Below are 54653 nucleotides of genomic sequence, written 5' to 3'. Positions count from 1 at the left end.
CACCACTGCTTCTCATCAGCACCACCCACGATTTGGGTGTGAATTTAGATCTTAAATCGTGTTTCACAAAGACCACAAAAAGGGGAGAGTGTCCAGTCCAGCAGCACAGGTGTCCTGCGAGCGAGGTTTTGCCACCAGTTTCTAGAAAGGGGTGGGGTGGACTAGAGAGGGTGGGGGGATTACCTCCTCTTGCTGCTGCTGCTGCTGCTGCCGCCGCCGTCTGTTCGCTGGGAAAGTGACTGACAACTAGAGTCTGTGCTCCCCGTCGGTGTATGGACGCCATCGGCGGGGGGAGGGAGGGGGAGAGGTGGTGGGACGAGGGGGTGGAGTGTAAGATGAAAAGGCAACAGATATGAAAAAGGGATGCAGAGAGACAGGGCAGGAAGATGGAGAATAGCAAAAAAAGAGTGGAAGTGGAGAGTGGATGGAGGGATGGAGACAGGATGCGGAGGAGAGGAGAGGCAACGTAACCCTTGTGTTGTCTCTCTGTCGACCATGCACTTGTACCTCCCGGGTCCAAATTGAAAATGAACACTTTTTTTAATGCTTTTTTTTGTTGTAGGCTACGTAATTGTCGCTTTTTTACCCACTAGGCTACCACCACCAGTTGTAGGCTATACGTATTCTTGGAATTCATGGTCAATAAACCTTATTTATACGGAATTACAAGTTTTTTAATTAAAGAATAAAAAAAAATGATGATGATGACATTATTTTGACTAACAGTTAAGATCAGAGGGAACGTTGTTGGATAATCTCAGACTGTCAAAGTTTAGTCCGAATACTGTTTTGAAACCATTTACATTTTTGTTTCAAAGGCTAAAAGAGAGAGAGAGAGAGAGAAAAATGGCCAACATTATTTGAAACTGGTGATCTGATCCTTAATTTAACTTGCGAAATGCGTGTTATTTTTGGGCAATTCAGTAGAAAGAAACCTACATTTTAGATAAAGAAACTTTAAAAATGGGTCAAATGTGACCCGAGGACAACAGGAGGGTTAAATAAACAGAGGTGAGAGGGAGGAGGGCCGTGTTAAGATGAAGGGTGGAGGGATGGGGATTTGGGGGTTGGACTGGGGGAGGCCTGAGGCTAAATAAGGGGCCTCAATTTCACCCTTTTTCTTTAAGGACCATATGTTCGCAGGTTTTTTTTTAGCTCCTGGATCATGTATACTTTCATTTTCAACATGTTCTGTGGACCATTTTTTATCTGCATGCAATATAGTTGTTGTTGTGTGTGTGTGTGTGTGTGTGTGTGTGTGTGTGTGTGTGTGTGTGTGTGTGTGTGTGTGTGTGTGTGCCGTATTTGTTCCTACCATATCTGTATGTTAAGGATTATGGACTTAATTAAAGCATCATAACAAGAGCATCTTTCACTGGAGACTCTAAGTTATAAAAACACAAAGTTTATTAACTGTAATTGACTATAGATGCAGACATTTACTCCTCCTGTAAGTACTGATTGAGACGTCAAGACATTCACAGTGGTGGAAGAAGTATTCAGATCCTTTACTTAAGTAAAAGTACTAATACCACACGGTAGAAATACTCTGTTACAAGTTAAAGTCCTGCATTGAAAATGTTACTTGAGTACAAGTATGTAAGTATAATCAGGAAAATGTACGTAAGGTATTAAAAGCAAAAGTACTCAATGCAGAAAAATCCTCACATTTTAGAAACTGGAAACGGTTATTTCAATTATATGGAAGAGAATTAGGACCAAATGTAAAAAATGTATTTGAATTCTCAGAATACATTTTGACTTTATTCTCAGGATTCTGAGATTAAAGTCAGAATTCTGACTCTTTATTTTGAAGTCAACTTTTTTTTTTTGTTTAAAAAAAAAAAAAAAGCTCAGAATTCTGATTTTAAACTCAGAACTCAATACATGTATTCACATGTGGTCCTAATCCTCTTCCGTACAATCAACTAAGTGTTTAATGGTCTGATCATTTCAGCTGGACTTGTACGCCGTTATACTGTTGGCTAGTTTCATTTGTAAGAAAACATCAGATTTTATAAACTACATGTGTTTTGTGTGCAAAATCTTAATGTGTAAAGTAACTAGTAACTAAAGCTGTAACAGATGAATGTAGTGGAGTAAAAAGTACAATATTTCTCTCTGAAATATAGCGGAGTAGAAGTAGAAAGTGGCATGAAAAGAAAAGACTCAAGTAAAGTACAAGTAGCTAAAATTTGTACTTAAGTACAGTACTAGAGTAAATGTACTTAGTTACATTCCACCACTGCAGTTCAGATCAAAACATGTTTTAGACGTCTAGGATATAACCATTGTGTACTCAGCCCATATAAACCAAGGGTTAAAAGACTAAAGGTTAAAGGTTATACTCAGTGGTGGAATGTAACTAAGTACATTTACTCAAATACTGTACTTAAGTACAAATGTGAGGTACTTGTACTTTATTTGAGTCTTTTATTTTCATGCCACTTTCTACTTCTACTCCGCTACATTTATTAATGCTAAAAAGAATACAATTATTTTTTTGCTTTTGGGGCTCCATGTCTCTTGCACGGCCCCAGGCGGGTGTCGTTTTTGCCTGATAGTAAAGTCTGCCTCCGGATGGAGATGGAGGGATAAAGTGACAAAAGAATTGGAGGAGGGATTAAGTGAAAGAGGAAGGTCAAGTGTTGGTTGTAAGATGGAAAGATGGAGGGACGGAACCATAACCATCACCCTGAATTGGCTCAGTGAGATCATAATTCATACAGGGCATACTTACTCTGAGGATTTATTACAGCCCGGCAATGACGTGTAGCTACATGGATAAAATGGAGGGGTGTATATGGATGAATGGATGGATAGATGGAGGCGGGTGGGGGTGGCACCTGCTCAGTGGTGGCCAGACAGCTGCACTTAAACATGCTGAATTAATTTCTATTGTAGCCGCCTACTTATCTCTCTTCTGGTTAAATGTTTCACTCCCCATGGCTGAGTGGTGAGCTCTGCGTGTGCCATGCAGCGCAGTTACCTTTGCTGCCTAATATGCAACGTCTTATAAATCAATACAGTCAAACTTATAGCAAACAAATGAAAGAAGTGGAAGGCATACAAAATAGAGAGGGACACACATATTGTGCAGACTGAGAATGACTTCTCTTTTTTTCCCCTGAGCGTAGAAGTCAGTTGTGTTCACAACGTTGTGCCATTGTTATTTCTTATAATGCTGTTCATGAACACAAAAAGGAAGAACAAAAGGTCTTTTGTTATGAGATGAATTATGTTGTTGACTTGTTGGACTATAAATTCTTTCCCTTTGCAAAATCATCCATCAGAAAGAAAGTAAAAAGGACGAGAAGAAAAGTCTTAAAACATGAACACGATAAAGTTGAGATAGTCAGAGAGCCACAGCTGCGGAAGGAAAATTTTCTCCGTGGTTGTGGTCGATGCTTAAAACCGTCAGAAAATCACACACGCCTGGATGCATCTATAAATTGATGTAACTCAGGATGGCTTTTTTATTGTGCTTAGAGAGGTGCAGGTCTTTGAATGAGGAATTCATTTGTCAGTTTGCACATTTCCTACTGAATTAAACACAAATGTAATGACCTCCCACTCATAACATAACAGATCCAAGCATGTTATCATTCTCTGGCTACGATTTTGCTCACATTTTCTTTTTTCCTCCCTTATTTTTCTCTAAATACATGTAAGCAGGTTATGATGCTTTGGTGCTGCAGGATACCGGGGTTTGGATAGTATCCTGTCAGTGGGGGTGGGGAAAGGGGCAAATCCTGAATGCAGGGTGGTAGAGAGAATGTAACAAGGTCCCAGGGGAGGCAGGGGCGGGGGGGTGTCGCAACAATTGCCCTCAGCTCTGATGGGCCGATGTTGGAGCAAATGAAAGGATTGTGGACATGCATTGGAAATTACCTCTGGAGTTCAATGGCGCAGCTGTCATTTTCTGAAGTGCTTCTATGATTTTGCTTTTAGTCTCAGGGGGCTGAATGGCTGATTAACAAAGGACAACTAGACATAAAAAATGTAACATGAGTACGTCCAGTGGGTTCAGAGAGTCCAAGGCTCTGTTGATTCTGCAGCTAAACATTAATACTGTTTCTGGTCCCCCCCCAAAATGTGGCATTTATTCGTTGTCTGCACCATGTACTGCTACTTAACTTAATTACTCATTTAAAGGTGCTCTAAGCGATGTCACGTGTTTTTTAGGCTGAAATTGTGAACGTCAAACACTTCATTTTCTGCATTCTGGTAAATTTTTCGGCATCAATTTATGGTGCAAATGTCTGTATTTATGTAACAGAAATTATAATAGGTTTTTGGGGTGGGATGCACTAACCAGTTTTGATTATTGGGGGGGGTTGTAACTCCCCCATCCCCCCTGTAAATTATGCCTATGCACGTTTATGTCCAGTTGCATTAGGACCCAAACTATTGCAGTCTAATACAACAGTCCTGCGAAAACTCATCCGGTTTTTGTTGAAACTGTATTTCATTAGGAATAGGTGTTTCTGTTACGTAGGTAGCCTACCTTTATTGGTATAAACAGGGTGGACACCTGTCAGTACAACTGTACAATACAAAAAAGATAGTTATGTTTTGACTTTCACTTATATATTTTATCAACTGTCTTTTTTATTGTCTAATTGTATTGCCTATTTGCCTTTAATCCTTTTATTGTCAATCACTTTGAGCTACATCTTTCGTCTGAAAAGTACTCTATAGAAATATTGTTATTATTATTATTATGAATCTAACGAGGGGATGAAGTGCAGGTGAAGAGATGCTCAGGTGAGGGGAATTAGGTGATTAGGCAGGAGGCAAAGGAAGGAAAGGCAGCACATTAACACAGGAGGAAAAAAACAAACAGCAAACAGAAAAGATACAACCAAATCCAGTCTTTACAAAAAGTCCGAGGGCATCTGGACACAGAGCCAGACTGTGAGGATAAATCTGAGCTATGGTTTGTACAAAAAGGGGATGTACGAAAAGTCATGGTATGAGATTTAATCTATGGGAAACAAATAAAAAAACATCAAAAATAAACGTAGCCAACTCGGTACATCTTAAACTGTTCTAATGCACAAATATACTGGGGGCCTGTACGAGCATGTGACGGGCAGAATGACAGGACTCATCGTGCACAGGTACTTCTTCTCTGACACAAAAAACACGCATGCTCATAGAAAAATAATTCAGATTCAAATTCCACTACACCTGACTGTGAATCAAACAACGAGAACAGTTTGAAGATGGAGAAGGGAGCAGAAACTGAACCTGTGACCGTCTGTCAGGATCCAGAACACTGAGGCACCATGACGCCCTCTGCTGGTCCATGTGGCATAATCTCCAAAAGAGACAGCAACATGAATTGATTGTGATTATGTAATTGTGTGTGTTTAAGACCCTTATATGTTTGCTACCTGATTGTTTCCCCTTTGCACTTAATTATTATGTGTAAGGTAATCAAAAAATCAATAAATAGCCATATGTGAAGTGTGCAATATTCAATGTTATGGCTTTTATTGGCAGGAATGTGCAATATTGTTGGTGTGTATGTTCTGGTGTACATGGATCTGTGTGTGCTACTGAATGTTAACTGTAGTTTGATTGTACATGTATACGATTATATTGTGTGTAAATGGAGCGACTGCTACGTCACCTGTGTTTTCTCCAATGCCCAAGACAAATTTCTCCTAAAGGAGACAATGATCTAATCTTATCTCATCTCTTAATGATGGACGTAACATCCCGAAACTGGTAGGAAGTATGTCAAGAATTAACATTTAGTACTGCCTGTTCCTCTCCTGTAAAAAAGATCAAAATTATATTCAACTTTTTGTGACTTGAAAATGTTGTTCAACCATCTCCCTATCCGAATATTATGTCTTCTAATAATTGCTGTTTCAAACATTGCTGTTCGTAGCTATGGCATCGTTCTGGATGCAATAGACCTTTTTCACAGCAGACATGTTGACATGTCATAGTAGGAAAAGCACAGGTGTATTCAAAACCATTAATGATGGCTGCATTCCACTTAGGAGAGGCCCTGGTATTGTTCATGCTGACTCACTGAAATAGCTCACTGGGACACTTGATGGAACTGAGCCATCGTTAAGGTTATCAATTTCAGCTGTGCTTTTCCTAATATGACAAGTCAAAATGTCTGCTGTGAAAAAGGTCCATTGATTGAAAGCATCCCCCTCTCCTAAACTCTACAACACTACCAGAGGGACAGCAGATGGCAGCATTGATGCAGTTAGTAAAACCGACACACAGTATCTAGTGGAAGAACGCTATTATTGCAGATATTAATCTGTTTATAATATTTTGAAAATTGTACACTTTTTTTTATTTTAACTCCAATAATGTTATTTATTGCTGATGTTTCCTTTAACACAGTCCCACAGACCATAGTTTTGAAATGTTTTGATGCAAAGAGGTGAGAAAAATAAGAACGATATAGAATAGCTCTCTGGTATGGGTTTATGAGACAAAATAAAGCAACATCGGGGCATTTTCAGAGCTACAGAGATGCCAGATGATCTTTTTTCAGGTTGACAATGTATATTGGAAGCTTTTTCTTTTTCAAATACGTTTTTAAGGTTACTTTTCTGTTGTGTCTCTTTTGTTTTGAGTGTGAGGCGCTGGAGATGATGTATTGCAAATTTTGGATCACTTCCTGTGTCCACCACGTGGCATTAGACAACTTGCACTACACATGTATTATGTTGCTCTGTATCAAGAGTCGATCACACAGTGTAAATTTCACTGTGTGTGGCAGCACGGTGGCAACTTTTGCCTCACAGCAAGTTGGCACTGCAGAGTTCGATCCCCGGTCCAGGCAGGGCCCTTTCTGCGTGGAGTTTGCATGTTCTCCCCGTGTTTGCGCGGGTTTCCTCCAGGTGCTCCGGTTTCCTCCCACCACAAAGAAATGCATGCTAGGTAACTAGGACCACAGTTGAAAATTAGCCGTCTGGCTAACACTGGCACATTTACAGAAATGTTGATAAATGTGCATTGTCCTAATCAAATAAATAAATCTAGATGTAAATCAGATGAGGTTTGTCACATGAGGTTAATTTCCTGTTGCCAGTTGGTGGTCCTATGACTATAACATTGTCCCAACCCGGGCCCGTAGGCTGGAACCAAGATGAAACAAAGCCAAAGAAAGCAACTTAGGAACAGTGAGATCTTTTACCGTCCTAGTGAAATGTCTTTGGTCAGTATGTACAATACACAGTGTTACACCTCCTGACCCAAAATACTCTTAAAGTGGCCATATTATGCTCATTTTCAAGTTCATAATTGTATTTTGAGGTTGTACCGGAATAGGTTTACATGGTTTAATTTTCAACAAACACCATATATTTGTTGTACTGCACATTGCTGCAGCTCCCCTTTTCACCCTGTGTGTTCAGGTCTCTGTTTTAGCTACAGAGTGAGACCTCTCACTGCTGTAACATCTTTGTTGGCGGTCGCACATGCGCAGTAGCTAGGTAAGATCATATCATCTAGTTAACTGTTTGTTTCTACAACTTCAGTAGTACAAGGCAGGATTAGCCGGGAGACTTCTTCTAAACGAGGGCACAGTTACAACTTTGCGTGGAATACCTGCAGAACAGGGACATGTAAGTAGTTCTTTTGTAGATTATGGTGAACTACTGTGTGTTGTAGCAGTGTTTTGCCATTCAGAACGAGCTAGCATGCTACGGTTAGCCACCTCGTTTCGGCTAGTGACGTAAAAAGCCCTGATTTTGAACAGCTCACCTGGAGACTGAAGGCAAATTGAAGACTGAAAGCACACATTCAGAAACCCGTATCTCACTCAAAACAGCATGGATGTTTTATTTTTCCAAGTTTGTATGCGTGTGGAAGCACCAGAGACACAAAATAACACCCCAAATCCCAGAAAAAGTGTTTTTTTCATAATATGGGCACTTTAATGTTTAACAAAATTAGTAGGAGTTTCAAGTGTTCAAGTGTACAACCAAGTGATCCGCAGCCAGACAAAAACATTAACCTTCAAAATGCCTTTTTTTTTCTTCAGAATTACAGCTACCCAAAGCACACAGAACTGGAATTACACAAACACTACGCTCAACCCAACGTAGCACCCAGAAGGTCTCTCCAATCAAAACGGCTCACTAGCCAACCACGTCTTTCCAAGACGCACAATACAACGTAGACCGAAGCTACAACAAAACTCACCCAACCAAGGCATGAGCTTTAGCGCCTTCCGCCAGAACTGCTTCTTAAAGCTGCAAAAACTCAACATTCAAAAACAACTCACTGTAAAAATGACCCCCAGCTACTCACTTCCCACAAAAATTCAAGGGGTTCCAGGTATCTTTATTATCTCCGGAGGGAGGGCAATTTGGTTTACAGCCAGCAGTAATATATAAACAACAAACACAACCATTAAATAAAAAGCACAATGACATAATTAAAGAATTAAAATTTTAAGAAAGTAATTTACAATGCTGATAGCATCAGGAATAAATGACCTCTTGAACCTATTAGTTAGCAGCCCTGATGTTAGCAGCATACATTAGCACCTCTCCTGAGAATATAGTTCCCAGTTTGTATACAGTTAGAAGACGGCTGTGTGTCATGTGACCTTGTTATTTGTACACGCTGTGACTATACAAATCACAACATGTAAATAGGAAAATGTTGGCGTTATTTTGTCACTTATTGGGAGCAGTAGGTTAGATGGAGCCGGTTACCTCCAGGATCTGGGCTAAGCTAGGCTAGCGGTGGGAGCGTCAGACAGAGTTACGACACGCACGGAGATGAGAAGGGTATGTATGGACTTATCTAACTCTGGGGGATACGGTGAATAAGCTAAAGTCCCAATAAGTCGGCATGTTGTTTAAGGACCTGTCCTGATACAGGTCATGGAGGTTGTTCAGTGGTGTTCCAGTCCAATGTTGCTGCACACCTTCCCAATGCCTTGCAGATTTTTTCTGTTTGACAGAAAGTGACCCTTGCCAGCAGATAAAAGAAAAGGTAAGAACAGATTCAATAAAACAGGAATAAAACATTTTCATAAAGGTGGTGTCGACATTAAAACTATTATATAAATATAATAATATAATATATAAAAAAAATTGGTCACACAATCATCCTAAATCTGAACATTCATACATACATAGGTCAAACATATGGCGAGGGCTACTTCGTTGAGATTTGTTACGGGCCGCTATCAAGCCATTTTGTTACAACCAAGCACAGAACCCTTAAAATATAACATGTTTTTTTCTGATGTGATTGCAAACCGACATGATCGGTACTCGTGGCCCTAATAATTAATATGTGAGGGGAGAAACGTTGGGAAAGACAAAGGATTTGTGCAAAGCTTTCCCTGTGCACCTCCACTGAGCCCCAGATGCAGTGGCTTCTCCACTGGGGGTCAGACCACAAGGTCAGTACAGTGTTGATCAGGTGGAATAAAAGGGGTTGTAACCCCCATAGTGATCAAAGACACTGGTCGACATGCCACGCCCCTTTAGCCCTCTCTTCCTGTACAAACCTCTCTGAGGGCAAACCCACTGACCCGGCAAACCGAGCGGGGAGAGGAGGGGAGTAGAGGGAGGGGGGTCTGGATGATCCTATGTGGGTCCTGGATGGAGGAAAGGACAGATGGATGAAGGGATGGATTGAGAAAAAAACCAAGATTAAGCATTAACAGTCAGCTTAACCTCCTGGATTCCCCTTAGAGAATTATTACTTGTTGAACATCCTTGCAATATGGCTGGACTGATCAGGAAAGAGAATTGTTGGGGTTCAGTGAGACAAAAGGCCTTTCTCTATGACTTCGTACAGTGATGAAATGATGCTCGTCATCATGGCTCTAAATCAAGCAAATCAAACTGTTTGCCGGCTGTTTAAAGGGATGTATTAGACAACTTATTTTTATGCTCACTTTTGCCAGTTAGTCTCTTTCAGATAAATGTCTACTTTACAGCTTAATTCATGTCATAAAGTGAGACCAAGAAGCAATGGTTGCCTTAAAAGGTAAGTTATGTGTGTCATGTGGGTAAAATGTAGTGATGTTACGTTCTGTGCCGAGGCTCCGAAGCGTGTGTGGAGAAATCCCGGAGGTATTCTGTGAAGCGCGTATCGAGGCTTGTATCGTTTTAGACAAATGACGTCATTGATTACATCCGAAGCCTCGCAGCCCGTCCATACCGCGTGGTCCGAATCTACAGGATTTTATTACACATCCATGATCTACACGAGCACATTCACTGTCCTCTGCCAGGTTAAACCATCAGATAATTTATAGCAAAAACATCCGTTCTTAATCGTTATTACTCACTTATTACTTATTGTATATAACATAACAGATTTATCCTCACACATGTAAAAGTGTTGCTAATGCTGAACAAAGGCTACATTCAGACTGCAGGCAAAAGTGGCCCAAATCAGATATTTTTGGGGTCAAGTGACCAGGTCAGACTTTTTCGGAAGTAGTGTGAACACTCAAATCTAGCCCAGACCACTTCCATATGTGGTCCTGAATCAGACCCAGGTCAGATTTTTTGCTGGTAAGCTCCAACGCTTCATGAGGCTTCATCTCGCCATCGCTAGTAAAATGGGGCTTAATGTGGCTAAAAATATTATGTAATAATACAATAAATCTTTTACTTTGGTTGATAGGGCATGTGTGGGAAGAGATATGGAGGATCAGCACTAAGGAGGTGGGTCTGACACATTAGGTCAGTGATGCAACACTCGTGTGAGATGCCGGGAGAGCAACAGTAAAGTTTTTGACCCCATTTACGCCAGGTATTAATATGCAATATGTATAGGTATATGTGTTATCAGGATAAGGGGAAAAAAATCATTTTTAATAGCAGATGTAAATGTAAGTGGGGCTGTTGAGTTTCACCATGCAGAGACAGAGTGAATTGTTTTGGGCTGTGTAACAATTTAGGAACTTTGACACACAACTTCTGCAGCTACAGTTGAGTCAAAGCAATACCGCCCCCCCCAAAAAAAAAAAAAACACCATGTAAGGTTGAAGGGTAACCATTAAAGTGGTCAATGTCTGCAGGGAACTATCTCTAACTACTAACTAACTAACTATCTTATCAACCAAACATTCCCATCAGTCTACATTTTATCAGATTGAATTTGCCCCATGACACAGCAGGAAATAGCCACTGAACTACATTTTTTTGTAGTGTTGTAAGAAGATGTTCCACAACATCTTCTTACAACATTGTTCTGCAACACCCTGTCACACTCTAGTACAGTATAATGAGGCACTTTTTTTGGCAATTGCTGCCATCTTTTGTGCCCATTCATAAATTCATCACCAGCACAATAATCAGAGCTTTGTTCCCTCGTACAATAGCTTTACTCGAGTGGGAAATGTACCAACTCCCCGTTTCTGGGTGAAATTTTAATTGGAAGTAGAGACTCGACCGTGCAGCCGGAATGTCAATAGCTGGCCTCCATCCAACTCATACTGAAAACACACACACACACACACACACACACACACACACACACACACACACACACACACACACACATACTCACTCACTCACTCACTCACTCACTCACTGATAATGCTTGCCTCCGGTATCTTGCTGTATGACGTGTATGACCTGCTCATGACCCCATTTGCAAGCAAAATGGAATTAAAAGTGAGTAATCAATGCAGGAAATTGCTCACAAGCTCTGTACATTTCAAATACAAAGAATGGATATTATAAGCATAACCTAAAAAAGAAGCAGGTGTGTCACTAATGTTCAACTGTTATTGCATGACAGTGTTTGACGAAGCAAACATATAGGCGCCTTGATTTAGCTATCCTTAAGGATGGAAATATGAAGTTTGTTATGGCATCATTAAAATTGAAGGTGTTATCCTCTGGGGAGCGTGAATTTCTTCAGCTATCTGAGAACTAGATCAACTATTTTGTGTGCAAAGATGACACGTTGTAGTCCAAAAAAAACTTACAGAGTGTCAGAAACTGAAATGGTTCATCTTCTGGGGAGCGTGAATCTGCTCAGTGAATTTTATGGCCACTGGAGTTGAATATTTCTTGTTGGAGGAGCAAGAAAAAAGTCAAAGGGTCACCAAAAACAAAAATATTAAAACATTATAAAAACCGTAGGATCAATCATCTTGAGACCAAACGACTGACAGTTTGAGCACTAGCCCTTTTTCATTTGAGATGTTTTGTTTTACCTGATATTATTTTGGCCTATAAGCTAAATTAGAAAATGTATGTGTTTAATTTGGAGGGGTTTTCTAAAGGGAACTTTTTTCATTTATAAAGTCACACTTTTCTTCTTTTGTCCTGCTTATCCTGCTCGCTTTAAATGAAATAGCATTTTTTTTTTTTTTTTTTTGGGGGGTGGATGCTGTTCCAACTGGACATAGCCACCATCAGAGAGTAAAGTAATGGGCTCTGTGGAATCTGATTGGCTGTTGGGGAACTGCCTATGGTGGGCCGATACAAAGGAGCGATCTGGGCTACAAGAGGCTTAAAGCAAACTCCAATCTGAGGTAGGACCCCCACTAGTGCACACACACACATACACACACACACACAGCTCGTTGCTGTCTCCACTCACTGATGAAGGAGCCCATTCATGCCCCCTGACAAATTACTACTGAAGCATGAGACTAAAGAGACCCCCCACCCCTCTGTCTCTGTCTCTCTCTCTCTCCATTATAGACTGCGTGAGACTTGGGTGTGAGAGAATATCACACGGGACACCGGAGTTATGAAAGGAGCATTATGTTAACAGTTCTGAGCAACAACAGAACAATGGCTTCATATTTTCTTTTACTGTAAAATGTATCGTCATGCAGCAAAACAGACAAAGTACAGTAACGTTTACTGTGAATAATAAAAATGTTACAAAGAGCTTTACAATAATTAAACTGGTGAATTATATAGATCAGAGTGAAATAAAATACAGTTTTATTGCATGCGAAACATTTTTATCTTTAATAGTAACAAACCTAATGGCCCTAATTTCTCAGAACTTCTTGATCTACCCTTTACAATAATAACATTAACTAATATAGCCTACAAAGAGAACAGAATAAGCCCTTTCTTTGTCTTACTTAGATCGTTTAATAAGATCAGCTGCACAGTGATTAGCAGGTTTTGCCCACATGATGCAGGGTGGCGAGGGGAGCGTGGCAGAGAGATTAGTGTTAAATGCAACAAGAATACGTCTCAATACCTTCACCGAAAGTGAAATTGATATTGTAATTGAAAATGTTGCGCGATACCTGTAGGCAGACCTACAGTAACTAGTCATCCATTTCAATCATCCTGATGCCGTTACATACAGTAGTGCGGAGATCTTCAACAGGGGGTCTGGGACCCCTATGGGGTTCTCAGAGTTACTGCAAGGGGGGCCACCAAATTATTCTTTTTTTTTAAGGTGTTTTTCAAAATTTAAAATGTCTTAACATTTACTATTTGTGAGGAAAAAAACATTGCTAGGCTTACTGACCTATAGGTAAGGTAGTCAGTAAAGTAGTCATCCACAGATACAGGTAATCCTAAGGATTCACTGTGCCATATGTAACATTAAAACATGATTTATAAAATCATGCCAACAATTATTATTTTAGTAGGTTAGTATTCTATGCATTAAAAATGTATGTATAAAGGCTTTAGGCCACCCTACACATTATTGTAGGTCCTGTTTAATATGCAACTTCATTTTATACAATATATTTAGTAGGGGGTCCCTGCTCCATCTCTCTTTTAGTTAATAAGTCCTTGGCTTAAAAACGTTGTAGACCCCTGCAGTAGCGGCAATTCAATGACAATTACCATCCTGTTTTTTAAGTGAAAAAACTGCCTACCCATGCTTTAAAATAAGGAATGACACAACATAGTGAAAGGCTACTTAATGTTTTAAAAGCTGTTGAAACAATGATAATCTCACTAATGGAATTTCCCCAATTGAGGGTTTAACAAAATGCTTCTTTAACTTTAACGGTGAGTCAGCACCAAACCGCACTAATCACTTTTAGTCCAATCCTACCAGACGAGGGCTGTTTTAAACAAAAGGATTAGGCAAAGTCCAGAAGGAGGAGGTCAACTGAGGTCACAGGCCACTGCCGACCATGTGTGTGAGGTGAAAAGATCCTCAAAACATCTTGGTGTCTGCATTAATGCAACAAGTCCCAAGGCTTCGTGTGCAGGGGTCTAAACTGTAGGGGAAATCAAGGCAACAATGTAGGTGGTAGATCATATAAAAAGTAGCGACCCTCTCATCATTAAGCCATGCAGTGCCTGCATTTGGGCCTCTAAAGACATTAAGATGTGTTAAATCTGATTAAAGAGTAATATTACTATCGTTTTGACAGCATTTAAAGAATAGTGTAGCCTTTCACTACATTGTGTCATTCCTTATATTAAAGGTGTGGTGGGCAGTTTTCTTTTGGGGTCATTGGGCAAAATTCCATAATAATATTTCAGAATATTGTAAATCAAGTGGTCTGGGAGAAAACTAGACTTCTGCACCACCTCGGCTCTGTTTTCAGGCTTTAGAAAATCTAGCCCGTGAGGGGAGACTTTGGCCAATCACAGGCTATTTCAGAGAGAGGACGTTCCTATTGGCTGTTCTACAAACACGTAAATGTCCCTTCAGAAGGTGAAAGTCGGATAAAGTTGCTGTTCCAGCATTGGCAACAGCTGTCTACACTGCAAAGCAACACAAAAAAGGAAGACAGACTTCTCAAAAAGACAAAACACAATAAAGCTTGTCAATATGGACATTTTTTAGAGAAAAAGATAAAATGTTGCTAATAATTTAGCCTTCTGCTAACCGTAGCCAACAGCTCCCAGCTGCAGCTGATTCAAGTTTATGCATGTAGCTAGCTAGAGTTTTGAATCACAGTATGTCATCATAAAGGACTTTACATTAAAAAAGTTATATAAGGTAACTTAGATACCACAGAGCTTCATTTTAAATAATGTTTTCTTCACGAAAATGCTCAAAATGTTCTCTCATCTCACTGTTGGAAAGTTTCATTGTACATTTCCACTCCACACGACCTAGTTTGGGGTATCCCTTATTATGGCGAATATTCAGATGGAGACAGTTAATAGTGCTAGGGTGTAGATGTGTCATTGGATTGAACCATACACATTAAAGACAATGTAATCTAACCTAGATATCTAAAACAAATTTGACTTTTCTACTAATGTTAGCTAGGTTAGACATCTAGACATGTTTTGACCTGCAAACCACCAATTAATGCTCATTGGATCTAAAGTAGTAGTCCATCTAATTGATAAAAGTTCATGAGAGCTCTTAATAAGCTACTTAGATCCCTTAAGCTTTAAAAAGGTTTCAAGAGAATCAGCTTTAATTGCAACGTTTACTCAGGATCAATACCTTTGTGGTGTCTACTTCCTTTGGAGTGACTACATTTTTTTTTTTTTTTCAAGTCAAGTCAAGCTTTATTTGTCAATTTCTTCACATATACTAGACATGCAGAGGAATCGAAAGTTTGTTTCTCACCATCCCACGGCGAAGAAGAAAAATAAGATAAGACATTTCTACCACAAGAGTAAAAAAAAAAACAGATAGGGATATTTTTTCCTAACACTAAAACAATAAACGGCAACAATATCACAAGACAAAAACACAAGAATGTCACAAGCAGCAACATTTTTTATATGATGTGGTGTGGTAGTGCAGAAAGATGTGCAAAAATGCAACAGTACAACAGCATTCATTTGAAGACAGGGAGACATTTCATTTATATAATATATATATATATATATATATTCATATTCATATTATATCTCTCCTTTATTCCTTCTAGTGTGAAGTCATATATGCCACAGACATCAATGGGTTAGGGCTAAAGTATGACTCTAAAACTGCAGGAATTAAACCAATTAGATGGGAGATCACTGGCTATTAAAACTTAAAGAGAGGGACAGTGCTTAAATCTTGAAGATGTTAAAAGGGATTAGGTGAGTTGGAAGGCTGAAGGGTAATGGTACACACACACACACACACACACACACACACACACACACACACACACACACACACACACACACACACACACACACACAGAGATTCCAGCTCCCCAGGAGAGGGCAGTTGGATGGCTATACTGTCCTGACAGTAATCCTCAGATTAACTGGTTGTGGGGCACCACCAGTCAGCCACCAGTCAGTCACCAGTCAGACAGCCAGCCGGCCAACTGGAACAAAAGCAGAAATGTATGCAAACCTGAACATGTGGGTCAGTCAGCCAAACAGAGAGCCGGCCAGACAGACAGTCATTAAAGAAGACAGACAGTCAACCAGCTTATAATAATGTTTTTAAAGGATCTCCTCTCTTTGACCCTTTGGCAACCATCTCCTCGGTTTTTCAGCCACAACTTTTCATTTTTTTACTCTAAATATCATTTAGTGCCATTTATACTTCACTTTTTTTCAGTGGGAAATGTGTGCACCTTGCTGCTAATACTTCCAAACTGAGTGTTACTTTTAATGGACTATTTTCATTTTGATAGTAAAGCTCCAACTCCAGTGTAACCTTCTGAAAGATAAAATTCAAGCAGGTTTCGGGAACACGATGCATTTAGATTTAATTTCCGCCCAGATCCTGACACACTCGCAAAACTGCATCAACAAAGACGTGGATCTTTTTCCAGCACGTTAAAGACCATGTCTTGAATAAAGGCAGGAAGATAAGTTCATCTGGCCACTCAGTCTAAATGTATTGAATTTCTCTTACAATTAGTAAATAATCTATTTTAAATACCTATCATTACAATTTAACAATTTTGACCATTATGCCAACTGCATATGTTCTTTGTACCTTATACTTCATATTGTGTACTTTTGCACATTCCTGCACAAACTGTACAGCTCTTCCACTTTACAAACATATATATATATATATATATATATATATATATATATATATATATATATTTTTTTTTTTTTCTTCTTTTTTTTCCATGTTCTCTCTATTGTAAATTTTGTCTATTTTATGTCTCTTGACATTTGCATTCACTATGCACCAAAACGGCAAGACAAATTCCTGTGCAAACCAACTGGGCAATCAAACCGTTTCTTGTTTGTCAATCAATTCTATTCTGTTTACATTCTTGTCTTTTCATAGTCATAGTTAATATTTAATAATAAGCTATTGCACTATTCAATCCCTGCACTGTTCACTTTTGCACTACCACCACTGCACACACTCTACCATAGCACCTTATCATTGTCATTGCATCACATGGTCAGTCCATACCAGACCTTTGTAATCACTTCACAAATTGGTATCTCTTTTAATTTCTGTGAGTGATTTTTATGTATGTGAGATATATGTGTGTTTGTTCTGTTATGGTTGTCTAAGCTACTGGATGCCTTCAATTTCCCTCGGGATGAATAAAGTATCTATCTATCTAAGATGCTACAAACTGACTTTCAACCAGTTAAAACAACAACTGACTTATCAAAAGGTGACCCTTTCAGATACAGGTGTTTTTATATTACAATGAATTGAAACCTCTTGTCTGCACACAGGTGATGTCCATTCAACTAATCATGTGACTTCTGAAACTAATTGGCCAAACCAGATTCATACAAAAATTTATTTTGCATATTTGTAATGAATTGAGATCACTTTGCAGAGATTTGTTTTTATGTTTTTTTTTTGTTGATCAGTGTCAAAATAGCCAAATTAAACCCACTTTGTAAAACAATGAAACATAAAACTTTATTGGGTAGCTTTCAAATTTCGCCCGAGGATCAACAGTCTTACCATACCTTATCTTATCTTCATCAGAATTGATTTGCTCATTACATTTTGTATTGTTTGTTTACATGTGTGTATGTGGATACATACAGTAAGTATAAGTACCACATCATTGTAAATACAGTACAATACTTTCCACCACTCCCTTTCAAAAACTGCATGGTCATTCAATCACTGCCGTGACAGCGCGTATATAAAAGTGCTTGCAACTTGAATGGAGTTTGGTTGAAAAGCTTGAAATAACTTGTTTTCATTATATTGTTTTCGTTAAATAATAGCTAACGGTGACCTCAGAGAAGGATTCAGAGCTTTACTGCTGTTGCCGTGGCGATGGAGTCCAGTCCATCGTCATGCTCACCACCGACTCTGTCTCCACGGTTACGTTCTGTCAGGCACCGAGAGGAGGGAGGCCAGGCTCAGTCGGGAATAATAATGGCAGCGGGGGCACATGAGGGAAAAGATTTTAACACACACACACACACACACACACACACACCCCTTTGTGGGGACCCGTCATTGACATAATGCATTCCCTAGCCCCTTACCCTAACCTTAACCATCACAACTAAAATGCCTAACCTTAACCCTTACCCTCACCCTCACCCTAACCAGAAACTAATTCTAACCCTAATCCTAAAACCAAGTCTTAACCCTCAAACAGCCTTTTAAAGTTGTGGGGTCCGGCATTTTGGCCCCACGAAGCTGTCCGGACCCCACAAGTATACTGGACTCCCAGTTTTTGGACCCTACGAATGTAGTTAAACAAGAACACGCGCACGCACACGCACACCTCAAGGAACTTTTTCTAAACCCAGTCTCTCTTTTCTCCATCTGAAGTTTGGAATAATAAACAGTTAGTGACATACTGTATGTATTAGAAACATGTGTAAATGCCAAATTAAATGAGGTTTAGCTATTATTATTTAGCATAGGTTTTTCTCTAATGGCTCCCAGCCTCCTTGGCTTGTAACCCCTTAAAAAAGGGTTTATGTTTTCTTTGGATCGGTTCAGGTACGTTCAGGTTGTGACCACTTTAACAAAACCTAATTCTTCCCTCAAAGTTTGGTTTATTTGATTAACTTTTGAGGGGTCTAAAGAAATAAAATGATCCAGTAATTCACAACAAATGCAGTAAAGACACATGGAAAACTATATTCTACAGAAATGTGTTTTTCCTGCTTGCCTGGCCACCTCACAACCCCTAACATTTATACTGCAACACCTTGGTGGCTCCCTACCCCCTTTGGCCAACAGCTTCTATATGCCAAAAACAAAAAAAAACAAAATATGGCAAGTCGAATTCTGTTGCAGCCCAACTTTTGGCGATTTGGGTGGATGGATTTTTACACCAAAAAAAGGCTTTCCAGTGGAGGTGTGATCAACATTTGGGAAGGGAGGCACAGCGACAAAAGAGCTGGGAGGGTGGAGGGGGGAAGAGAAGGGGAGTGAATGCTTGGAGTGGTGGCTGAGAAACAAGTGGAGTTACTGGAAAGTTTGAACAGGAGAAGAATAAGATCGGGGGGCTGGCGGTGGGAGGGAGTGAAATAGAAGTGCGAAGGTCAGATGAGGTTAGTCGCTGTTCCTTTGCCTCCCTTGCAGCGAGCTAGCCTGCACATGTTCTACTGTGACTTTCAAATTAGCTACTCTTACAGACCCTGCACTTATAACAGACTAGGTGTTAGGTTTAGGAAAACGGCAGACCCAGAAATGCAGAGACAGCAGGGCAGTGGTGAGCTTAAGGATTTTGTCGGTACACGATCTGTGCTGCCTGCACGATCCGTCCAGCGCAAGATGTTCATGCATGCGCAGATGATAATCATGTTTTACCGAGGATAAGAACGTTAGTTTAGCTAACAGCTAATTTGGCTAACCGCTAGCTGACAGCTTGATCACGCTAGCCTCCACCGGGAAGCTAACGTTAGTTTAGCTAACAGCTAATTTGGCTAACCGCTAGCTGACAGCTTGATCACGCTAGCCTCCACCGGGAAGCTAACGTTAGTTTAGCTAACAGCTAATTTGGCTAACCGCTAGCTGACAGCTTGATTTAGTCTAAAATAACGTCAAATCAAACTAAACACTGGGAAAATTTTAAAACAAACTTTAAATGAGCACAGTAGTAGAACTGACGTAACAGCTGTTATATATTTTAACGTTATTTTCAGGTTTTATTTTGAGGGTCTTTTAAAGTTATTACATGCTGTCTCAGCTAGCGGTTAGCCGAAATTAGCTGTTAGCTAAACTAACATTAGCTTCCCGGTGGAGGATAGCGTGGAACAGATCGTGCAGTTTCGTATCCTCGGTAAAACATGATTATCATCTGCGCATGCGCGAACATCTTGCGCATATGCAGGACGGATCGTGCAGGCAGCACAGATCGTGTACCGACGGATTTAATAAAATAAAAAGCGATACAACAAAAGGAGTCTTGAAGACAGCAGGCGAAAATGGTTCCAAAACGTTGAGGAAGCCAAAAGACCAGGAATAACAAAAAAGACTAGACTTACACACACACACTCACAATACAATACAATGATCTGACCACAGACAAAGACAACACACACACTAAATACACAAGATAACGAGTCGGCGGCCCGGCATAAAACATATACAACCATGACAGTTTAGACACATTTTTTGAATAAAGATCTTTTATTTAGTAGAAAAATAAACTGCAAAATTAAAATCGATACACTCCCACTGTGATATGTAACATGAGGTTTTCCATTTGTTTATTCTTTAGGGAGGGAAAAACTGTCAGATTTTAGGTTTTTCCTAACCCTGCACTGGTTACTCAGTACTCACTGACTGTAGAGTCTGTAGTACTTTATTGTGTTGACTGCTGTAGCGTGTTCATATTAAATAAAAAGTATGTTCATTTAACTGCTTTGGGGTCAATTCTTCATGTAAACATTACTATTTTTAATCTGATCTGATTTAATTTAAATCCATCTTGTAATTTAACCCAACGCACATGTTGAAATATGTTATATTACTGAGGATAAAGATGCTCCAACCGCCATTTTACTGCGACTAAATACTGTAAAATACTGTTCAGTACTTAAGATTAATCAACACCATCCGCTAGGGTTGGGCATCATTTAGTTTTTTTACAATTCTGACTCCAATTCCGATTCTTCCTTTAGATTCCCGTTCTTATCCATTCGGATTCTTGGAGATTAGGTTTAAACCATTGGTGATGGGAAAACAGAGAATAATGGACTCAACTCAATCTGTGAACGGACTACACCTTAATCTGTTTTCTGAAGCACACTGAGGAAGCGTATCCAGCTAAAAGCAATCACGCCTCAATGATTTCCTTACTAAAGTCGACACTCTCAAAACTAACAAGCAGACGAGTTGGAGAAGGATTCTTTTTAATGCTTCGTGTCAGTGCATTTTCTCTATTTTCAATTACTTATTCATTGCTATGTGTGGTCTGGATTGCATCTGGATAGGTTTCCATACCAAAATGTAATATTTTAGATGGAATATCCCGTAATAGTAACCCAGGATAAATGGGAGCACTGTGTGCCGTTTCCATTGCCATGACTCTTTGTATTACTGAACGTTCCTAAAGTTAAACTGCAAATTTACTGGATTTACTTGTCTGGATTGCATATGGATGACTTTTAATACCAAAAAGTAATAAATCTCAGATTGAATATCACCCAATGAAGAACCATCTTGGAGAGAAAAAGTCAAAGTTTAATTTATAATTGGGGGCGGCAGAAAGAGTGCATTGTATTTCCCTTTTTATGATTCCAGTATTCAAGTAAAAAATTAATCATTTTAAAAATTTAAAAAAGCTCAATGTGACTCCTGAGAGAAATATATCGAGAACACTCGAAAAGCTGAGAGACAGATGAGTTAGATACTTTAAATGCTGCTACTCAATATAATTAAGATATTTATAAGACTCCTGTCAAGTGTATTGACTCTTTATGAAATTACTAGAGATGTTCCGATACCGATACCAGGACGGGATTAAATCTGGGTGGGGAAAGTGAAAGAGCAGCGCTTGTCCCTCCCTCATTACCACCACTGAGGTGCCCTTGAGCAAGGCCCTTAACCCCAACCGCTCCAGTGGAGCTGCTCAGTGGCCAGCAGATCAGACTGTGGTTGTACCGGGCAGCTTCCTGCGATGAATGTGGAACTGTGTGAATGTGATCAGGGCAAAGGAGAAGTTTCCTCTCAGTGAACCTTCCCTGAATAAATAAAAAAAACTTTATAAAAAAAAAAAAAAAAAACTCCAATACTGCCTAAAATGTTGGTATCGAAAAGAACTGGAGTTTAAACACAAATTCCGATACCATGTAATTTAGCCCCGAAGAAAATCTACTTTGAAGTAGTTTATGTATGTTCTTTTTCCGTTACGACTGACTGTCAAACTGGAAAAAAAAAAGGTTATGTGGCATTCATTGCTTGTGTTTGTTCCAGTCCAGCCAGTCCGTACAGCAAAGACAGGAATCATATCACATCCATACAGGGATGGTAGTATACAGCTGTTGAAACATAAGAAAATATATGACACACTGGTATCTGATCAGTACTCGGTATCGGCCCATACGCAAGTTCAGGTATTGGACTCGGTAAGCAAAAAATGGTATCGGATCATCTCTAGAAATTACTGATTCACTGTGAAATTGTGCAATTTATAATCTGGACTGCATGCGGATAACTTTCGATACCAGAAAGTAATATGTAAGTTGAAGTTAAAATCGTACAAGTAAAAAGGTAGATTTGGGAGCAGCAGAATGAATGAAATCCCTTTTCATAACTCTAGCAGAGTCAAAAAATAAAAATGATTCTAAAAATCATAAACTAAAACGTGACTCCTGAGACAAATCCCTCATTTTTGGTCCCTATCCCTGCTACCATTCTGCCTTTGCGACACATTTGGAGTAGGACAGTCGGTCCAGGCTGAGCACAGCACACACCTGGCTGAGCTTACAGTCGCCTTCGCAGGTGATGCTGCTGTTGTAGCTGACCATGAAGTGGCTGAAATACATGTCGAAGGCTTTGGTCTGCGGCAGCCTGAAGCTCAGGCCCAGCTGGAGCAAGCTTTGTGGCTGCAGGTCAGTCAGTCCAAAAGCCTCGGTCATGATATATTCAAGCCTCCAGTCAGATCTTTGTTTCTCGTTGGCTTCCGTCAGATTCAAATAGTACTGCCAGATATCCTTCAGAGATAGAGAAAAGCCCCGACAGAGGGGGAGAGAGAGAAAAAGTCTTTAGAGTCTGTTTTTTGAATGCCAGAAACTGTTTTTGTGTGCTGATTGACACCGTGATTAATCACCAAGAGGGACTTCTTTCTTCGGCCTTTGATAAAAGTTTAAAGTATTCAAAGTGCTGCACATTTTGAGTTTGGCCTTGAATTTTATCAGAATGCTTTCAAACTCAATCATCTGTCTTCTGTATTTTTTCAAACTTTTATTTTTAAGGTTTCATTGGACAATAAAAATGAGGGAACTCACTAGAAGTTTTATTAATACACTACAGTCAGGTCCATAAATATTGGGACATCGACACAATTCTAATCTTTTTGGCTCTATACACCACCACAATGGAGTTGAAATGAAACGAACAAGATGTGCTTTAACTGCAGACTTTCAGCTTTAATTTGAGGGTATTTACATCCAAATCAGGTGAACGGTGTAGGAATTACAACAGTTTGTATATGTGCCTCCCACTTTTTAAGGGACCAAAAGTAATGGGACAGATTAACAATCATAAATCAAACTTTCACTTTTTAATACTTGGTTGCAAATCCTTTGCAATCAATTACAGCCTGAAGTCTGGAACGCATAGACATCACCAGACGCTGGGTTTCATCCCTGGTGATGCTCTGCCAGGCCTCTACTGCAACTGTCTTCAGTTCCTGCTTGTTCTTGGGGCATTTTCCCTTCAGTTTTGTCTTCAGCAAGTGAAATGCATGCTCAATCGGATTCAGGTCAGGTGATTGACTTGGCCATTGCATAACATTCCACTTCTTTCCCTTAAAAAACTCTTTGGTTGCTTTCGCAGTATGCTTCGGGTCATTGTCCATCTGCACTGTGAAGCGTCGTCCCAATGAGTTCTGAAGCATTTGGCTGAATATGAGCAGATAATATTGCCCGAAACACTTCAGAATTCATCCTGCTGCTTTTGTCAGCAGTCACATCATCAATAAATACAAGAGAACCAGTTCCATTGGCAGCCAGACATGCCCACGCCCATGACACTACCACCACCATACTTCACTGATGAGGTGGTATGCTTTGGATCATGAGCAGTTCCTTTCCTTCTCCATACTCTTCTCTTCCCATCACTCTGGTACAAGTTGATCTTTGTCTCATCTGTCCACAGGATGTTGTTCCAGAAATGTGAAGGCTTTTTTAGATGTTGTTTGGCAAACTCTAATCTGGCCTTCCTGTTTTTGAGGCTCACCAATGGTTTACATCTTGTAGTGAACCCTCTGTATTCACTCTGGTGAAGTCTTCTCTGATTGTTGACTTTGACACACATACACCTACCTCCTGGAGAGTGTTCTTGATCTGGCCAACTGTTGTGAAGGGTGTTTTCTTCACCAGGGAAAGTATTCTTCGGTCATCCACCACAGTTGTTTTCCATGGTCTTCCGGGTCTTTTAGGTGTTGCTGAGCTCACCGGTGCGTTCTTTCTTTTTAAGAATGTTCCAAACAGTTGATTTGGCCACACCTAATGTTTTTTGCTATCTCTCTGATGGGTTTGTTTAGATTTTTTCAGCCTAATGATGGCTTGCTTCACTGATAGTGACAGCTCTTTGGATCTCATATTGAGAGTTGACAGCAACAGATTCCAAATGCAAATAGCACACTTGAAATGAACTCTGGACCTTTTATCTGCTCCTTGTAAATGGGATAATGAGGGAATAACACATACCTGGCCATGGAACAGCTGAGCAGCCAATTGTCCCATTACTTTTGGTCCCTTAAAAAGTGGGAGGCACATATACAAACTGTTGTAATTCCTACACCGTTCACCTGATTTGGATGTAAATACCCTCAAATTAAAGCTGAAAGTCTGCAGTTAAAGCACATCTTGTTTGTTTCATTTCAACTCCATTGTGGTGGTGTATAGAGCCAAAAAGATTAGAATTGTGTCGATGTCCCAATATTTATGGACCTGACTGTATATGTGCCATTTGAGAGAGGAATTTATGCTCTACTGTCTGCTTTTAATGAAACTTTTACAATTCCTAATCCTATTATGGCCACGACAGTGTCCACATATTTTTGTGTACTTTTGGGGCTGTTTTTACAACCCAGTCTCACGGCAGTTCGTGAAATGGTCACGTTATTTAATCTATTGATTCGTGTTCACGGGGACGTTTTGTCATTTTTTTCGTGGTGGCCAGCACAAAAATGTGAAGTAATGTATTTCAATGGGAAGCATATTTCGTGATCACAGCACGAAAACGGTAGGGAGTAGTATGAAAAGCCGAAAAATCCGCGTAGGGAGTTTGGTCGGGTCGGCGGATGGGTCAAACAATACAGGACTTTCACCCAGGAGACCGGGGATCGCGTCCCACGTGTGGCGTTTTGTTTCCCTGTTGTCTTCCTAATCACAACCTTCCCGTTATTGTCGCGCGTCCCCCGCGGCCGTCTCCCGCCGTGTGAGGCGTCCTTTCCCCGTTTTCCCAACCTCTGAATAGATTCCCATTTCGTGCTGGCCACCACAAAAAAAAAACTAACTGCCGTGAGACCGTGTTGGTTTTTATGTTTTATGTTGGGGTGCTCTGGCCCCTTAGTTCCAATATAAAATGTTTTCATGTTAAAGTGAGCTGGTTGTGCTACAGCAGAGCTCCTTACCAACAGCGCGTAGTCCTTGGTGTTGTACAAGTACATGCGGAAAGCCGGGTTGTTAGAGTAGGGCTCCAAAACATGTTTGATTGGTGTGACAGCCGGTGACACGAAAAGAGAATTCACTGGTTTACCTACAGAACAAAACAAAAAACACAAATACCACATCATTCGGTTGCACAGAATACTGAATGCGCTCAGGTTGTAAGCATGTGTGTGTGTCTGGGATCTCTTTTCTAACTTGCTTCTTTTACAAAACTAACTGTTTTGCTTCTTGTCAGCAGATCTGTCTGTGTTCTTATTCATTCCTCGTAGACTGGATGGGTGCTATAGTTTCTAGAAGCTGCAGTCGTACCGGATGTTCACATCAGTTTCCAGCCCGCTGTTCTGCATAAGCTAATCTATGTGCATGTAACCGACCACTAGTACAAAAACAGCTTGTTTCAGTCTGGTTTTTAAAAGGTGCCCTGCCACACAAATGTCGTGAATGTGAAAATGAACTGCTACCTCCTCTGTCAGCTCCACTGAAAAGAAATAAGCGGAGAAATCGGGCCAATTATAAAAGCTGGTCAGTCTGACGTGGTGTTGCCTGAGCTCATTACTATTCATGAGCTCACCCAGTTGCGCTGGGTAAAGGATGCTGATAGCCAGGCTCTCATTGGCTAGCTGTTAGCCAATCAGAGTCAAGCAGCTTAGCTCGTTGAATATTAATGACAACTGGCACAAATCGAGCTGAGTCTTCCTGCAGGCTTTCTACGCTACCACGCTAGAATGGCTTGAAACAAGGTAACCAAGGCATTTTTTCCACACAAAAAAATGTTACAGAGTCCATGGTAGAACTTCAGACATTATCACAAAGTAATGAAATACGTGTGGCAGGACACCTTTAAGAAATATATTTTACTGAAAATACTCTGGTGGAGGTTATAAATGATCTCAGAATCCGTTAGTGTACTCAAAACCTTAAGCACAGCTTGTTTCCGTTTTGCCCATCAGAACGGCAACGGCAACTTCTCTTGACTCAATCAAAAAGCTTTTTACGCTTGTTAAGCTCAGATTTATAGATGAAGATCTTCATTCAAAATAATATTTAAATCTGCGTCATTTTTTTAGTTTTGTTGCTTTTTGGCTTACCTATCTAACTACCTCAGCAATGCAAACTGCTTCTGCTGATTGAGTGTCTGTGTAGCTTTAAGGCAGAGCTGTGCATTATGTTTTATACATAATGATCCTACTATTATCTTTATTTAATCTGTGACTCTATATCAAAGGGTTGGTGCTTTAAAGAAAGAGCTTTTTTTCTCTTTATCAGAACGATACCTTTGTCTTTCTAACTTTCTCTTTAGGATGTACATCTGCCTTCATTTTCTATCTATCTACTTTTGGAAGCGTTATGTCCAATTTGTGGTGATAGGTCAATCGCACATGGTCAAAGTTAACTTTATTAACAGGAAATAAGTTGTACCCTGTTGGTCCAACAGCACCATGATGCTGTCACGGTGGGTGTGGCCATAGAAGTGTCCCGCGATGACATGACTGAACTCCCTGAAGATGGCGACCAGCCGCTCATTGTGGCTCTCTCTTACAGCAGTGGTGTTTCTGGCATAGGGCAGGTACCCCACTGGCACATGAGCTATGATGTACACCTGGAGCAGGAACAAAGACACATTCAAATCCCAGCTCAGTGCAAACTGAACTAAAAGTGTCAGGATTGCTGGCAAATAATCAAATATCACAATATTTTTCGATATAAAACGATATTGCGACGATATTGTAGGGTTGACAATTGGTGCTTTCACAAAATATTTACACAATGAGATTTGTGATAAATAATCATCAGTGATGTGGATATAATGACTAAGGGCCCTATCTTGCACCCGGCGCAGCGCAAAGCCCGACGCAAGTGTCTTTGCTAGGTTAAGACAGTTGTCAATTTCCCGTCCAGCGCACGCGTTGTTTAAATAGCAAATGCACCTGCGCCCATCTTTGCGCCCATTGGCGTGCTGGTCTTACAGGGAGGTGTGTTCAGGTGAATTCTGGGCGTATTGCTATGTTGAGGCAGCGGAAAGTGATCGCGCCATTGACCAACAAAAACCTGGTCTAAAGTCAATAGCGCAGCATTTCATTGTTATTTTAACAGCAAATTAGTAAAATGCACCTAGGCTTATGCACAGCGCGTGCACACTATGCTTGTTACACACACACACACACACACACAAAAGATTACAAATAAAAATATTACGGTGCAAATCAGCCATCATCATAGCAATGCGCCAAGGTCCAAACGCGCCTGGCTTTTAAAGGGAATGGGAGATGACACTGATTGGTTTATTGCATGTTACGCCCAAAACACAGTGGATTTGGACACGCCCTAAATGCATCTGCGCCATGCGCTTCACGCCGTGCGCTTAGATCGTCAAAATAGGGCCCTAAGTGGGTAAAGGCAAAAAAAGAAAAAAGAAAAAAAAAAAGAACTGCGAGAAAAAGGGTTCAGAAAATTACTTATCACTTTACTTTAATGCAGCCTGTAAAACCAGGAAACGTGCGTCATATTAGGATATCCACTTGGGAACTGAGCAGCAGCCCCGCCCGCTGCAGAGAGCCGACAGGATTGAAACAGCAGCAGCTTTCAGCGACTTCAGGGTGTAAAAAACGTTACAGCGTACATTGATGTTAAAATGTATACAGGCTGGCTGGACGGTCTGAAATGTTTTGCACGGTCTTTCGCTGTACGTTTTGTTGGTAAGTGTGAGATGTTCGAGTCACACACGTCTCGTCTTCATATCACAAACAAGGAAATGAATTTGGCGACGTACGTGTGTTAGGTCAACCCGTTCTCACTCCCTCTTGGTCAGTGGCTGTCAGCGTCACATACTGACGCAATGTCTGGCACGTGGGAGTGCTGGGATTGGTTGAAGACGCGGGAAACTCCGTTTTTTGGTCAAATTTGCGGTGATTAATCAAAATTGCGAGTCGCACCGAATTCACGGTGAGTGGTTGAATTCGTGTGAATTGTTACGATCGCGACGTCGCAAAATCCTGGAGGGACTGAATCATGTCCAATGTACCAAGCTATAACAATTCATTTGGCAATGATACTGTACACAGACTTTAAGGCAAGTCAAAAGGTCAGACTTCAAGATACAAAGACACAAAATGTTAGACCTTCTCCAGACTCTGAGCAGCTTTCTCCAGAGTTTTCTCCAGCCACTCAAACTGTCCAGCAGGGTCCGTCACGTTTCTTGTGACTTTATTGGGGCCGTAGTAGAGGATAGTGTTGAGACTAAGCACCCGCAAACCAGGCTTCACCAGCTGGGAGTAGAAACCACCTGCAGGAACCAGACAAAGACGCTTACTTGAATAGAGCGCAATGGTTTCAAAGAACATTAAAAGAAATATGAAGAACTTGCATTATAACTTAAACCCAATGAACATATTCTGCAGGCTTGAAATGCAATAATGTGACAGAAACACCTTCGCAGCGGCTGACCCACTAACATGTTACCTTGTGAGAGTGTGAGCAGAGCTTCGGTCTGCAGCCAGGGTTTCCACAGCTGGGCAGCAGCTTTGTAGATGGCGTTAGTGGAGCTCGGCATCTGGTCCTGAAACAACGATGCAACAACACTTAGCCCGGGCATCAATACACATTATTATGCAGCAGCGCTTTACGTGACAGCATGTCATTACAAACATGAAATAAAGTCTCACATACAATGACAGTTAAGATCAATTAAATCCCTAAAATCATTATTCTAAAAAGGAACACACTGCATTCTATTCATCTACAAAGCCTTGCTTAAAACATTGACTGTATACTTAAAAGGACAAATTCGGCGCAAAATGAACCTAGGGGTTAATAACACATTTGTACCAAGTCGACCGTTCTCTGGGATTTGTTTTCATGCTAATCGAATGTGACCAGTTTTAGCGCAAACCGCTAATTAGCTTATAATGCTAGTCGTCAGGGCACGGGCAAAGTAAAAAGAAATCGCTATTTCTATACCACTAACAAGGCTCAAAATAGCACCACACTTCAACGGTAGCATGATGAGGGTCCCTACATGTAAACCGAAGCATTGAGAACTTTGTAACTGTACAGACAGTTTATTAAAAAGATTTATAAAGACAGTACTGTTCACGTATACAGGCAGGCGCCATCTTGGGAAAACAGTCACGACGAACGCCGTGCTTGAGCTGTGTTACTGGTTACATGGCGTTCGTTGTTCGACTGATCCTATGTATATATATATATATATATATATATATATATATATATATATATATATATATATATATATATATATATATATATATATATGTATATATATATATATATATATATGTATATATATATATATACACACACACATATATATATATATGGCAATCATTTCAATAATTAAACAATCTAGTGCCAGATATTAGGGTTTTACTACTACTATTGGCATCTCTTGAAAATGAGATGTTTTGGTGTCAGACATGATGTTGATGTCAGTTGGTATCATGCACAGGTCATTGTTGAGGTTAGAGCTGCACAGATTCATCGATTAGTTTTCAACTGTTAATCGCCAACTATTCTGACAATCGATCAATCGGGTTGAGTCGGGGTTTTTTTTTTAAGATTGTCTGATTCCAGCTGAGGAGCTCGGAGTAGAGCCGCTGCTCCTTTGCATCGAAAGGAGCCAGTTGAGGTGGTTTGGGCATCTGGTAAGGATGCCCCCTGGGCGCCTCCCTAGGGAGGTGTTCCAGGCACGTCCAGCTGGGAGGAGGCCTCGGGGAAGACCCAGGACTAGGTGGAGGGATTATATCTCCGACCTGGCCTGGGAACGCCTCGGGATCCCCCAGTCGGAGCTGGTTAATGTGGCCCGGGAAAGGGAAGTTTGGGGTCCCCTGCTGGAGCTGCTACCCCCGCGACCCGACCCCGGATAAGCGGATGAAGATGGATGGATGGATGGATGATTCCAGCTTCTTAAATGTTTCTTCACACCTCTATGACGGTAAACCGTATATTTTTGAGTTATGTTAGTGGAATAAAAACAAGACATTTGAGGACATCATCTTGGACATACTGATCGACGTGTTTAACCATTTTCTGACATTGTATAGACCAAACAACTAATCCATTAGTCGAGAAAATAATCGACAGATTAAAGGTGCCGTAGGTAGTAGGTAGGATTGTGAAGATCCAGGACTTAGCCAAATAATTGAACATCGACAACTTCTCAGTCCCTCCCCCCTTTCCGCTAAAGCCCAAAACGGTCTCCTAAGCCCCTCCCCCCACAAGGGAGAATGAATGCGTGTGCATGAGCAGTGATTGACACGCAGTTAGACACCCCCCCTGGCCCTGATTGGTGCATCTGAACAGGTTGCAGTGGATTTTAGCAAATCGTACTACAGGCTGTAGGTGGAGCCAGAGGAGCTGGATGTTTTTTTTTTTAAATGACCTGCTTCATGTAGTTCTACTGGAACATAGGGTCAGTTTCAGCAAATATGACAGAAAGTTAGTTTTATAAGTCTTACCTACTGCACCTTTAATCGACAATGAAAATAAACTTGAGTTGCGGCCCTACTTGAGGCTCAACAGAAATATCCTAAATACTAGCCTCTTAAATAAATGCTCAAATTAAAATATATTCATGAACACTGAAACAAAATCTCACCCGGCCCCTAAATGAGTCAAACTGATTTAGAATTTTTAAAAAAAATTAAAAAAAAATTAAAAATAAAAAAACACTTCCCTCTACTTCTGTAAAAGACTGGTGGTTCGGAGTGAGAAGTGATGAGAAAGTTACACTTTCAGTTCCACTCTGATATGCTACACCCTACAATCATTTGTCCTGTGATCTAAAGTTACCTGTGGCCAGTAGTCATGGTTACCCAGAGCAGGATAGACTGTCAGGTTGGGGAAGTGTTGCATGATGGTCTGGGTCATGTTACTGATCACCTGGATCACGATGTCCGTAGAGAGCTCGCCCGTGGGGACGTGAGGTGGACTGTCACTGGTGGAGGGGGAGGGGGGGGACAAGAGCCACGGTCATTCACCCAGAACTGCTCATTTATTTCACTTGTGAAGAGCGTTGTAGGGAACCATCCATGTTAGTCTTTTTTGAAAATTTTGTTGAAAGAAAGCCGCATTTCTGATATAGAAACTTTTTGAAAATGGGTCAAATTTGACCCGAGGACAACAGGAGGGTTAAACTCTTGAGGTAATAAAGAACTATAATTTACCAAAAACACCTGGGTTTATGTTGCTTCCCTTTACTGTAACGAGCTGGGTCGTAACTTTTTTTTGTTGCTTTCTAGGTTTTCCTGACTTGATTTGAATTCATGACTTTTGTTTTTCTCAACCACCAAAATCATTGAGTTGACAAGAAAATATAAGGACAAATGTCTACAATGAGGATAGTGACTACTGGGTCTTATCTTTGTACTTTCTAGAATGTTGTCAGACACTTAGAATATTAATCTGAGCCTGTCAGTGGCAAAACGAGCACTTTTGTGAAGGTAAATACAAGCTGCACAATTGCCCTTTTACATTGTAGCTTGTTTCTCCGCTGCCGACTGCAGCGACCTCTCTAATACTGAATGTCAAAGATTGTTGTTCCCATCAGTCACTTAGACACAAAAATATAGGAAAATAGGGTTGAAAAACGGTAGTTACCCTTTAAGCATGACTGTAAATGTGAAGTGGTTGCAGTAAGTGAAGCAGTCAGCATAACAATTAGTAATCAAGGAAAACCCTGATTTCTCAACACTAACTGTAACTGTATCTCCTGTCCACCCAACCATACTTGTACATTGTCTAGCTGTACTCAACTGTACAATATTGCAGACATAGCGGGAATTCCACTGTACAATGGATTTCCTCTTTAAGTAAAGAAGCAAACTCGTGCTACAAGGCCTCAATAACAATAGAATAAAGCAAAAATCTGCTTGCACAGTAACTTAAACTTGGAAAAGACTCCCTGGGGTGGAGGATTAAGTGGCAAGGCGTTCTCTTAAGCACGTTTAATAAGTCTATGAATTTCTGGCTAAGCTGCTGATTAACGGAGGGCTGTGTTGAGGCAATGCTGCTGTGATTGATGTTTACAGGTTTTTCTACGGCATTATCACAGTGTAGTGAACATTAGTTTTCAGTTTCCTCAAGAGAACGCAGAGCTGTAAAGCTGGCGGTAGGCAGTTTTCGTTTGGCGTCACGGGATAAAAATCCCATTATAAACTTTCAGCGTATTGTAATTCAAGAGGTCCAAGATAAAACTAGACGCTAGACTTGAGATATTTTGGTATTATGGACATCTGATGAATGAGAGTTTGATGGGAATGTGAATAGTCTTGCAGGTATTTGGTAACAAACCATGACATTGAATACATTCAAATTTTGAAGTGATGAAGCCGCTGTAAGAAAAGTCAGAGGTTTATTAAAAAGTGATTACAATGCATCCTGTGGGAAACAATGTCTGAACCATCTTGTCTCTGTTTTTAGACATGGCTAAAAAGAATTAGAAATAGGAAGTGAGGGCAATCTAAAGTGACTTTATTTCACAGAAACTTCCTCATTCCTCAAGTCTAAAACCTCAAAGTGGTTTCACATAAAAGTACAGACCGCACACTCACTTAGTAGTGAGAGAACAGGATATGAAACTACTGTAAAGCCACTTTATTGGTTCTATGGGCTTTTCTATGAGATGACACCAGTTTCCCATAAAGGCAGAACAACAAAACTGTTATATCTCAAAGAAAAAGAAAGCAGTATAATCCCAACATCCGTCATTATCACTCTCCCTTCATCGGTGTACTGACCCGGTCCATATGATGAAGTCCTGTGGCTGCGTGAGCGGCGCCATGTGAGCGAAGGCTGACTGGATGAGGCGGTACGGAGAGTCACACAGGAAGTCCCCAAACAGGCCAGCGTGGGTGGCGGGGGCTCCTTTGGAGGAGTAGCAAACCTTGGTGGGGTCCGGGGCCAGGTGGTAGGTGGGGTCCAGGTGGAGGTCCGTGATGTGCCAGAACCTGCCTGGATAGATGGAGTGACAGTGAGCGAGAAGAAAGGGTGAAGGAGACAAAGACGAAAGCCTAAAATATACTTTTTTTTAGAAATGACAACACATGCAATAAATTAGGGTTATTTTTGACCAAAGACATGCAACTAAGGGTTAGAAATGTGTCTCAATTTCATAATGTATCGCTTTTTGTAGGCTTTGTATTATTATGTATTATGGGGGTGCTAAATTCACGTCATTTTGCTTGTTGTGTCGTGAGGTAATAGCCTATTATGAGTTCTCCTTGGTTTAGTTTTGTGACTATTTGAGTCTTATTTTATGCTAGGTTATGAAACAAACTCCTAACCTGTTTTGCAACTTAAATAAAAAAAAATAAAAAACATCAGTAGCCCCATTAAATGTAGCCTATGTGAGGAGTGTGCGTTTCTGACCAAACTCCGTTTATAAATCTGCCAATTAATATGTTTCTGATTAACTGCTAACAAAATGTTACTTTCACAGCCATATTGAACACTTAACATAAATCCACAATTTCTTAGGGTCATTTCGGCAAGCATGGCAACCACCAAGCAGCACTAAACATAACAAAATATCGACATTTATTAGCTGAATCACAGAACTCCCAACCGCACACGTTTCATATTGTTCAATCCACAGATAAACCAGAAGTGTTGACTCACGCTGTGCATTTTAGCCCGTGTAGTTATGTGAATTGTGACAAGGAAATAAATAAAAAAACAGAAATAAACTGGCAAAGTTCCACCCTGGAAGTCCACTCACCTGTGGCGGCCGACAGGTAGCTGCTCCCAGCGGGGGCCGCCGCAAGAGGAGCCGCGCCGCACAGCAGCAACACGAAACACAAAAGTTGTACCATGTTCGTCGTGTTAAAACACGACAGTATGGTGAATCATATGGACTACATATAAACTAAAGTAGCCGACGATTGTAAACAGGAAGTGCAGTGGTCATGTGACTTCCTCTGTGTTGCAGCTCAGGGGGAGGAACTTGTGAAAACAGAAGTGCAGTTTGAGCTGGACAGTTGATAACAGTCATATATACACTTTTACTTGATTCACATTTCCATAGCAGGACTTTTACTTTATGGATGTTTTTACAGTGTAATATTGCTATATTATTTATTATTAGTTTGCTGAATACAAACTAATAATAAGCTGATAGGGTACCCTTCTTCATGACTGAACACCCACCCAACCTTTTTGGCTTATGACCCCTTGATATCTAGGGTCGACATGTGGCCCCACGTCACAGGTTATAGATTAGTGTGGACATGAGCAGTTCTACCAAAGGGGGATTTTTACTTATTGGATTGTTTCATTCTAACCTTTGTGTTGTCCTCAGGTCAAAATTGACCCGTTTTAAAAGTGTCTATATGAAAAATACTACTAAATTTCAACTAAATTGCCCCAAAATAACATGGATAGTCCCATACTCGAAACAGGCTGTAGTTATGTCTCAACATACGTTCCTCTGATCTTAACTATTAGCTAAAATAATTCATAATATCAGGAGTTTGTAACTAAAAAATTAGACATAATTTAACACAAATTAGGTTTATTTACCATATAGTCTAAATAAATAAGTGTAAAACTAGCGGTGATGAGTTGGAATGAAGTTGGCCAAGAAGATGTAACACAGAATTGGGTGATAATTTCTACTTTATGTTTTATAAAACAGGCAAAACAGACCAGGTTGGGCGCCTGGGTAGCTCACCTGGTAGAGCAGGCACCCATGTATAGAGGTTTACGCCTTGACGCAGCAGCAGCAGGTTCGACCCCGCCCTGTGGCCCTTTGCTGCATGTCGTTCCCCCTTGCTCACCTCTTTAATGTTTTCAGCTGTATAAGCTATATATAGCTATACAGCTATATAAATAAAGGCCTAAAATGGCCAAAAAATAATAAAACAAAAACCAAAAACAGACCAGGTCAATTTTGACCATGGTTGATGGGTAAAAGAAAGAGGTAACCAGCTAACAGAAAAACAGGAGAGAAAAAAATCTAACACATTTAATTTTGTCTTTTCTGTCCGTTTAGTTATGACCCCTCAAATTTATCTTGGCACTTAAAGGGTCAGTTCACCTAAAATGGCCTATAGGGGTGTCTAGGTAAGCAGTTTTGGTTTCATTTGTTTCAGATATTTAGATATTTCTCTCGTCCACCCTATACATTGAAGGTGAATGAATAATGACAACAATTTATTGTGCTCACAAAAACGCTTTTTAAAAATTCAGCAGGAGCATCTCTTTCCGAAATCAGTGCCCTTTTTGCCCTGCATAATCCACAGACAACGCTGCCAGCAGATTTAATAGCGACTATTTCTTTGGTAGAAATTAGTTTCAATAAAAAAAACCTTGACAGTGAGGTCTGTGGCTTATTCATTATTCAAACCTGGGCAGGTTAAACCAAAGGATGGATACAAATACATAGATGTGAGTCATACGATATTCTTAGGTAAACAGATCCTTCATTTACAGTAATCAAATACATGTACTGTCAAAGTATAACTCTCTAGCGAGGATTGAAGAGCCATTTGAGGCCTTTAAAATCAGATATAATCACATCAGTCAGTAAGCTGACTGGTGAGTCCCAGCTGCACCCCACATCCCCGTATGCTAAACAACTACAGCGGACAGCTACGGCCATCTTAGAAGATAGCCTACACCCTTACACCGTTTGAATAGGGAATTCCAGTGTCTCCCCTCTGGACAGAGGCTAATAGTCCCTGGTTGTAGAACTACAAGATTTAAAAACCGTTTTGTCCCAGAGACAATAACTCTGTTAAACAAACTGTAGAATCACTTGCACAGAACGCACAAGCACCTTGGTCATGTACTAGCATGCACAAGTCAATGTGGTCATGTACTGTTTTTTTATCCATGTTCTACTGTCTGTTTTATATGTTTTAACGTTTTGTGTGTTGCATGTTATGTTTTAAGGATGTCCTGCCTCTTAGACTGTAAACCTAGTTTACCTATGGGTACCAATAAAGTAACCTGAACCTGATCAGAGACCAACTATTCACTCTGAGGGGAATATTTGGCATATTGATGTAATTCCTCCAACTTGGTCCCAGAAAATAGTCTCACTAAGCTACCAGGTTTGAAGCTGGGGTGGGAAATTGTTTGACATATAATACAGTGACACTTTACGGCCTCATGCAGAGAAAGTTTTTCAGTTCCCCTCCTAAAAGATAGAGATTCAGCATCGGAAGGGTTAATCAAATTCTTTTGACCGAGGAAGATACATTCTCTCGTCGACCACATTGAAAGATGGAACCACTGCGACATAATACCAAAACAAAAGAGAAGAGACCAATATTTACTCTCTGTGTTTTTTTTTTTAATTTCATGTTTCACACAGGGTACCAAAAGACGATCCATCCATCACGACAGAAATGTTTTCATATATATATCTTACAAAACATGTGCAGCCTGCAGGCTGTGGACATGCGGAGGAGGATGAAGTGCAAAGAGAGGCATACAGTCAATAATAATTATAAAATCAACACTTCTTGGCCGGAGTGGGATGATGTCAGTCGGAGAACTCATGCCTTCTCATAGCTACGCACCGCATGGACATCTTCAAAGGTCAAATTCTGCAGGGGGAGAGAGACCACAGTTACCATGACAGCGAATTACATCTTCCCTAATGTAACATTTAACCAGCGGAAAACAAAGAGGTGTTTGAGTGGGGAATGTGGCGAGGCAGCTTTTGGCAGCTGCCCCGTTGGTAATTTACTTTGCCGCGTGAAAAGGCATGCTCATTCATCACAACAAAACAAAAGATAAACAGATTCTTTGCTGCACTTTTAGAGCTTTAGAAAGACAATAAAAACTGTCTATAACGTGTGTTTTTAGTACTAATTTCTTTGCTGCTGTACATATGTGTTTTTTAATATTTAAAGACTACATGCAGACGTTTTACATGCAGTGTCAATTGCCCACTACACTATATTTTTTCATTTCAACAGCTGTTATAGAACCAGTGTTTCCTGTAAAAAGGATATTGATCTCTGAGCTTCTGAAAAATCATGACTACTTCATAAAAAAATATATATTATATTCCAATAATGCACAACAAAATTGTATCTTTACGTACAGCTAACCAACTGGCATTTATTGCCACATGGCTACACAATCAGACTTTCATAGTTTAAGTGTCCGTTTCTATTTTGATATTAAATGCAATCCCTTTAAGGCATGTATGTAAGTTATGTACTGTATATTGCTGTCAAACAAGACAGGGATATGTGTGATCTGGGTGCATTTTTCTTACCATGACCATCTTGCCATCCTTGATTTCTCTGACCAGCTTGTTCTCCTTGCCGTCCCACTTCTGGACGTGGACCAACTTGTCTCCCTCCATCGTCACTATGGACTGAAAGACAAAAAGAGAAGAATGTTTTTAACAAGTGAGGCGGACAATCAGTTCGTTAAGATCCTGCCAAATGTTGATCCATAGCCGGACATCTCCAGATGTCAAGTCTCGTCACTGACCCACAAATAGAAAAAAAGGAATAACCCCCAGACTCAAAGTTTGATCAGAACTGCATTTTGAAAGAAAATCTTTTTAACGTACTTACTATTCTGCACATGGGGGGGACACTGGCACAAATTAAATCTTGGATTAAATAAGATTCATGACTTTTAGAATTAGGATTTCCTTAATGAAAGCCCAATTAAACCACTTCTAATATTGCAGGACACTTCTTGGACACCATTCAAGCTCTCCTGGTGTCTGAAAGTGAGTGGTTTTAATGGGTTGTACAGCATGATCTGGTTTCAATTACTCATATGTGTTTGATTTCGGGTTTTTTTGGAGCAAGAATTATTATATATCAGCTTACTTTGCAGTTCCTGTCGTCAGCGGTGGCTTCGTCGAACTCCTCTCCCAGCTTGAAGGAGATCTCTGTGTTTTTGAAGGTGCTCTGGGTGCGAACCACCACCTTGTCACCCTCCTGGCTGATGATTATAGTCGGCTTGGTCACATTACCGACCTGCCGGGTGGCAAAGCCCACACCTGATCAGGGCACAGAGGGGGGGCTGTTAGTGGTCTAAACCTCTGAATATTTCATTTATCATATAGGCACACAAAAGAAATCGGACAAGATGCACAGTTATTGTTCAAGCTTGATCTAAAGCATCCATAAAAAGGGAAAAGAAACAGGCTGTTACTCACCGAGTGCTTTCATGTACTCATCAAAATTCTCACTGTCGACCAGTTTCCAAGTGGCACAGAAGGCGTCGACCATGGTGAAGGTTTTCAGAGAGGCAAAGTAATCTCCAAAGCAAACTGAGCAAGCTGCAGCTTTTGCAAGTTTCCCCGCTGGTGTTATTATTCTGCTTCTTATTATTATGCATGCAGGTGGGTGGCGCCAAGCGTCCCATTGGCTCAGGAGATTTTCTCTGAGTTGTGATTGGATATTTAAATTGGGTCATGGTCTCACGGACCCTTAGACCAAAAAAAAAAAAAAAAAAAAAGAGAGAAGAGAAGCTAAATTAGCCCATTTGTATGCTTAATGATGTAATTACTCTCATTCATGGGTGTCAGTCGGGTTTGGTGAGATTAAGTGTGGTGCTGATATATCTCAGAAAGACATTTTAAAAGTAAGAGAGAGTAAAGACCAAAAACCTAGATATTCATTTGCATTTCACCAAAATAAAAGTTTGAATTAAACCTTAAAGGGAAACATTCAACACCAAAGTTCCCTCTGAACTTATAGTTTTCTGTCTGAAAATGGACTTCAGAGAGTTGGTGGTAAAAGACACAGTTAGTGAGCTTCAGGAGCTAATCCATATTAATGTTGAAATTAATTTCCTAATCTTAATCCGCTGCTAGTTTTGTGTTGAAGACAGGCCTTCTTGTGCCTGGAATGTGTCATGTTCTGCAGCGGCGCGCCAGTGGAGCAGAATCAGTTTGTTTGACAGCCCTTTGTCCTGAACTGCATTAACAACCCCCCCCCCCCCACCAAACTGCAATTTCTTCATGCTCAACTCACACACTAATTATTGTCCACAAACCTTCATATGTGTGTGTGTGTGTGTGTGTGTGTGTGTGTGTGTGTGTGTGTGTGTGTGTGTGTGTGTGCGTGTGTGCGTGCGTGTGTGCGTGTGCGCGCGCGTGTGTGTAGGTTCTGCTTTCTCAAACAATGGAAATATATGTTACAATCATATCTGCTTCAAAGTCCGAAGGAAGTTTGTTTTTCTCGTTGGAAGCATGCTGACTTCCATTAGACAAGTTACAACTACGCTGTTATTATACTCTCAGCAATATCATCATGTTTAGGTGACTCGTATACATTTAAAGACACTGCATGGTTTCCTTTCTCCCCTCAAAGCCATGTTTCTAGGACAAACAGCAGATGGATGGGATGTTTAAGGGGAATCTACGATCTATTTTTTATTCGATTTTTTTTTGCAGAGGTGGAAATTGGAAATTGAAGTAATCTCAAATACTTTACTTGGTTACAAATGTACTTGTACTAACTGTGTTTTTCCATAACAAAGACATGTTGTACTACTACTCTTTACTCTTTTTATGTATAGTTTCAGTTCAGAGGTACACCCTGTGGTGCAATGGGATTTAGTTCATTTGCACTGTATTCATTCCCTTTTACCTTCCTCTCCTTTACCTGATAAAACTGAAAATATTCTCACCCAAGAGCAGGGGTACTCTATTCTTCACAGTCAACATTTAGATTGCAGGACTTGATTGGATAAGGATTGGAGTACTCTGAGTTTAGTCTGCCTGGGCAGTTTCAGCAGCATACAGTTTTACACCCACGGTGTTTGGAATAAGATTGTCAGCAATCACATATGAGTGCATGCAAGGGCCTAACTTTGGGTTCAACATCGGGGGGGTTCAGATCTCCACTTTTGGGCAAAATGGAAATTTTGAGCACATCAAACACTTCATTTCCTGCATTCTGGTGAATTGTTCTGCAACAATTTGTGTCTTTACTGCATCGAATTGCGGTGCAAATGTCTTTATTTATGTAAAGGAAATTGTAATTAGATATTTGGGGGGTGGGGTTGTTTGATTACAACCCCCCCAACCCCCCCCCTGTAAATTACACATACTGTATGAGTGTATGTTTGGGTGTCTGATGCTGTGCAGCGTGAGTGGGCAGTTAGTGAAGGGTCTCTGCTGCCGCTTTCTGGTGAGAAATAGAACAGTGTTGTGTTTGAAATAAAAGAGAGCTATGCAAGAAACTGTCCAACAGAATTTGATTTGCTTGAGACAGTTTTTCTGCTCATAGATGAACAAAAGTGAAACAAAATACATCTTACTCAAAATGTGTTAACTATACAAAGACATACATCTGCAATCTTGTGGGACTTATCATTTATTCAGTAAAGCCCATAATCCGATTTACAGAACAATCAGCAATATTCACTTAAATGATATAACAACACAATAATTAATTGTGAAAAACGTTCATTGTGCCCATGCAGGAACACAGTACTAAGAATACAGAATACATCCAAAATGTCTGCTTCCTGTTCTCACACTCTCCGCCTCTAGAGTCTCAACTCTGTCAATGGCTTCATGTGTTATTGAGCTGGTTATTATTAATTAAGCCAAGAAGAAAGGAACAGGGGTCATTATAGTAAACTAAAAAACCCTAACCCTAAAACTAAAACGAAAAAAACAAACAAATGAAACATATATTTAGTAAACTGAAACTTAGAAAAAACTAAAACCTTCAAGAAAAAGTTAAACTAAATCTTTATTGCCAGGTTAACAAACAAATAAAAAAGAATGTTTTCTATAGGCTCAGTCTGCTACTAGAAATCTAGACGCACTCTAGCGGCAGCAAATGTAATTTACAGCCAGGGTCAGTCTAGCAACTCGAAAAACCAAACTCTAGTCAGGCCAATCACATCTTGACGTAGGTCTGGCTTGTCAGGCTATTAGTCTGCCAAAAAAAAATCCAGTGCTGGTTTAATGGTATCAGTATTTTGGATAGTCACTATGGAAACATTAATCATGTGACAAGGGCTGGGAAGATTGGCAGCACAGGCAGCCAAGTGACAGGATGGTGCTGTGCCATAACTGCTTTAAATCAGACACTAAAGTAGCACAAAGATTAAACATTAAACATCATGGCTATTCTCCAATCATGTATTTTGCATGTACATGTTTACAGCTACAAACAAAACCAAATATATAAGGAATACTAAACCTTTTGGAAAAACTGAAGCTAAACTAAAACAAGCAAACACACTCTTAAAAAATAACTAAACTGAAATGAAATCGAAAAGTCAAAACATTGAAAGGAACAACATGACCAACTATTAAGATCAATCTTATTATAACTCCGCTTGCTTTGACCTTACGTTTCTAAATCTACGATCCAAACAATCATCACTGTTATAAAAACACACACACACACACACATCTTATTTCTTTGGCCTGCCAGCGTAGGTAGGGTCGAGGTTTATGGGATGAGCAGAGGCTCCAGCAGAAGAGGAGGAGGAGACCTTCACAGTGCTGTAGGTCACTGCATCATCATTGTCATCCTCACCGCGGCCCTGGAGGGAAACAGCACAACTAATGATTCACACACATATCATCTTAACGCAACTTCCTGATTTTGCTGCCGTGCAACAACTCAAATATTAACTTTGCTGCAGCTTCTATATGCTGATTAGATTAGTGAAAAACTCTGTGGGATTTTTTATTTTTGGATTTTAATTTGATGTCACTGACTTTCTTTTCAACAGGGGATTTGAGTGAGTTGACATGTTCTTGATCAGCAACAGCACAGGAAGTTGAGCATGTGAAGATTGTTGGAAAAGATAAATGGTTGAGGTACTACATGTTTTCTTTAGATGGTGTTCATTAGAAAACAGACAGGCGTCATGGTGATGTTTGATTGAGAAATATCTTGTGAGTACAGCTGACATCATGGAAATGTGAGGTGTTATCATGAATATTCACAGCAAACTTGTCTTGTCTTGTCTTAACAAGTTTGGACCATAGAGGCTGACATCAGAATCCTAAATCCTAAATAATGAAGGATTCAAAAAGTGAAGTGACACTGGTAACACTATAATATATTAGACCAGGGGTCTTCAATGTTTTTTCAAGCCAAGGACTCCTCATCTGAGAGAGAGATGGAGCAGGGACCGCCTACTACATATATTTGATAAAATGAAGTTGCATATTTAACTGGGCCTACAATAAAAGCCTAAAGCCTTCATACCTTTTTAGTGCATAGAAAACTAAGCTATAAAAATAATTGTTGGTGTGATTTTATAAATCATGTTATAATGGTCAAACATTTAGGATGAACTGTATCTGTGGATGGCCTACCTTAGCGACTGCCTTACCTCGCCAGTAGACCTATCATAAATGTGTTTTTTTTTTCACAAATAGGCTGATTTTTATTTGCTAATAATATGTTGGATTCATGTCAAGACATTTTAATTTTTGAAAAAACGTTCAAAAGTTGCACAGAAACTCCATTCATTTTGCCAGTTAGACAGTGTGCGGGAGTTTCTCTGCATCCTTTGACCTACTTATCCCCCTCCGACATATTCTTCTGTAATGAAAAAACTTTAAAAAAAAAAATTAACAATGATTTGGTGGCCCCCCCTGCAGAAACTCTGAAGACCCCCTTAGGGGCCCCGGACCCCCTGTTGAAGATCTCTGTATTAGACAGTTTACCTGGGCTCTCCTGCTGGTCTTCTTGGTGTAGCTGATGGAGGCGTAGGAAACACCATCTTCAGGATCAGCCTGCACAGAGGAGACAACATAAAGGCTGATCAGTAACGTGGATTAATATTGACTCACTTATTCTTAGTCTATTTGATTCCCTTCCATTATATTTGCTGTGTAGCTTTCATAAGCGGCCAAACATCATCATCATCATCATCTGTGCAATTGATCCAATACGACAGTCCCACAACAAATACTGCCAATATAAGAAGAGTTGATTCAACTCTGTGGGCATTGTGGAGGCTGTTTGTTGTTTGCGTTGCTCCCTTTTCTTTTTTCCCCCTCATAATGCATCCTTTGACCTTTGCACAACCTCTGACGTTCTGTACAATAGAGTCAACAATGTTTATTGTTTAATAATCACAGCAAATTTCACTTCAAACTTGTCTTGTATGGACAACAGAGACTGACATCAGACTCATAAATCATAAATATACGTTGACTAGGATCATAAAAAGAAACTAAAGCATACCTGGGCTCTGCTGTTGGTCTTGGGATTATTAAAGTATTTCTGATTCTGATTCTGATTCTTGAAGCTGACTGAGATGTAGGAACCGCCAGCTTCGGGATCAGCCTACACAGAGGAGACGACATAATGTTGATTATACTCTGGTCATTTTGGAGCGCTGTTGTTTGCATCCTTTGACCTTTGCTGCTGTTCAACCATTTACTTTCTGTACAATAAAGTCAACAATTGTTTTCTTATTTTCTGTCAGGTCTTTCAGGTGATTATTCAGTTTTAAAAACTCACCGTGGTGTCATCCGTCTGTGTTTTGTTCCCTGAAAAGAATAAAAAGGAAAGTTGGGTTTAGCTTCCTCAGTGAATGTCCAGGTTTAACTAAACTTCTTGTTTGTAAGAGTTTCATCGGTGAATTACCTTTAGCTCTCTTCCATCTGAAGACACCCACTGGGATTATTACTACTAATCCCACAAACACAATGATGAGCAGCCACCACCAGCCTGGAGAGAGAAGTAAGGGATAAACATGATAAGAGGTGTTACACATTACGCCTGAGTAGCTAGGTTTATGGTCGCTGTAGTGTCCTAGTAGCGAGGTTTGCGTGCCAATGAAATGACAGCATCATGCTATTCAAATCCACATAACGGTAGTGGATGGAAAAAATGCATTCATTCGCTTTTCTTTTGTTCGTCTTTCTGGAATTTGGTTAAAGTTCGCAATACATTTGGATGGAAACCTGGCTAGAGAGAGAGAGAGAGAGAGAGAGAGAGAGAGAGAGAGAGAGAGAGAGAGAGAGAGAGAGAGAGAGAGAGAGAGAGAGAAGAAATGAATAAAGGGAGAGAGCTGTTGAAAATGTTATTTTCTGATTGTTTCACAGTTGTTAAGTTTTAAAGCACAAATAAAAAACCTACACCTCTGCGGAAAGGTGCCACATTGCCGGATTGAGCTTCATCCTGTCGCTGCATGTGTGTGTGTGTGTGTGTGTGTGTGTGTGTGTGTGTGTGTGTGTGTGTGTGTGTGTGTGTCAGTTTATCAGGTAAACATACATACCGACCGAAAGCACACGGCAGAGGCAAAACACCAAAGCACATGAAAACACAAAGTGATGTCATCAAATGCTGCTGCTTTGTATCATAATATGCTAAAGGTAGTGACAAAGCTCTATTTGGAATGAGAATTGGATGTACACCTTGCATGCTGTAATTGGCTAGGGCGGGGGGGGGGGGGGTTACACTAAGGCCCAAAGGCTCTTTGGTGACGCCCAGAAACGTCCCGCACGCAGAAAATAGAATAAGAAAAGAAAAGAGGAAATATATGGAAGTAAATCTGTTTCATCGGATTTTGATTTATCGCAATTTGCATCTGAATTTGAGCATGTTGAAAATATATTAGTTGAATCTTTTACATTGTATTTTGCATCTAAGTTCGGTATTTAGAATTTTTCAACGTTCAACATTTTTGATTCTACATTTGTGAACATTGAAAAAAATAAATGGGAAAATGAAAATTTGAAGAGTAAAATGGAGAGGCAAACAGTTGAGATACATATATTCAATGTATACATATTCAGTGCTAGAAATGCAATGGCTTTTCACTTTCAAAATCTGATGAAACAGATTTACTTCCATAGAAATACAGGCAGAGGGCAGGTTGTCTGCAGATACAGACACCACCACACACTATAAAGTCATAAGTATATATATATATATGCTGCATATTATACCTTTAACGAATACAAGAACAAAATTAAACAAATTAAAGTAATATTAAAACCTCAGATCCAAAGAAATATTTAGTGTAATTATCCACAAAGCCATTATAAACAGTTCATCATGTTCTCACCTGATTTCTCTCCTGAGGACTGAGGAGGGATGAAAGGAAACAGCTGCACGTTTCCAGTTAATTTGTGTATCACTTCACATTTCATCAACTGGTAATACGTCTGATAAAAGCCAGATGTTGTAAATGTCACAGTGGCTGAACAGGTACTTGGTGATGTCTTCATGTCTTTGAAATCCTTCTTATCACCCTCATACAGCCACTTCACTTTGACATGTCGGCATTGTTCAAATGTCGACACAGAGCAGTTGAACGTCACCGTATCATTGTTCCGCTGTTCGGTCGCTGGTGAAGACGGAGATATTTTGAGAGATTAACATATTTAATTAAAATGAACTTCATCATTGTAATCATAATTATTATAATACCTCAGCATATTGTTCTAACAAGACAGTTGGTAAACATTATGATGTAAATACTCACGGTTAATAAGAGACAGATCAACAGTGTCAACCTGTTTCTCTCCTGATCTGACCTGTCTGCAGGTGTAACGACCAGCATCCTCCTCTGTGACCTTCTTTATAACCAGAGAACAGTTCTCTGTAACACTCAGTCTGTCTGATTTAGCTTTGGCTTCTTCGTGAATCTGCCCGAGTTCACACAGCTCCACTGTGTTTCCTGATGCACTGAAGATCCAGTTAGTACAGTTACATTTATGCTGATCATCTATCACATTACCAGGCAAAGTGACTTCATCTCCAACTCTGACTGTAAAGGAGAAATATCCCCCAGCAGCTGCTGTTGAGAAAAATAGATAGAAATGTGATAAACTAAAACATGAATCTGTTATGTTCATAGTAAGTGTGACGACAGTTTTGGATAAGTCTTATTTTTGGCTTCCAAGAGTTCACTGAACTCACCGCGTTACATCAAAACTTTCTCTTACCTCTGAACTGAACCAGCAGCATCAGAAATGAAGACATCATAATCCATCTGAACTGAGCCATCGTGCTTCTCTCTCGCTCTTACGCTCTCGACTGTCAAAGTCTCTTAATTGCTGGCTCTCTATTTCCTGTGGTTACTTCCTTTAAATCAACTTAATCTCTCCTCTGTTTCCTGTTGAATTGATGTGTGATATTTGCCTTTATTCTCTCTAAATGTCTTGTCGATATCAGAAGAGTGAAAAACCTTGTTCAATTTGTAATTTTTAAGTTTGATGCATTTCACTGACTTTCTTTCCTACAGTGATTTGTAAACGTGAGAGTAACAGTTGCAAGGTCTTGATCAGCATTTGCGCAGGAAGTTGAGCGTGTGAAGATTGGTAGTTAAAGGTGCTCTAAGCGATGTTGGGTGACGTGACGAAGTATTGTCGAACAAAATGGAGGCTAGCTCGTTGTTGTCTAGTACAGCTCTCCTCTAGCTAACTTCCCCTCTTCACACTTCCCTCTCCTCCACTCCCCACACCCCCCTTCATGTGCACGTGCACGAACCCCAACCCCAACCCCCAAAATCCTTCTTGTCGGTTAGTGGCTGGAACACTGTTTGTTATGTTTCGTGGTGGAAGTTGGCACAGTTTGTTTTTGTTGCCGTTTTTTTACAGTGTGTTCAGGGGACAGGCAGCTAGCAGATAGTGAGGAGATGTTTTTTTTACAGTGTGTTCAGGGGACAGGCAGCTAGCAGATAGTGAGGAGATGTTTGCTGTATGTGACAAAAAATGTTGTAACCTAAAAAAACGCATGACATCGTTTAGAGCACCTTTAAGATAAATGTTTTCAGTCATACAACTTATTTTCTTTAGATGGTGTTCATTAGAAACCAGACAGGATTCATGGTGATGTTTGACAGCACACATGAACACACAGGTGAAGAGTCAAACTCCTCGCCCAGCAGGATTTCACTCTTGATGTCTGTTGGGTTGGCCTCTGTGGTTGGCCTGTGGGAATTTGAACTTGGTTCAAATAAACAACTTTTGAGTCATGCATTTGGAGTCCATTCCCTCAGTGTGTGCAAACCTGACACTTATGTAAAATATGATGAGATTATACTGTATGTAACAGCAGTGGACTCTGTGGTGAGTTGATGTTGTTGATCAGTGGAGTCAGACAGAGGCAGAAGGCTCTGCATCGTTTTCATAGTTCTCAGTACCTTCATCTTCATCATTATGTTGCTGTGAAAATGAAACAAATGAAGCATTTCAGCCAGGCATGGATTGGCCATCGGGAGTACCGGGAGATTTCCAGATGAGCCGCTATATTTCCGTGCATTTTTTTATTTTTTATTTTTTTTTATCAGCCCATAGAGAGAAGAGAGGTCACATGATTGGCCCACTTGTGTGTCTTTTAATGTGAACACTGTCCATTCACATCCTTGGTCTTTGACTGACCGGCCCACAGAGAGGAGAGAGATCACATGATTGGCCCACTGGTTTGTCTCTCATCTGAACACTGGCCAGTCACATCCTACTATGGCCCACTTCCATCCTACCATAGAGAGAGCGCATTTAGGTCCCGCCCACATCAGCAGCGGAATAACTACACAAAGTGCCAGTAGCTAGCTAAAAACACAAGATTTAAGCATGTCAAATGATTATTTTAGCACCCTCGTCTACCAGAGAGGACAAGTTAGCTGTTAGTGAGCTAATGTTAGTTATGTATTAGCAAGCTAAGGCACTTACAAACATAGTACTATAGATTTTTGATTTATTGACATTTCAAAATAACAAAAGTGTTACATACTGTGAACAAAATGCAGCTTTAGCTTAACTTACAGACTTATCACTTGTTAACTAACATTATACAAGACATCTTGATGACAGCCATGCTCCACCCTCAACCTTTAGCCATTTAACCATCATGAACCAGTGAGTACATTATCATACTCTCTTACTTACCACTCAGCTAAGTGAGAGTATTAGGGGCTAGTATGCAGGGTTCAACATTAACTTTTCGTCCACCAGCTAAATGGTTAGTGAATGTTAAAATGTACTATTTTTTGGGCTGGTGGGTCAAGCAAAACTACCAGCCACTTACATATTTTACCAGCATTTGGCTAGTAGATGGTGCTAATTTTGAAACCTGCTCGTATGTTCATGTGTTGAAGGGGACTGTAAGGACGGTTGGTGTCCGTCCGATTGTGGTGGGCTGGTCTGGGTCTCAAAAGTCCAGGGCTGATTTTTTTACCCCAGTCCAGCCATGATTTCAGCAGCATACTGTATTACACCCATGGGTTGGGAAAAAGATGGTCAACAATCACATATGAGTATGTTGTGAAGGGTCTCTGCTGCCGCTCTCTGGTGAGAAACAGAAATGTTGTGTTTCAAATAAAAGAAAGCTGAGCAAGAAAATGTCCAGAGTTTAATTTGATTGAGACAGTTTTTTCTGCCCATACACAGAAACGTTCATCTCACTAAAAATGCGTTAAACCATACAAATAAATACATTTGCAATCTTGTGGGACAAATAATTCAGCAAAACGCAATAATAACAATCAGATTTACCTAAAGAAAGCAATATTCACTTAAATGATATAACAAAACAAACAAGACTACATTTTACCAAACCATCATGCCCCTGCAGGGTCACAGTACTATAGTCTCGCATTGCCAGACCTTCCTCCACAGTGCCACGGAGGAGTGTATGGCTAGTCCACACAGCATTCCGAGATTGGAGAAAAACGGTGCTCTGGTTAATTGGCAATTCTTTAAACTAATCACAATCGTCGTGGACTGAGCCAGAGTGCCTCTGCAAAATAGCCTCGGGAAGGAACTTGTTTTGGTGGAACAGAAAACTCAGATTGGACAGTCTAGCTAGCTGTCTGGATTTACCCTGCAGAGATCTGAGGAGCAGTTAACCATAGTCCTCAGAAATCCACCGGAGTTTAAAATGCCAACACAAAGAAAGCCCAAGGTAACAGATATTGTGGATATAGACTACAGTACTAAAAATACAGAATATATCCATTATGTCTGCTTCTTTTGTCACACTCTCCTCTCTCAATCGCTTCACGTGTTATAGAGCTGGTGTTGGATTCTCAATTTGCTGCAATTAAGCCAAGAAAATGAAGGAAGAACAACATGACCAACTTTTAGGATCAATCTTATTATTACTCTGCTTGCTTTGACCTTACATTTGTAATGATGAACATAATAATGAGTGTGGAAGACTAAGGAAGAGTCTGTTTTATCCGAGTGTGTGTGACGTCACCACTTCAGGGTTTTTCATGCTCTGCACACAGTCCTTTAATGTTAATATAATAACTCAGAGTCATATTAAAGCTCCAGTGAAGAGGTCATTTGCATGAACACTTTTGGGTATTTTCTTGTCACGTTACATGCATTTATTCATTATTTAGACAAATGTTAGAGCCCAGCGCAACAAGAGGTGTTCAACCCAACAGAGGTCAGCTGAGCACAGGCAAGCTTGTAGTGTGGTCTGTGTTGTGAAGAGAGATAGAAATACAAAACACTTATAAACCTGAATGTTTTTTTTTGTAATTTATATTATTATCAGCCACATAAACGGCAAGATTGTTACAGATTACATTTAAGCTCGATGAAGCCAAACACAATGTGTAATATTATCACGATGTCTGTCTCAGTTGTGTGTATTCCTGCTCATTCTGCCTCTCTGTCCCCCTCTTCAGCCACATTTATACTTTTCACAAGAGCCTTTACAATCATTCTTTACCTGTCCACCAGATGCCCTCACACTTTTCTCCTTTCATCCCACATCGTGCCACTCCCATCTGACCTGCAATCACCTCAACTCTCCTCAACTGAGCTTCACCCTCTATCTCCCACCTGCACCTCATTTACTCATCACAGCAGCAAATGATAGAGGCACTACACTGCAGGAGCTCTGTGTGTGTGTGTGTGTGTGTGTGTGTGTGTGTGTGTGTGTGTGTGTGTGTGTGTGTGTGTGTGTGTGTGTGTGTGTGTGTGTGTGTCTTCTTGTACTCGCTACATATTAAGGACCACAACAACTTTTTACCCAACAGAGTGAGGCAATTGTTTTTTAAAGTGAGTGCATTTTGCAATCGTGTGGGTCTAATCATTTATTCAATAAAGCAAAGCATAAAACAATAAGATTTACTGAACAAAAGCAATATTCACTTAAATGGTATAACAATACAGATAATAATTACTTGTACAAAACCTTCGATGTGCCCATGCAGGGTCACAGTACTAAGAATACAGAATATATGTCTGCCTCTTCTTCTCACCCTCTCCACCTCTAGAGGGAGTCTTAACTCTCTCACTGGCTACATGTGTTACAGAACTGGTGCTGGATTCTCACTTTGCTGCAATTAGCCCAAGAAAAGAAACAATGTGACCAACTTTTAGGATCAATCTTATAATAACTCTGAACTGAACTTTGACCTTACATTTCTAAATCTATGATCCAAAACAGTCATCACTTTTATAAAAACACAATATCTTATTTTTTTGGTTTGTTGACGGTAGCGTAGACGTCGCTGGGATCAGCACAGGCTGCGGCAGAAGAGGAGGAGGCTTTCACAGCGCTGTAGGTCACTGCATCATCATCATCATCATCATCATCATCATCATCATCATCATCATCAACATGGGTCTGGAGGGATAGAGTACAACTCATAAATGACATCATCTTAACGCAACTTCCTGATTTTGCTGCCAACAACTGTAATATTGTTTTTGCTGCAGCTTTAATCTGCGGATAAGATTATGAAATATCTTGTGTGTGAAGTGGACATGTTGGTCTTATGGTGGTGCTGCTGTATGTGCCGACAAAACTCCGCCATTTATCGTGTTGTTATCATGAAAATTCACAGCAAACTTGTCTTGGAACACAGAGGCTGACATCAGAATCATTAATATCTGGATATATATAGGATTTAAAAGATTAATAATCCATTAACACCAACACTATAATATATTAGCCAGTTTACCTGGGCTCTCCTGCTGGTCTTCTTGGTGTAGCTGATGGAGGCGTAGAAAACACCACCTTCAGGATCAGCCTGCACAGAGGAGACAACATAAAGGCTGATCAGTAACATGTTGATTAATACTGATTAACTTGTCTATTTGATTCCCTTCAATTCTAGTTGCTGTGTATCTTTTATGAGCTGCCAAACATCATCATTATCCGTGCAATGTAATCCAATACAACAGTCCCACAACACATAGTGTCAATATAAGATGAGTTGATTCAACTCTGTGGTGCATTGTGGAGGCTGTTTGTTGTTTGTGTTGCTCACTTTTCTTTTTTCCCCCTCACAATGCATCCTTTGACCTTTGCTGCTGAACAATTTTAATTTCTGCACAATAGAGTCGACAATGTATATATTCTTTTCTCTTTCAGGTGTAGAACTATACAATATAAAGTCACAATTTTATCAAACTTTGAGTATTCAGTATTAAAACTCACCATGTCGTTATTTGTAATTAGTTTTTTCCCTGGAAAGAAAAAAAAGAGAGTTTGGTTTAGCTTCCTCAGTGAAATTCCAGGTTTATCGAAATTTCTCGTTTACAAAAATTTCATCTGTGAATCAGTGTTGGAATTATACCGTGAGCTTCGGGGGGTACAGCTAATTCCACTGGTGACGTCACTCTCCATTTTCTATAGGCTTACACACATGACAACCACTAATCTATATGCAAAATTCTCTGAATATTAGTGCAGATTCCCTCTTGTTAAGACATGCAATCAAGAATGAAATTGCACAAAATGATAAATCGCCTCATTAAACCTCTCCCCGTGTCAGTATATATATGGAACTGCTGCTACAGCGTGTGATTGTAGGCCTAATGTTGTTAAGCTAAGCAGCAGCGATGGTCGTGGCCGCTGAGTGGAAGGAAGACCTCCAGTTAAACCATAGCGATCTTGCTACTCAATGTTTTTCAAAGGTTGGCTATCACTATGTTACAAATGTTAGACAAATGTATGGCCACCGCTTGTAAACCCATTCGTATATCGATAGGCAGAGATTAAAGTTGAGATTAAAGTTGATTCAGCCACATTCTCTTAATTTCGCTGACACACCAGCGCCTGCGCCCGTACCTGGTACATACATTGTTGACAGCTAATGAAGTGATATCAAAGAACCATAGCAAAGAACACAGTCTGAACGTTCCAGAGAAATGGTACAGCCCAATGGGGAGTGAGGGTTTGAAAATCGTATTTCATTAGATTATTTCCTGAATTGTTGGTATGTGATGGTAATACTGCATTTAAATACATACACTTTTGGATAGGCTAACATTATATTTTATTACATTTTTTCAGTACCCCCCCCAAACTATTATTTTCATCCCTTTTGGGAGGGTCCAAGTCTCATCTAGTGGGGTCGAACCCCCCCCAATATCCCCTGTAACTTGAACAGTGCTGTGAATGTCTTAACCTTTAGCTCTCCTCCATCTGAGGACAGCCACAGTGATTATGAAGAGAGCTGCAACAGCCACAAACACAACGATCAGCAGCCACCACCGCCAGCCTGAAGGGAGAAGTTAGAAGTGTTAAATACAGTCAGAGGTGTTATGATGATGAGCTACTTGTTAGCGTGTTCTTGTGCTGTCTTTATATCTCTGAGCTCTGAATGAACAAAGAGTCTTTTGCCTGCGTGTCTTTTCTAACTGTAAATGTAGTTCTGTTCTGTTCAGTCACTATCTTCTGGTTTTCTTCCATCATCATTTTCAGATGTTGAGTTGTTTGTCTCTTCTGATGTCCATTTATTTCCTGTTGTTGATTGTGGTTTCATTGTTGCTAGAAATATTGTAGTCGTTGTTGCTTCTGTTGTTGCTGCATCATCATTTTAACGGCTACATTAACAAAACTGTACAGTATATCATGGAAGGAAGGATGAAATACAAAAAGCTTAAATTTAAACACATTCAGTGTAATTATCATATCATCATGTTCTCACCTGGGTTCTCTCCTGAGGACTGAGGAGAGATGAAGGGAAACAGCTTCACTTCTCTACTGTAATCCTCTGTCACTTCACACTTCAATAACTCGTAATCCTTTGACTTCTGATTAAGGTGAGATGTTGTAAATGTCGCAGTGGCTTGACAGAAATGCTGTGTTGTATTCACGTCAGTCTTATCACCCTCATACAGCCACTTCACTGAGTGTCTACACCCTGACTGTCCCAACACAGAGCAGATCAAGGTGACCGTATCATCGTTCTTCTGCTCAGTAACTGGTGAAGATGGAGATATTGAGAGAGAAAGACAACAAGAGTAAAATTAACTTCATCACTGTAATCATAATTATTATAATACTTCAGTATATTGTTCTAACAAGACAATTTGAAAACATGATGTAAATACTCACTGGTAACAACAGACAGAAGAACAGAGTCTCCACCCTGTTGTTGTTCTCCTGGTCTGACCTGTCTGCAGGTGTAACTACCAGCATCCTTCTCTGTGACCTTCTTTATAACCAGAGAACAGTTCTCTGTAACACTCAGTCTGTCTGATTTAGCTTCGGCTTCTTCAAACAGCCTCACTGTTTCTCTTAAACCACCGAAGGTCCAGGAAGTACTGTCACACTTATTCTGATCATCTATCACATGTTCACAAGACAAAGTGACTTCACCTCCAGTTCTGACAGCGGAGGTGGAATATTTCCCAGCTGTTTGTTTAGAAAAAGAGAGTTAAATGTGATAAACTGAAATATTAATATGACTGTTATGTTTATAGTTAGTGTAATAATAATTTTAGTTTGCAAATGTGTCTCATTTTCAGTTTCCAAGAGTTCACTAAACTCACCACAAACAAAACGTGTGTTATCTTACCTGTAAAGTGAACCAGCAGCATCAGAAATGAAGACATTATAATCCATCTGAACTGAGCCATCGTGATTCTCTCTCAGTCTCACGCTCTCAACTGTCAAAGTCTCTGACGCTGCTTCTTAAAAATGAATACAGCATCTACTTCCTGCAGTCACTTCCTTATATTGACTTCTTCTATACTCTGTCAGTTGAATGTATATGTATAATATTAGCATTTATTCCCTTGTGGACATCAAAAGATAAGAGAACTTTGTGGAATTTGTAGAACTTTTTCTAACTTTCTGTAGAACATTCTGTCTTTAAAGTTGTTTTTTTGTTCTTTCTTTG

General features: G+C 40.1%; 4 protein-coding genes across 5 annotated transcripts; all 4 read right to left on the bottom strand.

The window, feature by feature from the left end:
• Positions 1-20386: 20386 nt before the first annotated feature.
• On the bottom strand, positions 20387-34547 carry smpdl3a (sphingomyelin phosphodiesterase acid like 3A). The gene is made up of 8 exons (XM_078274251.1): positions 34357-34547; positions 33377-33590; positions 31431-31575; positions 29082-29178; positions 28742-28905; positions 27042-27222; positions 25586-25710; positions 20387-22937 (listed from the first exon to the last, which is right to left on the bottom strand). Exons 1-8 carry the CDS (start codon positions 34448-34450, stop codon positions 22632-22634), a joined length of 1326 nt encoding a protein of 441 aa, XP_078130377.1. The 5' UTR covers positions 34451-34547; the 3' UTR covers positions 20387-22631.
• Positions 34548-37020: 2473 nt separating this feature from the next.
• On the bottom strand, positions 37021-38874 carry LOC144533245 (fatty acid-binding protein, brain). Its single transcript, XM_078274489.1, has 4 exons — positions 38773-38874; positions 38441-38613; positions 37870-37971; positions 37021-37189 (listed from the first exon to the last, which is right to left on the bottom strand). The coding sequence occupies exons 1-4, from the start codon at positions 38843-38845 to the stop codon at positions 37139-37141; spliced, it is 399 nt and encodes a 132-aa protein (XP_078130615.1). The 5' UTR covers positions 38846-38874; the 3' UTR covers positions 37021-37138.
• A 2649-nt stretch (positions 38875-41523) lies between these two features.
• Positions 41524-46622, bottom strand: LOC144533105 (uncharacterized). Of its 2 annotated transcripts, none has more exons than XM_078274254.1 (8): positions 46504-46622; positions 46041-46352; positions 45621-45902; positions 44195-44278; positions 44069-44097; positions 43790-43891; positions 43267-43335; positions 41524-42128 (listed from the first exon to the last, which is right to left on the bottom strand). In XM_078274254.1, exons 1-8 carry the CDS (start codon positions 46562-46564, stop codon positions 41997-41999), a joined length of 1071 nt encoding a protein of 356 aa, XP_078130380.1. In that variant the 5' UTR covers positions 46565-46622; the 3' UTR covers positions 41524-41996. The 2 variants fall into 2 exon arrangements, with proteins under 2 accessions (XP_078130380.1, XP_078130378.1); XM_078274252.1 differs by having other exon boundaries at positions 46041-46355; positions 46504-46620.
• A 3974-nt stretch (positions 46623-50596) lies between these two features.
• Positions 50597-54451, bottom strand: LOC144533740 (uncharacterized). Its single transcript, XM_078275287.1, has 7 exons — positions 54330-54451; positions 53867-54166; positions 53457-53732; positions 52935-53027; positions 51962-51990; positions 51483-51551; positions 50597-51145 (listed from the first exon to the last, which is right to left on the bottom strand). The coding sequence occupies exons 1-7, from the start codon at positions 54388-54390 to the stop codon at positions 50993-50995; spliced, it is 981 nt and encodes a 326-aa protein (XP_078131413.1). The 5' UTR covers positions 54391-54451; the 3' UTR covers positions 50597-50992.
• Between the last annotated feature and the right edge of the window lie 202 nt (positions 54452-54653).

Source organism: Sander vitreus, chromosome 18 (genome assembly GCF_031162955.1).
Source record: "Sander vitreus isolate 19-12246 chromosome 18, sanVit1, whole genome shotgun sequence".
Taxonomy (NCBI): Eukaryota; Metazoa; Chordata; class Actinopteri; order Perciformes; family Percidae; genus Sander; species Sander vitreus.
This window is presented reverse-complemented; position numbering and strand designations above follow the sequence as displayed.

Coding starts and splice junctions, on each gene's coding strand:
- smpdl3a (XM_078274251.1), bottom strand. CDS start 34,450: ATGGTACAACTTTTGTGTTTCGTGTTGCTGCTGTGCGGCGCGGCTCCT. Junction 29,179..31,430: donor ACCATGACTACTGGCCACAG/GTAACTTTAGAT, acceptor TCGTTGTTTCAG/GACCAGATGCCGAGCTCCAC. Junction 22,938..25,585: donor CCAAGGACTACGCGCTGTTG/GTAAGGAGCTCT, acceptor CTATCTCTGAAG/GATATCTGGCAGTACTATTT.
- LOC144533245 (XM_078274489.1), bottom strand. CDS start 38,845: ATGGTCGACGCCTTCTGTGCCACTTGGAAACTGGTCGACAGTGAGAAT. Junction 38,614..38,772: donor TGAGTACATGAAAGCACTCG/GTGAGTAACAGC, acceptor TGCCCTGATCAG/GTGTGGGCTTTGCCACCCGG. Junction 37,190..37,869: donor AGGATGGCAAGATGGTCATG/GTAAGAAAAATG, acceptor CTCCCCCTGCAG/AATTTGACCTTTGAAGATGT.
- LOC144533105 (XM_078274252.1), bottom strand. CDS start 46,564: ATGGCTCAGTTCAGATGGATTATGATGTCTTCATTTCTGATGCTGCTG. Junction 44,279..45,620: donor GTCCTCAGGAGAGAAATCAG/GTGAGAACATGA, acceptor TTCTCTCTCCAG/GCTGGTGGTGGCTGCTCATC. Junction 43,892..44,068: donor CACAGACGGATGACACCACG/GTGAGTTTTTAA, acceptor TCCTCTGTGTAG/GCTGATCCCGAAGCTGGCGG.
- LOC144533740 (XM_078275287.1), bottom strand. CDS start 54,390: ATGGCTCAGTTCAGATGGATTATAATGTCTTCATTTCTGATGCTGCTG. Junction 54,167..54,329: donor GCTGCTGGTTCACTTTACAG/GTAAGATAACAC, acceptor CTAAACAAACAG/CTGGGAAATATTCCACCTCC. Junction 51,146..51,482: donor AGACCAGCAGGAGAGCCCAG/GTAAACTGGCTA, acceptor CTATCCCTCCAG/ACCCATGTTGATGATGATGA.